At 47.4% G+C, this 72,089-nt stretch overlaps 1 long non-coding RNA gene across 1 annotated transcript; it reads right to left on the bottom strand.

The window, feature by feature from the left end:
- Positions 1-26,028: 26,028 nt before the first annotated feature.
- LOC120409318 lies at positions 26,029-44,167 on the bottom strand. The gene is made up of 2 exons (XR_005601251.1): positions 43,960-44,167; positions 26,029-26,258 (listed from the first exon to the last, which is right to left on the bottom strand). It is a non-coding gene; the product is annotated as an uncharacterized LOC120409318 (long non-coding RNA).
- Between the last annotated feature and the right edge of the window lie 27,922 nt (positions 44,168-72,089).

Genomic DNA, 72,089 nt, shown 5'->3' with positions numbered 1-72,089 from the left:
ATTAGAAGAGTGCAGCAGAGTGTGCTGTGCATCAGAGAAGCTTTGAAAGACAGTTTCATGATTGGCCAGGGTACAGTGTGACACTTGTGTTTGTTTATCTTGAAGTTACCCGCCCCCTATATATATGAAAGGAAATAAAGTCACAATTGTTTAAAACCATTCTTTAGTATTCATTGCACAACACATGGAGAGAAATCAGAAGGTAAATGGGGGGAGGAGGGGTTGGGTTATGGGGGTGGAGAAGAAGGGAAGGAGAAGTCCAGAAACCAAATCAAAAGTTCACATATGCCAACTTTCTGCTGCTTGGGTGAGCCTCTGGGGTTGAGTGTGTGAGTCCCCTTAGACCTCCCCCGTCGTGTTCTTGGGCGTCTGGGTGAGGAGGCTATGGAACTTGGGGAGGGGGGAGGGCAGTTATACAGGGGCAGCAGCGGCAATCTGTGATCTTTCTGCCTTTCCTGCATTAGATCCACCATACAGGGCAGCATGTCAGTTTGCTCCCCCATGAGCTCGACCATAGTGTCCTGCCTGCTCTCATCGCGCGCGTCCCTCCTCTCTTCGTGTTCCTGTAATGCATTACGTGACTGCGCAATTGTTTACCACCACGCATTCAGCGGGGCCCTATCAGCGCTGGAGGACTGCATGAGCTCGGCGAATATGTCGTCCCGAGTTCCTTTTTTCTGCCTTCTAATCTGGACCAGCCTCTTGGATGGAGTAGATTGGGGCTGCGTTGAAACATTTGCACCTGCAGGAGAAAAAGGAAGAGTAGTATTTTAAAAGATACATTTCAGAGAACAAAGGACACACTGTTTCTCAGTGAAACAGGCAATTCATAGTACACAGCACATCACACACAGCCGGGCAACAGAATTCAGCTTGCAGCCAGCCATGGTAAGCCCTAGGGGCACACGGGGTTCTGTTTCTTCCGCATTCATTTCAATACTTTCAAACTGCTGGGCCCCCTTTCTCATAGCAAGCAATGCCTGGTAGGTTTGCAGTATAAAAGGAGGTCCTGCAGGCTCTCTGGGATGATTGCTTCACACAACACACACACACAGACTCGCACCCACTGCGTGGCTCCAATGAGGCTCTGAGCAGGGATGAGCCCTTTAAACTAAACGCAAACAGCCCAACGTGGCTGTGTTTTACCCACCCCCCATCCCGCCACCGCATGGCTCCGATCAGGCTCACTCGCCAGAAGTACCTTCTCCAGGATCATGGAATGGGGGTGGGGCCTATTGGCTCCTGCATTAAGAATAGTTCCTGGCTAGGGATGAAAATGGATTCCCCACTTACCGCCTGTGCACTGTCCTCCTCCTCCTCCTCTTCGTCCTCCAATAACTCATCCTCCTCGCTCCGTTCAACTTCCTCCTTGGAGATATCCACGGACAGTGGTGGGGTAGTGGTGTCGTCACCCCCATAACTGCATGCAGCTCACGGTAGAAGCGGCATGTATGCGGCTGTGACCCACAGCGCCCATTTGCCTCCCTGGCATTTTGGTACGCTTGCCTGAGCTCCCTGATTTTTGTACAACACTGCTCTGTGTCCCTGGAGTAGCCTCTTTCCGTCATGGCCCTGGAGACTTTAGCGTACGTATTTGCGTTCTTTTCTTTTTAACGTAGTTCTGCCATAACAGATTTTTCTCCCCAACATTCGATGAAATCCAGTACCTCCCATTCGGACCATTCTGGAGCTCATCTGCGAATCCGGGACTGCGTGGTCTCTTGTGATGGTGCTCTCTGCATGATTGCCTATGATAGTGGACTGTGATGCTGGTCACCTGTGCTGCTGGTGACCAACTGGGGCTTTTCCTGCCCACCTGGCTAGTGCATCAGAGTTGAGAGTGTTGTCCACAGCAGTCACAAGGAAACATTCTGGGATACTTCCCGGAAGCCAATAATTTCGAATTGCATCCACACTACTTTTAATCCGGGATTGCGATCTCGATTTAAGCGCTACTCTACTTGCCGAGGTGGAGTACAGAAATTGGATTAAAGAGCCCTTTAAATCGAAGAAACCAGTTTGGTCATGTGGAAGGAATGATTTTTTTTTCTCTAAATTAACTCGGCTAATTCCGAAATAAATGAGTAGTGTAGACCAGGCTTGAGAGAGGGAGAGTATAGAAAACAGCAAGAGATCGTTTTTGGTTAGTGAGAGAAGGACAGTATAGAAAGCTGCAGGGAGGGGACACGGGGAAAGAGAGAACTTACCCTTGTGGCTGCCTCTGGGAAAAGAGGCTCACAGCCGCCAGCATGGTTATCTCCGCCTCTCGGGCGGACCAATCAGAAACTGTTCTACAGCTGCGTCATAGAATTAATTTCTCTGAACCAAACCTATCAATCCAAGATTTTTAAACAATAGCCCTCTCCCTCCCCTCCCCTCACTACCCACCCCCTTTAACTGCCTTATTCTTATCTAAAAAAACAGGCCCAAAGCATCTTTCCTGAGATGAGAGAGAGAGATGTGGTGTATGGAGATAGATAGATAGACAGATAGATAGCCCTATTGGCTTTACGCCCTTTTACATTTTATGTGATTTTTCTCTAATCTCAGCTCCTTGAACTTTTTCATGGTCCAAAGCGAACAACAACCCTGGAACCCATGCACACATGGAATTGGCGTGTAGGAAGGAGCCCAGGGAAGCTGAAGTGGGTTCAGATGTGTTATTGACTACAAGCCAGCCAGCGTGTTATGGTTGGACTTTCCCTGCTGACCAAGTGGCGGACCACTCCACCGCTGTTAGGGCCCTGAGCTGGGACGCAGTGGAACGAGAGGGCCTGGGTTCCTCTAACCCTACCACCCCAACGTCAGGAGCGGCAGCCTCCCCACCTGGTTGTCAGGAGGCCTGAATTGGTCTGGCACCCGCCTGAATCCGGATGCCAGACGGTTGTGCTGACTCTCCCACCAGAGAGCTAACCTCTCCTGGACTGTGACAGCTCTGCTGGACTGTAGGCCAGAGCCCCCCTACTTGACTGCTGCCCTACCCTGATCAAGGGCCAGGCAAATGGACCTCCTGCTGCTCTGCCTGCCTGACTGTAGGCCAGAGCCCTTTCTTGATTGACGCGCTGCCCTGATTGAGGGCCCCGGGCAAACAGACTCTCTACCGTTACTTGGTCTGACTGCAGGCTAGAGCCATTAACACTGAGCTAATTGTCCCCTGAACCAAGGTACCCCTGGAAGTATCGTAGCGAGGGGCATGGTCAAAGGGGCTGACGGCACCAGAAATGGGGATGGGGTGTGGAAACCTGCCAAAAACTGTATGGTGATGAAAGCTATCAAATAGTTAACTACTCTGTAACGGGCCGGTGTGGCTCCCCTCCTCCCCTGGGAGGGTTGAGCCCCGGACACCGGAAGGGGCGGGGCTACAGAACAGTGAGCCTGCCCCTCAGAGGGTCAGGCGGCGACCCAGAAGTATAAAAGCTGGCCATCCGAGCTCAGTCAGAGCCCAGGCACCGCTGGGAGCAGACCTGCCCGAGGGAGCTCGTGACTGGGAAGCCACTGGGGCCCAGAGCAGTTGCCCGGACTGGCCGGAGCTTCCCCTCACTCGCTACCGGGAGGACCCGCCAGAGCTTCCCGTGCCACCTCGACGAGGAGCCACGGAGACTTCCCCTCTCCACTGTTGTTACCCGAGGAACCCCGGAGCAGCACTGGCGGACTTCCCGAGGAACTGCTGGATCTACCCCCACCGGGCTGCGAGGCCCATGCTGTGGGACTTCCCAGGAGTGGACGCGCGGACCAGGTAGGCCCAGAGGGGAAATTGGAAGTGGCCGGGGCAGCCGACCCTAGTCAGGCTGCAGATCAACCCATACCCATGTCAGTGTGTTGCGGTCAGGATCCCCACTGACCGTCAGCCGTGGTAGCCGCTGCCTAGGACCCCGGGCCGGGACGCAGTGGAGTGAATGGGCCTGCATCCCCACTGCCACCCCACTGATGGGTGGCAGTTTTCCCCCTCACCTAAAGTGACCATACGTACTGGTTTTACCAGTACAGTACTGGTTTTTTGGACAGTGGTCTGGTTAGTCGTGAGATGTAACCAGTACAGTTTAGGACTACAAAATCAAAAATTATTAATTTATCAAAAGATTGAGTACATCAAATCAATCCTTGATAAACCAGCCTAAATCAATTTTATTAATTTATCCTAGTTTTAGTTTTATTTTACGGGTTCTTGTCGTTGGATCTCGGCAATACTCAGCATTCAGCACACGCACTCTCACTATATTGTGGCCGTGGCGACTCTTCGATAATACTCCCGCGCATTACATACAGCCCAACCGTGGGAACTCGATGATGATGTCATCACACAGAGCCCGCCAAAATTGACCAATTCGGTGTTAGCTTCGGACTATAAAAGGCCCTCCGCAGCACAAGACAGGCACCAGTGATCTGGCATCTTCGGACCGTGACACTGGCCCTCAGAGCTCCGCACTCTCTCTGTTACTCGAGCTTTTCACTCCGCCGTTTTCACGGCGCACCTCGCTAACCGCCAGGACCCGATGACTTCGCCCCTTTGGACCAGGACCGGCGTCTTCGCCCCCCTCGATCCTGGACCGGTGACTTCACCCCCTCGGACCAAGACCGACATCCGACGAATTTTGTAATAATTGTTTATTTTTGGACACCCATGGCGCCAAAATGACGAAAGTGCGTCTTCAATGACAAGTTAAAATCGAAATATACATTCATCAAAGCAAGTACTAATAATGACAATAGTGAGGTGGAATGTGTAAAATGCAGAAGTATATTTTCTATTGCAAACAGTGGAAAAACCGACATTGAAAACCACATACAAACAGTCAAACATAAACGGGCCGTGTCTGCAGCAATTGCAAGTACGAGTGTGACATCATATTTTAAGAAAAAAACAATTTGAAGATGCTGAAAGAAAACTAGCTGTAGCTGAAGGTTTATGGGCGTACCACACAGTAATGCATAATCACTCATTCCGATCAATGGATTGTACCTGCAAACTGATTAAAACATGTTTTGATGCCAGGTTTACATGTTCTAGAACAAAATGCGAGGCAATAGTTACCGATGTGCTGGTGCCTTATGCGAAACAGTTATTGGAAGAGGATTTAGATGCTGCAAATTTTATTTCTATTTATTCGGATGCATCAAACCACAAGGAAGTAAAGTTGATTCCCATAATAAGAAGATATTTTTCATACCAGTCTGGAATACACGTCAAAATTTTGGAAGTAAGAGATTTGCCAGGCGAAACATCTGACATAGTTACTGATTATATTTTGGAAGTGTTAAAAAAGTATCGTTTAGATACCAAGGTACTTGGATTTTGTGCTGACAACACCAATACTAACTTTGAAGGAATGCGAAGAAGTGGGAAAAATAACATTTTACCAAGCTGAAATCAAATTTGGGTGGAAGAGAGCTTGTAGGAATTGGTTGTGCGCTCATATTTTGAACAATGCTATACAAACTACAGGTGACTGTGTACCAATTGATGTGCAAACTTTCATCACCAAGTTTTATTCATACTTTTATATATATACAGTGCGCGTTAATGAATTGAAAGAATTTTGTGAATTCGTGGACATCGAATATAAGAAAGTCTTGGGATACAGTGTCACATGATGGTTGGCGTTACGACCTGCGATTGAGCGCGTCCTACAAATATATCCTGCCCATAAATCATATTTTGCCTCAAACGAGAAGAGCCCCACAATTATCACAAATTATTTTGATAATTCAGAGACAGAGTCTTGGCTTTACTTTTTGCATAACGTGTCATCAATGTTCCACAATGCTATTTTGAAAATAGAAGGACAGGAGATTTCTATTATAGAAACTAGCAATATTTACAGTGACTTAAAAACAAAATTAGCTGACAGAAAAGCCAACATTTTCTTGCCGTTACAGGTGCAGCAAAATTTGAAGCAGCTTGAGGAAGAAGGCATATTAAAACCTGCTATTTTCAAAGAAAAAGTGGTAGAATTTTATGACACATGTATTCAATATCTAGAGGAATGGGAAGGACCTATTAAGCATACCGAAAAATTCAATTGGGTTTTGTTAAACACTAAACTCACCCATGACAACATTCAAGTTTGCAGTGATTACATTCTTCAGTATTTTTCTGAAATCAATTTAGTAGAAGATGAACTGTTTGATGAAACCTGCTTTGTCCTGCGCTACATTACAGATGAAAAAATTACTCACTGGAGACAAAATTCTGTACCACTATCGAACAGATGGATTGAAATATTCAAAGCCTTCAGTGAAAATGCTGTTTCCTACAAAAATATTGGCAAATTGGTAGAATATTGTCTCTGTTTACCAGGAACCAATGCACCTGCCGAACGTCTTTTTTCTTAGATGAACAATATCTGGTCCAGTGATAACACTCAAGTACATGTTGAAACTTTGAAATGTTTGCTAATTACTAAATATAATTTTAACCAAACTTGCACGGAATTTTATAAAAACATCCAGGAAAACAAATTATTATTAAAATCCAATCCACTCTTCACAAAAATATAAGAAGCAAAATTAGGAATGTAGATTAAGTACTTTTGTACCATTTTTTATTAAAACCATTTTGTTTTACTGCTACACTTGTTTCTTTATTACTTGGATCCCAAAATCCTAAGTATACAATTATGTACTAATCTACCCATATCAAATATTTTTTTCGCAAAATTACTTTCATAATATATAATATAAATAAAAGAAGTACATTTTATTGTATTCTTTCACTTAAAGAAAAAAAAAGATAAGCATACTCCGCAATATTTTTTCAATTTATATTCTACGACAGCGACTATTACTCATGCTGGCTGAGCTATTTTAAATGTCCTGGTTTTAAATTTGAAAAAAATGGTCACCTTACCCATGGGGGACTGTCCACTTGTGTGTCTCACTCACACTCTCCGTCTCCTTGAAATGGGGATGAATCCACAAAGCAACACACACGCCCCTTCCTGCCTAAAGGGAGGATGAGAGCTGGCCCTAATCATCATCATCATCATTATTATGCACAGACAAGTCATGTCCCTTAGGCCATTATAAAGGATTGGATTCTCCTGTTTTACACTAGTGTATTTTAAGAGTAAATCCATTGAAATCACTGGTATAAGTGAGAAGAAAATCAACTCATAAAATATGTCAGCCAGTGCTGCTTACACCGAATAGCAGTAATAGCCAGTCCCTCATCAACCACCCCTTCATGTTAACTGTGAGAAATCCTCCATAACCTCCTCCCAACAAGAAATAAACACTTGGCCAAAAAGAGGAGCCTCCCACTGCACCCTGAAGAACTGCGAACTTGCTCTGACAGCTGGTCTCCAAGTTTGCTCAGAGTTAAAGAGTGTGCCTTACCTTCACTCAAGAAAGGAACAAGGGATTAGATTTGATGTGAGAGCTTCATGTAATAATTTAGGCAATCTTAAGCCATTTCATTGAGAATCCAAAGCATAAGACCATGTGACGTGGATTCAGTATGTACAGTTGAGATGTGTTTCTCTCACTTGGTGGCACTGTTTGATCACAGAATCAGAAACAGAACATCTAAAATAAAATGTTGATAAATTTTGGACTGAATACTTATCTGCACTTGTACATGTTACATAATTTTAGCAGCAATTTTGTTTGCAATTTGTTAATTAAAATGTTAACCATTAAGCAACTCTTTGTTAAGTGGTTTTATTTTAATAAAATATAGGCCTTTTTCAAATGAGAGTCAAAGGCTGTTTTGATTCTTGGAGACACTGCTCATAACTCCCTTTGGAGTATCACATCAGTGTGATAATTAAAGGCCTCAATCCTGCAAGCACTTATGCATGTGCTTATCTTTAAGAGCATAAGTAGTCCCATTGAAGCCCAGCAATCTATACAGAGGAAACAGTGAATGTGACTATCCACCTAGTATTGTCAAATGTACCAAATAAAAACACTGACAAATGGAGAAACTTTCCCCCCTTTCATCTCTTTCTGGCTGTACAGGATAGAAAATCAAGTCAAGTTTCCAGAGTAAAGCTGTGTAAACACACTTACTTAGGATTACTCAGGCAAGTAGCTTCACATTTCACACAGGCTCAGATCCTGAACTAGTGTACATTAGCATAATTCTGTTGAAGTCCATTGAGCTATGCCAGTTTACAGCAGTTGAGGATTGGGGCCTGAGTTTTTACCCTGAGCCTTAATGAGCCAGGTGATGTCTTCAGTTATTGTGTTATCATGAAGAGCTGGTCATCTTGACTATAATAGTTTTAATGATTACAGACTTCATTACTCAGTGTTATCCTCAGTGTCATCTATTAAAGAGTGGTGTTTGTAACTGGGATTTTAAAAATGCATTGGTTAAAATGAAAATCACAAAATGCCTTTGAAATGACAGGAACAGACAGTGTTGTATCAGCTAATGGCATTGCATAATAGAATACAATTTCTATATACCTCTCATAGCCTTATTATTTCTTTTTACTTTGTTGTTCCCACATCTCAGAAGCAATTTCTAATTCCATTGCTGAAACCACCCCCTTTAGCCTATATTTATACTTGGGGCAATGAATTAACACAAGTAGTCCCTCATTCGTTCATTTCACTGATTGTCAAGGAAGTGTAGTCGCTGGGCCAATTCTCAGCGATGCTGATTCCGAAAGCCCTTGGCCTACTTCCGAGTGGTCTCCAACATTGCATAAGCGAGCAAGCACAGTTTGAAGGGAGTGCTATGGGTTTAAAATCCAAATGACAGACTATTTCCTTAGATGTCCACTTTCAGCGGGAACATCCCACCCAATATGTTCCTGTCCACGTGTGCATTTCAGCTATCTGAGGCCAGCCACAGCACAGCTGCGCCAATGCAACCCCCCTACTGCAGACAAAGCTTTATTAATTTAAAATAGTGACATAGGAAATAAAGAATATCGAAGGGTTAACTAGGTCCAGCTGGGCCTTGGAGAGTTGAGGTCTTCTCAGCAGCATTAGGCCAAGTGGGAAGGTTGTGAATCAAGCAAACACCTTCAAAAAGCATTAGTTAGTGAATGTCTGTAAAGATAAAGTGATATCTGGATGCTAAGCATTACTGTCATATTCACTACAGGAGCAGAGCTGCCAAGGTCCAGCCAGAGGCTTGAGGGAAATTGGCATCATGTACAGGGCAGGATGGAGATTTGGATCCCTTTGGCCTGCTTTGCATCTTGTTCTTTAGCCTTCTAAAGCTGTGTTTTTATCTATCCACCTAAGCATTTGTATGTGTCCCTATCCCTTTCTCTCCATTCTGCCTGACATGCATGGCCAGAGCAGGGAGCCAGGTTCCAATCAGAGGAGCGTTCACAGGTTACACAGCTCCGGGTGCCAAGTGTTTCAGAACTGAGTGTGACCCGCAGGGTGGAGCAGCTCACAATGGGTGGGATTGGCCAGGGAGCCAGGGGAGATGAGAGGAAGCTAGTTGGGGAGCAAAAACAAGATATTATATAAGTCACACACATGCAAGATAGCACCCACCGCTGGCATGAGATGTGACAGGTCTGAGTGGCAACATTTCCTGTTGGTTGTGCACTTTTAACAGCACTACATCCCTCTTGTTGTTTGTATTACGGTAGCACACCGGGGCTCTGGTTAAGATCAGGGCCCACATTATCTAAGCCACTGCACAGACATGTAGTGACAGACAGTCCCTGCCCTAAGGAGCTGAAACAGACAGACAAAAGGTGGGAGGGGAAACGGAAGCCCAGAGAAGTGGAATGATTTGCACAAGCTCACACAGCAGAGCTAAGATGAGAATGCAGGTCTCCTGAACCCCAGTCCAGTGTCCTCTCCACTCACACCATCCTCCTGCTGTGCAAAGGCTACCTTTCAAATGAGGCTCCAATGCTTGGAGAACCAGGGCCTGTCCTTGTGCAACCATTCATCCCTGTGCAAAGTGCATGTAAAATGCTGACGCCTCCGCATGGAAATGTTTTACCCCCATGTTGCACAGGGCTAAATGACAACCCAAAGGGGAAATCTAGGCCCTCAGATTGTTAAAGCCCAGCCAAAAAGAAAGCAAAGAGTTAAACTAGACGCTCAATTGCATAACTGCATGCTGCTGCAGCTGAAATCTTCCCACAAACGAGGCCTTTCATTTCTAAATACATGGAATTGATAAGCACAAAATATTACAGTAATGGAGAGGCTTTATGGTACATAAGTGGCGTAGGAGGACTAACACGTAAGAAATGGGTGGCCCTTTGTTGCATATCGAAGAAATCATTTAAAAAGAAGCCTGACGAATGTTCTGCTGTACAAACTTTCACCCTTTTGTTCTAGGCTCATCCCCGTGATGCTGTGAATGTGTCTTTCTGCAAGACTTCAAATAGAAGTGGTGGAAGCATCAGTCTTTGTAAGATTCCTTGTGGTGTTGCTCAGTGAGAGGAAGGCTGGCCTGGGAATCAAGAGATCAGGGCTTCAGTTCCTAGGTCTGCCACTGACTTCCTGTGTGACTTAAGCTGGGATTTCAAAAAGGTGCATGAGGGAATAAGGTGCTACTCGCTTTCCATGAGAAAATTCAGCTGCACTCTCTGTGCCTCACTTCTCCCTCTACAAAATGGGAACAATAATCCCTCATCTGTCTGTCTTGTCTAGTTACAGTGTAAGGTTTTCCAGAACAGGGACGCTTACTATGTGTATGTACAGTGCCTAGCACAGTGGACATATAAGCGCTACCATAACATAAATAATAAGACAAGTCAGCTGGAGATTAAACTGGTAGATTTTCCTGTCCATATGCAGGGAACCACATTGTCTATAGGTTGTGCTATGATTGGATTAATTGAATTCTTCCTTTTTAATACATCTGTTTATATGATGATGTAATCAGACTTTCCTTAAGCATTTCCTTAGCACTTTATAATGTATGACATGTTATACTTTAATTATGGCAATTTACAGCATCCATGATTATGCCAAAATGCATCCCATCATTAAAAGAGAAAACAAATCTGCCCTTTCATCTGCCTTTCCCCAGTATGGTCCATTTTGAAACAACAGGCTTGAGGCGTTTACAAACATTGTCAATTACACAAGACCAGCCTGTGATTGGAATTGTGTTACATTGCATTTTACAAGGCAGACCTACATTGGCCCTAATGCTAACCATTTCCAAAGTTTGCCCCTTGGGAGTGAGAGAGAGAGGGGACAGGGGATTCTTTATTTAAGATGCTGGACACACAGAGACGGTGTAGCTCCCCAACTCTCTCATGTGCAGACAGCCTCTGTTGCAGTATCACCACACCAGGGCCCTCATAATCTGCACTCTTCACAGCTCGGGGATGTGGGGGGAGGGGAATGCAAAGATGGCTTTAATACACCTTTACTCTCACCCAGTCCTGCCCTGGTGCTATTACAGTCCGTGAGCAGAGCAATCCAAAGGCTGCTATAATCTGTAACACCTGCAGACTGCATCAGGGAGACCATTCTGACCAATGGGGATTACTTGGGTGTATGAACACCTTGGCCTCACAATTCTTCCTCCCCCGCCCCCAGACATACTCTCACTGCTCCATAGTCTGAGGGATGAGTTGTAGGTGCTATAATACCAGCCATTCCCTTAGTCCGAGAGAGCACCACTGGCTGGTTATGCTGGTATGGGGCAATTTTGTAGCACCACAGAACTGCCCCATCGCAAAGGATGATTGGGCCCAGAATCCACCTAAATCTTAACCCAGATTTAGCAAATCCCAGAGTGGATGGGTGACTCCACCACTAAAGTGAGAAAAGAAAAGCTCAGCAATTCTAACCTAGAAGGCAAGAATAGCAGCTAAAACAAGCAAGTATGTGGGTAGTACAACCACTAGAAGGAGCCCGAGTGTAACACATCAGGAAACAAACAGTGGGTTTGGTCATTGTAAAGTAGAATCATTAGTCACAATCAGGGAGAACAGAAATCTCTGGGGAATACTGGCAAAAGATGCAGGAATTTCCCATTTTATTTGCTATTCTATTCGGCTGCAGCTCTTCTGTTCTGATACTTGTTAGTTTTTTTTAAGACTGAGGAAGGTCACTAAAAATATTTCTTAGCTGATTGAAAGTGACTAACTGCTGTAGGGGAACTGGTTGGTTTGGGGACTAGTAAAGTGGCCAGGAGTCACCTGAAACCAGATCTAATCTGGTCCACATCAGCAGGGCCTGAATGCCAGACCATCTGATATTCTTTTTCGGTGGCCGATGTCTAAAGGAGTTGCTTGTCTCAGTGCAGTTCCTAGTGGACGGATACCCATCTCATAACAATAACAATCGGTACCAACTAGCAGGAGTGAGTGTAATAGACAAGCTATATAGTTTAAAAGAATAAGATTTCTTGGAGGCAAAGGTTGTTAAGAGGAACAATGGAAATGCAAAATGAACAGACGTGTTCATTCGGACAGCACAGGGGGTGCAGCAAAGAAGTCCTTCTGCATTCTTCATGAAACCACTGCAGAGATGGAGAAGGCAGGAAATAAGATGTGTTGGGCCCAGAACACAGCTGGTGTAAACTGGCTGAGGTCTCAGAGTCATGGACTTTAAGGCCAGAAGGGACCATCATGATCTAGTCCAGGGGTGGCCAACCCTGTGGCTCCGGGGCCACATGCGGCTCTTCAGAAGTTAATATGCGGCTCCTTGTATAGACACTGACTCTGGGTCTGGAGCGACAGGCGCCAACTTTCCAATGTGCCAGGGGGTGCTCACTGCTCAACCCCTGGCTCTGCCACAGGCCCTGCCCCCACTCCACCCCTTCCTGTCCCCTCCCCTGAGCCTCCCATGCCCTCGCTCCTCCCCCCCACCCCCAGCTTCCTGCACGCCACAAAACAGCTGATCGGGAGGTGCGTGGAGTGAGGGCGAGGTGCTGATTGGCGGGGCTGCCGGTAGGCAGGAGGCACTGGGGGCGGGGAGCTGATGAGGGGCTGCTGACGTATTACTGTGGCTCTTTGGCAATGTACATTGGTAAATTCTGGCTCCTTCTCAGGCTCAGGTTGGCCAACCCTGATCTAGTCTGACCCTTCTGCACACTGCAGGCCACAGAACCTCACCCATCCACTTGTGTAATAGACCCTAACCTCTGGCTGAGTTACTGAAGTCCTCAAAGCATGGTTTAAAGACTTCAAGTTACTGACAATCCACTATTTACACTAATTTAAACCTGTAAGTGACCCATGTCCCATGCTGCAGAGGAAAGTGAAAACTCCCCCTGGGTCTCTGCCAATCTGACCGAGGGGAAAATTCCTTCCTGTCCCCAAATATAGTGATCAGTTGGACCCTGAGGTCAATGGAGCTATGTTGAGTTACACCAGCAGAGCATGTGTCCTGGTGTTAGCCATAGGTGGAAGTTGAGGGGGGAGCAGGAAGAAACCTCTTTTCTTACTGAGACATCCTGTCCCTTGTTATTTTTTAATGTGAAGATTTGTGGGCCCTGCCTCTGCAATGGGGACTCAGCATTGCCATGTTTTCTCCATTGGTATTTTCTTAAGTTTTTCACTGCATTTACCTTGGCCATGGAATCCTGCTGTCTACTGAGAGCAGTCCCTGTGAATGACTCTGAATCTAGTACAGGCGTGGCCAAATTGTGGCTTGTGAGCCGCATGTGGCTCTTTCACAGTTAAAGTGTGGCACCCAGAGCCTCCCATGCACCCCTCCCCGCCATTCTCCTGCTACCAGACTGGACCGGGGGTGGGGGCCTCAGGGCTTCTGCCCTGCAAGGGGTGGGGTGGGCCCCAGGGCTTCTGCCCTGCAGGGAGGGGTGTGTGTGTGTAAGGGACTTTAGCCCCTCACCCTGGCAGGCACCGCCCCATGGGCAGGTTGTGCCTGTCTTGCGGCTCTTGCACTTCTTAAGAAGATTGTATGCGGCTCGGAGGGTCAGTAAGTTTAGCCACTCCTGGTCTAGTAGATCTAAAATCTGCCTTCAAAAACGTTCCTAAACTGAAGATTAACACAATGAAGAATAACGTCAGGATCTATGGGTTAAGTTCAGAGGCATTGGAGTAAGGTGCTCAGGTACGATGGGGACGGGCTCCAGCCCAAGACACTAGGATAGATAGTTTTGAATTGGTAAGTGGCTATAAAGCAGCGTAAATCAGTGTTCACACTGAAGTCCCGATTGTGCTGTCAGTTATGCCAGTGCAAAGCCAGAGAAACCCTTGCCATGTCTACACTGGGAAAGTGAGGTGGCTTTAGAACACTTTTGCTCAACACTCCTTGTTTTCCCAGTGTAAACAAGACCTCCTTTGGTTTCAGCAGTGCTATGCGAGCTCAGACCAACGTGAGAGCAGAAAGCAGCCCTGAATGGACAGGAGAGAGAAATGCAGCAGGAAAAGCAACTTCTATAAGAAAGAGAGAGAGTAGCCCCTACACTGCTCCAGCTCACCCATTCTTCTATCCCCTCTAACAACACCACAGTGCCCTGGATACCACCATCTGGGTCAGCACTGAACTGGGCCCTCTGACTGTTAACAGTGATCCCGGTCCAGATCCTCAGAGGTATTTAAGTGCCTGACTCCCACTGATTTCAATGGGAGACAGGCACCTAAGCTACCTTTGAGGATCCGGGCCCACATTCCCGAGGAGCAAGCAGCAGACACCAGCTTGCAACTCTGTCTCACTCTTCACTCCCTTTCCTGCCGCCTCCTCCAACCCTCCCAGTGCTGGGTGGACTGACATTGTTTTCCTCTTGTTGTTTTTCCACCTCCGCTCCTTCCTCCTCAGGGGAATCAGCATTGGTGACCTATGTATGAGTGACTCACAGCCTGGGGCCTGCGAGGAATCAGCTAAGATACCAAAAATTAGTAGCTTCTTATTTTCCATTGCTTGTTCTCAGGGCATTTCCTCTGGTGAGCTCAGCGGTGGCTCCAGGCACCAGTGCTCCAAGCGTGTGCCTGGGGCGGCAAGCTGCGGGGGGCACCCTGCCGGTCCCCCTGAGGGCGGCAGTCAGGCTGCCTGCGGCGGCATTCCTGCGGGAGGTCCGCCGGTCCCATGGATTCGGTGGCAATTCGGTGGCGGGTACGCTGAATCCGCGGGACCAGGGACCTCCTGCAGGCAAGCTGCCGAATCCACGGGACCGGGGACCTCTTGCAGGCAAGCTGCCGAATCCGTGGGACCGAGGACCTCCCGCAGGCAAGCTGCCGAATCCGCGGGACCGGGGACCTCCCGCAGGCAAGCCGCCAAATCCACGGGACCGGGGACCTCCTGCAGGCAAGCTGCCGAATCCGCGGGACCGGGGACCTCCCAAAGGCAAGCCGCCGAAGGCAGCCTGCCTGCCTTGCTTGGGGCGGTAAAAAAGCTAGAGACGCCCCTTGGTGTGCTATCTACTGGAATACCTTCTGCAGCTGGAAGAGTCAGGGGAGGGCTGTTGGAGGACTAATTAAATTATATTCCCTAGAAGTCTTGGCAAACAGTGACCCAGTCTGAGAATGATGCTAATAAATTCCTTGTCAATGAATGTTCTGCCAGACTTCGCTGCTATCTACAAACTGTAATTTCTCCTGGACATCAAAGAGGGGCTTCCGGACTGGGGGAACTTGTAAACAAAGAGGGATGACACTTGGTCTTGTGAGTTAAGGCAAAGGCCTGGGAGGAATGAGAGCTGGCTTTCCTGTCTCTGCCGCAGTCTTCCTCTGTGACAAGGGGCACGTTGCTTAGGCCTGGATCCTAAGAGGGATTTAGGCATCTAATTCCCATTGAGGATCTGGGCCTTGATCTTTGTGCCCTCATTATCCCATCTCTAAAACAGGGTAAATAATGCATCTCTGCTTCACAAGAGGGTAGCAAAACATTACACCACCTTTCCATTCCTCTAATCCTGGGGGAAAATGAGGGCTGCTTCAGTCCAGCCTTAGGGCGCCTTGAACTTCCACCAGCTGGTAACAGCCCTGATTGCCAAAGCACAGCATGTTCTAGCCACACTACCTCTGACCGCCCCCAGAATGCCCCCCTTTGTGTGGCAGTCCCCCACTGACTATTTAAGCCAGCTTTCTGGCATTGGTGCAGTTCCAAAGATGCCAGAGTGAGAGCTAGAATGTGACTCAACATGTGACATACTCACCACTGAACTTGGCCCCTCTAGCCTGTGTGGAAAGACTGGAGGAAACCAATACCATGAAAGGAGACTCTCACCCATAGGGGGAGCATTTCCTCAGAACTCAGAGTTCCCTCATTTAAAGCTGAGGCAGAGTGATATTTCTAAGAGCATTGTTTTGTATCCTCAGTAACCCCAAGCTGGCTCACATCAGTGGTTTCTTTTCCCAGGCCAATAATTACTTATAATTGACACTGCACGGAAGTGGTTTAGAGCAATTACCTGCTTCTCTCTTCTGGTGAAATGCCCCTGTACAGGGATTATTTCAGCTGGGGACAAGGAGGCCTCAAATCTGCCCTCATCACTGGCTTCCTGCATGCTCACAGACTGCACACTGATCTCCTCATTCAGCATAGCAGGGGAAGCTTGTTCACACCTGGGTGGTAGAACTAACATGCTCTACATTAGGCAAAGAGACATCCTAGTTTCATGAATTCGCTTTAGAGGGAACATGCCCCACAAGGCCCTGGGCCAGATCTCCAGCGGGTTTTAAATCACCATCACTCTACTGACTTCAGTGGAGGCTCTGCTCTCCGTCTCCCAGCTCAGCTTGCATTCCTGAGTCCCTGCTTCCTCCTCACCAACCTAAACCCCTCCTGAACGAAGCTCAGGTTTCTCCAGTGCCACTTTCCATACCCAAAAGAGCACAAACACACAGTATCGCCATGCCAAAGGATTCACACCCAAGTCTGGCCCCAAAAATCATGAGAGCAGCTTAAAAAAAAACCCATGATTTTTTTCTCTTTTTCAAAACCTCATGCATTCAGGGTTTTTACCTTGTCTTTGGGCACCTGAGCCTGCAGGATGCTCTTGCTCCACATTTCCAAGCTTTTCTCACGAGCGTGAGAAACATAAATGTGCTTTTATTAAAAAAAATGAAAGGCAGATTGTCATGCAGACTCTCGTGTTCAGCAGCTGGACTCACACTGAAAGTGGCGAGAGATAGCCATACTGGAAAAATTTGAAAAAAGATTTCCCCTTGGATAGTATTAAAGCTGCTTCATGTGCAGGATTCAAGGGTTGGAAGCTTGTAAGCTCTTCAGGGAAGGGATCCCATTTTTGTTCTGTTTGTACAGCGCCTAGCACACTGGAGGTCCTAGATGCTACTGCCATACAAATAAAGAATAAAGTTAACAGGAAGATGTAGCAGTTTAGAAGAAATGGTCGTTTGATCCACTCAGTGTTAAATCTTCCTCCTTTCAAGGGAAATGGCACAGAGAGGTCAGTGGGGTTTTGATTCACTAAGCTGTCTGCTCATGTAACACGTCAACAGCTGTCTCTTGCATGAGTTTGTTCTGAGCTGGATGCTAAGTTTTGCTCGCAGGTTAACATGAGGACAGGGCCTGACCCTCTGCATATTGGTTTACACGGCACACTAGAGTGCCACTAGCCCACTAACAGAGATGGAAGACTGCAGCTTGGCAAGGCAGGAATAGATAGAAGCCATTTCCCACAGGGCAAAAGAGTCCTGGTGTAACGTCAACAGACCCCAGCAGGCAGGATTAAGAACATAAGAACGGCCGTACCGGGTCAGACCAAAGGTCCATCTAGCCCAGTATCCTGTCTACCGACAGTGGCCAATGCCAGGTGCCCCAGAGGGAGTGAACCTAACAGGCAATGATCAAGTGATCTCTCTCCTGCCATCCATCTCCACCCTCTGACAAACAGAGGCTAGGGACACCTCTGATTGAACCAGGGACCTTAGTGCATGAGTCTCTACCGGGTGAGCTGAAAGTCTCACGGCTGTGCTTACTGCTATAGTGTGAGCCCTCCTTTGTCACCCTGGGCTCTGAGCATCACTGCCGCTGGCTGTATAGATGTACCTTCTGTGCCTAACCTTACCTGTCTCATTTACCCTGTGCAATGCAAGTGCAAACCTGCCATCAACTCACAGCTCTTCACGCTGCTGGTGTGTATTTTAGAACCCCTATGCTCAGTGGTAAATGACGACACAGCACCCAGCCTTAGAGAACCACACGCACCCACAAAGTCCGGTCTCAGCATACCCAGGGCTCACTATATAACCCAGGACAGATTTCTGGGGACAGTTACTCCAAAGACCACGTCAGGAACTTTGAGAGGATGCCCCCACAGGACATTACAGTGATCTAATGCAGTGTTTCACAACGTTTTGGATACCAGGGACCGGCTTGCTGCCTTCCTAAACCGTGTCAGGGAGATCTCAGGGACCAGTCACTGACTAATGTATGGGGCTGGGGAAACCCATAACTCAGGGTTTGGCAGTAAGGACAAGAGAACAGAATTCCAAACATTTGCTTTAAACATCATAAGTAAAGGCATTTCTAAGTCTGCACCTATAGTGTGTGCGGTTAGCAGTATGGCATCTTCAGCAGTTTGAAATAACTCCTCCTTATTGTAAATTAAAGAGCTTTTCATTTCACCTTTTACAATTGGATGATGCCCAGAACTTTGACCAGCTTTTTGTTGTTAAGAGGAATCCCTATCACTGAGTTAGTTGGCTGGTGAAAGGATTTGTGCTCCTACAGCACAAAGCAGACTTCAGCTTCTATCCTCATTATCTTTTTTTGGGCAGCATGCCAAGTGAGATTGAAGCTCTGCAGCACAGGTTTTTCAAGGATAAACTGTGAGCCCGTCTAGCTTACAATCAGGCTCCTTTGGCTCTCTGCAGTTCTGTGGCTGAAATAAAAATCAATCCCCAAATCCTTTGTCTGTAAGGAATTTATTGTAGTCTTGTGTGAGAGACACCAATATCTGAGCCCTTAGGAATGCTATCTTGCACTCAGTTTTTGCTTATTTAGCAGCTCATCCTATGTGCTGCACATCTATATTTCAAAGCTGTAACATGATGCAACACTGTTGATTTGAGGGAGCATGTTCTAGATGTGAGCAGGAATCTGATTGTCTGGACTCCTGGGTCCTATTCTGTTACTGGCTCACTGCATGTCCTTGCACAAGTCAAATACAGTGGGGTTTTGAAAAGAGAATATGGGTAGTGCTTGTTCTTTGGAAATGTGCTGGCCAAGTGCTTGGGCCTCAGCTAGGGGCCCAGCTGCTGGGATATTCAAAACTTCATTGCTGTCTAATGCTAGACCTCTGAAGAAAAATTAACCCTTGCTGGAGAGGGGGAAAAGGAAGTTGGTACCAGCCTTCCTCTCCTATCCCAGCACCACAACAAGCTGCAGCCAGTGCAATGAGCTGCTAAAGGGACTTTCAACTATCTCTGCTATCAGGCATCCTGCCATGACATGGAGATCTGCGTCTGGACTTGATCCACGCTACATACAGCCTAGTCACTTAGATAACGTGATAGCGTTTTGTGGGCTTCCAGGCCTTTTGTACAAGCCATTAGCACCTGATGGTTTGACCTCAAGGATGGCACATTAAAATGTGTGTGTGTGTGTGTGTGTGTAGAGGTGGGGAAAGGCTGGACAGTTCACAGCACTGGCTATGCAGTGCCTTTCATTATAGGCCACCAGACTGCATCTGATTCAGGTCTGCAGTTATCATCTGATGGCTTTGCCCATGGCCTGTGAGAAATGACCTGAGCTCAGGCCAAGACCTAGGCAGCATGTGTCTGGAGTCACCACCAACCCTATCACCACAAATTACACTCTCAGTCTGGCCATCTTCAGACATTCAGCAATCATAAATTAGGCCCCCTAAGAAAAAAATCACGCGATTATTAAAAAAATTATGAAACCTCTTTAAAATGTTTTTTATTTGCCTTCTAGGATTGGAGCCTTTAGAGTTTGACAACCAGCTTTTCTCTAAGAAAGTAGGCAAGTGGCGATTTTCATGTAACAGGAGTCCAGGAGCTGAAGCTTTAAGAAAAAAACATCCAATATCATAGAAGTCTACAACCAATATCATACTTGCTGGCATTCTCAGCAGACAACATAGGACTGAAATGACTACAGAACATCCACTTCAGGCTGCACTGTCCAACTCAGAGATCAGACATGTTGCGCCGATGGGGGCCTGTTCAACCGCTGTTCTGGGGGTAGATTTCTTTCAGGGCTCTTATCACAGCACCCTTCACCACTGCTGGGTTTTTAAAGAAAAAAATGTGGGGAATAAATTTACCCATATGTAGTTTCACACAAAGGAGCAGAGTTACCCAGAGGATTGAGGGGGCCTGGGGCAAAGCAATTTTGGAGGCCCTGTCCATAAAACAAGTTGCAATACTATAGAATGCTACATTCTTGTGGGGGCCCTTGTGGGGCCTGGGGCAAATTGCCCCACTTGCCCCCCCTCTGGGCAGCCCTGCAAAGGAGATCACATTTTCGTACCCAGCCCACTCCAAAGAGGTCTAAGATAGTTTTCAGAACTGACCTAGCATTGAACTACTATGTAGAAGTTGCTCATGATCAAACAGCAGCTCACAGTTCTGGGCATCAAACTCATTCTGTTTTTGTTTCCCAAACTCACTGAATTTTGTTTTTAATTGTGGTCCATGGTAGGCGTAAATGCTGCCAAGAAAATTCTCCAGCAGCTTCATTGTAATTATAAAAATGGAGGTTTTTAATGAATTGAACATCACAATTAATGCAAATCAGTACAAAAGCCCTGGCATTATTTAGTTTGCTAGCAAGTTCCATTTATATTACACTACCCCCACAGTTTCAGTTTTTGCTATGTCAAACATTTTCCTATTAATACAGAATTGAAATGAAGAAATTGCCAGAGGGAAAATGGCAGTTGAGTAGGAGACAGCTAGGCCTTTGACACATTTTGGGATAGATATAAATGCGGTGGCTGGATGTTTTGGCTAAAATGAGCAGAAGTAAAGTAGTTAACAGCACTGACTTTCAAATTGTCATCCTCAGTATGATGGATTAAAAAATTGTTACAGTTGTCAGCTATCACCTTAAATGAGAGGGTTTTCTCCTGTTCCCGCTTCTGCATGAGGGGGCTCTGCAGGGAAGCATGTGTTCTGGGTCTAGCAGCAGTCAGTCTCCTGAGAACCAGCCCAGAATAAGGTGGGTTAAGGTGTGTGTGTGTATTAATATATAAAGCTGAGCTATTGCTTCAGACTATCTGCACATGCAGGGAGACAACATTGCCTGGTTTACACTAGGCTCATGTTTGGTGGGTACAAGACATGGGCTAGAAGGTTAGGCCTTGTCTATCTGAGACTATTGCACTGGTTTAATTGAACAGAAGTAAAAGCATGGACTTAACTTCCGTTAATGTGAGGCACTTTTACATTGAAATAAAGAGTGCTTATGTAGGGATAGGCATCTGTGATTTAAAAATGCACCTTCAGTTAAACTGGTACAACTTGTGTGCAGACAAGGCCTTGAGTTTTTTAAAAGATGAAAGAACAGATTCTTTGCAAACTGAATAGGCCATGTAGCCCACAAAGGGAAACTAAGAAGTTACACTCCATGGATTGGATATGACCCGGGGCAAGTATATGACATTTCTGTATTATTTTAAAATTAAGCACAACTCCTTCTGTGCTTCCCAGAGAGACACCATTCATTCTCCGGCACCCAATATGTTTGTGAATTCTGGCTGCACGCAGTAATGCTATAAAATTATCTTGTCTGGTTTGTTGACAACATAGGGAGATTGCAAAGGTCAAGTCACAAGGGAGTTAAGGAAAATCCAATTTCACACTAGGATTTAAGATCAGACAGTCACATGGGGCATATATTCTTAGTTTCTCCCCAGCATGTGGGACTAGAGCAGAGAGGAGAATCCTTTAATGAATTGAATGAAATTTCAGAACAGGCAGTGATCCATTTTTTTCCAGCTTCAAAGAATCCGTTTGGATGCTGGATTTTCTTTACCTGTGGGAAGAGGATTATTGAAAAGCCACATTGATAAATGCTGCGGCTGAAAACGAAGATGAGCTTCTGCACAAAGACAGTTAGTTTGTGCTAGAGGGGGCATGGGGAGGGAGTTGACATTCAAAATAATGCTTACCTGTGACTCCTCTAATACAATGGCTGAAACCTTTCATTTGTAGCAACATAATCCAAGGTTCTCTTTCCAAACAGCAGGAAAAAACTGGTCCTGCTAAGCAGAGGTTAGGGGAGCTATGCACAGGGTTGTGGGCTGCCTTGTGAGGCACTGAGCACCTTCAACTTCCTTTGAATGCAGGATCGAACCTTTTGTTCTCAAACTTATTTTAGGTGTAGGGAACAGTAGACACTGATTTTCATGGAAGGTCAGTCTATCTATTAAGCAAAAATGCTTGTATGTGCTGTTGAACTCAGTCCAGAATTACTATCAGGATAAATAGTTGAGAAAGGCATTTAAGATGGTCTGTGCACACTGGGAACCCTAGACATTCAGCTGCTGCAATCTTGCATGTGTAATGTTGAGGTCCTGAAACAAAGGCATACAATATTACTACTTAGCACTTTCCATCTCCCAAGTGGCTTACAGATATTAATGTCCCTGTAGCCAATGATCACACAAAGTAGGGATGTGTATGCTGATCCCATCACAGATGAAAAGTAAATAGCTAAGATATGGGCAACTGTCAGAGGCAAAGGAGCAGTTTGAAGGGTTAATCATCTGATCAGGGTTGGTGAATGTATGCTTCCACATCCATTGAAAAAGAAAAAAAAAAGATGGTTTTAGGCATTTGTATGGCTCTTACCATGGTATCTGAGCTCATAAAGTGAGAGCAAGAGGGGCCAGATGGATTATCCTCGTTTTCTATCTAGGGATATCACACCATCACTGTGGTCTCATAGCACCTCATAAAAAAAAACACCTTCTATGCTGAGGTAAAGAGACCTCTGAAGAGCTGACTCCTTTGCCAGGCTGTAGGCCTGGTGATATCTCCCAATGCAGAGAATTCTTGGGTACTTGTGCCTACCATCTTAGCACACCCCACCAGATGGTTCAATGCTCTGGTAACATTTCCATGTGGCTGCTTCTCTTCTCTGTTGGGCATCCTTTGCCCAAGCCTGTAACTGCTCTGATTTCTTCCTGAGCTCTCTAAGGTTACTGACTTCAGCTTCCAGCTTAAGCTTCATGTCTTCTGTTTGTTCCCAGAGCCTTTTCAACTTTCTGAGCCAATGCTCCCTCTCCATCCTCTGTCAGGGAAGGGGCCACTTTCTCTTGCCTTTGTGCTTCTGCTTGTGCTTTCCCCAACTTTGCATCCCTCATTTCCCTTTTGTCTTCCTGGGCAGACCCTTCTGATGTGTCCCAATTTTTTGTATCTGAAACCTTACATCTCTGGTTCCTGGCCTTCCAGTGCCTCTGCTTCCCTGAGCCCATGCCCACTGCTCACACTGTCACCTGGGGCACTCAAACCTTTTGTGGCCAGGCTTTCTACAGTGGAAACACCAGCATGACCTTCCTCCCCTCTGATAACATTGGTCTTCTTGCCATAACTGCTGGGCTGGCATGAACTCTGGCCACATCTTCTGCTGAGCAGCCCACTGTACCTCCTGCTGCTTCTGCCAATGCTCCAGCAGGTGTAGAACGTCCTCTTGTTATCTTGCTGACTATGCCAGTGTCCCAGGATGTTACCACCTCCAGACCACCCCCACATGGTCTGTAGCACCCATGCTTCAGTTTCCCCCTTCTTCAGGGCTTCTTGAAAACTGCACAGGCTGGTTTGGCTGATGCAGTGACTTGGCCCTCCAGCTAAGTCAGCCCCTTCCAGGGTAACCGAGTCCCTTTGTCCAAGTTCAAACCCAAGAAAACAGAATCTTTGCCCCAGTCTCAAACTAGGCGCAGGTACAAGCCCTCTTTCCCAAGGGCTCTGTCTTCTCTCCTTTAGTTCTTCTACCCATAGACTCAGCTTTTGACCTTCCCAGGCTCCTGTTGTCTCTCCCTTCAGCCCCTCCTAGGCCCTTTTGGGTTGCTCCCTATTTGTTCCCAAGCAGGCACTTCCAGGCCTTCCTATCTGGAGTCTTCCAGGACAATATATACACAGGATTTTTTTCAGCCTCATAGCCCAAGTCAAGTGGCCTGGGCCAGCTGTGGGCTTTTTATCCCTGTGTAGAAATACTTTATATAACCCCATTGATCTCTCCTAGTGAAGGAAATACAAGTTTCCAGATGGGTCCAAAACTTGTAATACAGACCAGAAACCACGGACCAAACTGTGATTGCTTTACTTGTGTGTATTCCCACTGATGTAACTGGGACTACCCACCTGAGTAAGTTGACAACGCTTTGGCCTGATGTGAAGAATGCCACTTTTCTTCCCCTGCAATTTTAGCAGCAGAAGAGAAAATTCTCACTTGAACTTAGCAACCATTTAACTTGTCACTTGACTAGCCATCAACTACTGTAGTACACAAAGTGTAGCTACTACATTCAAGCACAAGAGCTTTATTGCCCATTCAGTAAAAGCATTGTGGTATTTGTACAGTATGTGAATTGTGAAAAGAGAAAATGTTATGCAGGTTAATTAAGTCTCCTTAACTCTTTTAGTACAGTGTTATATTGTAGTTCAGTCCTGTATCAGAGGGGTAGGCATGTTAGTCTGTATCCAGAAAAACAATGAGGAGTCTGGTGGCACCTTAAAGACTAATAATTTTATTTGGGCATGAGCTTTTGTGGGTAAAACCCCCACTTCTTCAGATGCATGTATGTTTCTTATTCTTTGCAGCCAAGAAGCACAATGACCAAAGCCGATCTAGTCACCTGGGTCCAAACCCTTACACCACCGATTTAGTGGTATGAACCTCCTTGGCTTCAGTAGGATTCGGCCCATGGTGATATTTTAAACAAGCCTTTGCATATTCACCCCTTCAGTTAACAGGGGAATGTTATGTTTACTCAGCAGAGCATAAATTGCCAAAACATTTGCTCTCACACCCTTCCTGTTTATACTCAGTTTTGGGCAGGGGTGATTTCAGAAACAATTCTGAGGGGCAAAGTTTTCTTTACTAATGATTATGTCCAGAGCTGATGTGTGGAGGTGGAAGTAGAAGACAATGGATCACATAGACCTCTGAAAAGTCTCGGGGTGGCAAACACCTCTCAGGCCCCATCACAGGTGACACCCCTTGTTTTGGGCAATCGGTATAGAAGCTGCCAGGAGTGTTACACGCCTAGGTCTGGTATTGCTTCATGGGACTTACATTGAACTTACACTGAGTTACAGCAGCTGAGGATCTGGCCCTTCACCTTTTTGTGGTTGTCTGTACAACATGTACCAAATAATCTTCACTTCTCAGAGACTGCAGAAGTCAGCAGAGGGGAGCAAAGATTGAACTAGAGATTAGCCTGAACCAGTAAGCCCAGATATAACCACCCCTAACCTTTGGAGAGAATTGGATCTGGTCTATACAATGGGCCAAACCCAAACCAGGTCTAGAACACCCTATTCATCCGTTCATATCTGGCACGGCTAAGGTGACTGTCACCCATAGTAGCACATCAGAACTGTGGGAGAGTTCAAGTTCAGATCTGAGCTTTGTCACCTGGGCCTATCGCTCATTGATACACTTTTCAAATTCTCAGGGTTCACAGTCCATGCTAAGCTTAATGGAGCATTGAAACTGAAATCCTGTGTTACTGCACTGGTCTCTAGGAAAATACCAGCGCTCTGAACTGCAAGAGTACTAGTGCAACACTACAAACCCCAAACAAAGCACCACATGCATTAACCTGCTATACAGCTGTTAGCTTTTGAGTTATGTTTGCTGATAAAGGAGTTTTTATTAGGTTTGGACTCAAATGAGCACACTGGATCCAAACTCCCTTGGATTTTGACACGGTTTGGGCCTGGACCCAAGTCTGATTTTTGACTCCTGCAGAACAATGGAAAATGAATCTGGATTCTATTCTGCCTCACATGCCATCTGCAGAGCTAGCAGCTAAGTTTTCTGAATATAAAATCTTAATTGCTCATGATGGTGGAAGAGGAAGGACCAATTTTTCAGATAGCAGGTTGAGCTTGCAGAGAGAGAAAATATCATTATTTGTCTTTTAAGTTGTCTGGAAGTCATTGAGAAAGAACAAAGAGTAAACATGGAACAATGAGCATGAGGAAGTAACTATAAATAAATGAAACCACAATGCTATTGTTAGTCAATTTTTTTTACTGTAACCACAACATAAGTATGTCCACAATCTTGCATTTGAACTCCCCATTTGTTCTCTTTACCAGTAATTATCCTCCCTGAACAAAAGCTCAATCTCTTTCCCTGGACTCTCCTTATCTGCTCTCATTCTCCTGCTCAGCGCTGTCTCTCTGCGATGACATGCATGACGTGTCTGCACACACCTTTGTCCTAAGCCGGGGGTGGCCAACCTGTGCCGGAGAAGGAGCCAGAATTTACCAATGTACATTGCCAAAGAGCCACAGTAATATGTCAGCAGCCCCCCATCCACTCCCCAGCCCCCAGCGCCTCCCGTCTGCTGGCAGCCCCCAACAATCAGCGCCTACTCCCCCCTGCCCACCGCAATCAGCTGTTTCATGTGTGCAGGAGGCTATGGGGAAGGGAAGGAGAGGGGGGAGGAGCGAGGGCATGGCAGGCTCAGGGGAAGGGGCAGGGCCTTGGGGGAAGGGGTGGAGTGGGGTCAGGGCTTGGGGCAGAGCGGGGGGTTAAGCAGTGAGCACCCCCCAGCACATTGGAAAGTTAGCATCTATAGCTCCAGCCCCAGAATCAGTGCCTATGCAAGGAGCTGCATATTAACCTCTGAAGAGCCACATGCGGTTCTGGAGCCACAGGCTGGCCACCTCTGTGCTAAGCAAAGTCAATTTTAATGTCCTTCTTTCAACTTAACAAAATACATGGAGCAGTTTCCCCTCCAGCTCACGTGTAAGTGGCACTGATTATTGCACTTAGTTCAAATAACTATCAGAAAAGGGAGCACATTCTACCTGTGCTACTACTATACTTGAAAACTATCACATATAGCCTAATAGAGAGACCAGAGTGATGTGTGTGACCCACAGTCCAGCCCTCTTACATCTCCACAAGAAGAGTGACAGGAAAGAGTTTGTCTCTGTTTGAAAGAAGATGAGCAGTCTAAGGACAAATGGATCAATTCCCATAACTCCTACATTTCAGTTCTCCTTCCCCAGTCTCCAGGACACGGATATCTGCTTCTTTAATCAGTACTGAGACAAAGAATTAATTCAAGCCCCCAGAACTGTTGTCTTTCTCAGTTACTAATTTCCCTTCTCTCAATGGCTCTACTGACTGCTTGGACAGCTGCTTTGAGGGTCTGATCCAAAGCCCCTGAAAATTAGTGGGAGTCTTTCCATGGATTTCAATGGGCTTTGGATCTGGCCCATGATGCAGCCTTCTCCCTTCACTGTGTTTTTGAAGTAGCTGTCTCTTGGATACATTTTCTCTCTCCTAAACGGTGTCCCTTTCAATTGTTCTCCAGCCTCAAGATCTGGAGTTTCTCACAAGCTCCTTTAATGAGTCCCTAAATCCTATTATTCTCCTCCAAAGGCCCCTTCCTCATACTTGCTGTTGTACTTTACACAAAGAAACATGAGTGATTTCCCTATTTCCCCTTATGATTCCACAGTGCCCCAACATTGTGCCAATACTTGCTCTTTGAAAGCCCTCTGCTCCCCACTTATTGTGTATTTCCATTTAAAATCCCAAGTCAAAAATAAGACAACACTCCAGAATCCCTCAGACCTCAGTTTTCTGCCATATTCCTGGTGTTACTTAGGACACCAATCGGTTGATAATCATAATTTTACATTATTTTATTATATATAATAAAATAGACTTTAAAATGAGAAGGGACTATCACAATCACATTGCAGGCCACAGAACCTCACCCACTCAATCCTGTAATAGACCCCTAACCTCTGGCTGAGTTACTGAAATCCTCAAATCATGGTTTAAAGACTTCCAAATTGCAGAGATTCCACCATTTACACTAGTTTAAAACCTGCAAGTGACCTGTGCCCCATGCCACAGAGGAAGGTGAAAAAACTCGCAGGGTCTCTGCCAATCTGACCCTGGGGAAAATTCCTTCCCGGCCCCAGATATGGTAGTCAGTAGGACCCTGAGCATTTTGGCAAGACCCAAACAGCCAAACACCAGGAAAGAATTCTCTGTAGTAACTCAGAGCCCTCCCCGTCTAGTGTCCATTAATTGGTCATTGGAGATATTTGCTGCTAGTAGACGCAAATCAGCTATATGCCATTGTAGGCAGGCAGTCTCACCATACCACCCCCTCCATAAACTTATCAAGCTTAGTCATCAAGCCAGTTAGGTCTCCACCCCCACTGATCCCCTTGGAAGGCTGTTCCAGAACTTCACTCCTCAGATGGTTAGAAACTTTTGTCTAATTTCAAGCCTAAACTTGTTGATGGCCAGTTTATATCCATTTGTTCTTGGGTCAACATTGGAGCTTAACTTGAATAACTCGTTTCCTCCCGGGGGGGGAAGGGAGAAGTGCAAGTGGGGCAATTTGCCCCAGGCCCCGGGCCCCAAAGGGCTCCCCACGAGAATGTCAGAGGCTCCCTCCTGCCTACGCCTTCCCCCATCCCCCAGCGCCTCAGCGCACCGCGTCCAGGAGCGGTCCTGGACAGAGCTAAAGCGGCGTGGCTCCAGCAGGGCCTGAGCTCCTCCCGTTCAGCACCGCGTGGTAAGGGGATGGGGCCCTGAGCTCTGGGCCGAGTGGCGGGAGCTCAGGTCCCGTGGAGCCATGCCACTACATTGCTGTCTGGGGCTGCTCCTGGACGCGGCGTGCTGAGGCTCCGGGAGAGCGGGGAGGCAGGAGTAAGTGGCATGGTAAGGGGGCCGGGGCGGGGGCGGGGGCGGGGGGGAGGTTGGATAAGGGGCAGGGAGTCCTGGGGACAGTCAGGGCAGGTGCAGAGGTTGGGGGGGCGTTAGGAGATAGGGAATGGGGCATTCTGGGGGTTTGTCAGGACTCAGCAGCGGGGAGGGTGGATGGGGTCAGGGCAGTCAGGGTACAGGGAGCGGGGGGGTTTGTGGGGGGTGGGGTCCCGGGGTGGTGGTTGGGAGGGTCTCGGGGGGCGGTCAGGGGACAAGGAGCAGGATGGGTCAGGGATTCTGAGGGTGACAGTCGGGGGGGCAGGAAGTGGGTGGGGGTTGGATGGGGGCAGGGCCAAGCTGTTTGAGGAGACACAGCCTTCCCTACCCTAAAGCTCATTCAGCAGTTTGAGGCTTGCAGACAGCTATTTAACACAAAGAGCCAAGCTGTTATCTTTTCCCTTAGGGCTACCATCCCTTTCACTTCACAAATGCCAAATTATAGTCTACATTTAATTTCAGTGCCATAGGGAGATTCATGTCAGGGGAGGGCAGCTTCATTTAAAATTAGCCACTTTAGATTAACAGTAATAGAGCCAAGAGAGCCATGGGGGAGGGATCACATGAGAAGAGCAATATCCTACACCACCTACCCCCTTCCCAACTATACAAAGGGAGACACCCCCCCTCTGCATTCCCTGAGGCTCCAGAGGGGTTAATTCAGTGGTTCTCAAACTTTTGTACTGGTGACCCCTTTCACATAGCAAATCTCTGAGTGTGATCCCCCCTTATAAATTAAAAACAGTTTTTTATATATTTAACACTATTATAAATGCTGGAGGCAAAGCAGGGTTTGAGGTGGAGGCTGACAGCTCGTGACCCCCAGTAATAACCTCGTGACCTCCTGAGGGATCCCGACCCCCAGTTTAAGGCGTTAATTTAATTTTAGCACCCTGTGTCCATTCACATGGATCTGCTATTTTGAGCATTTCAGTTTTCACAACATAGGCTCATCCCAGATTCTGGAACAAGCTCAAATGCTCACTTCGTGGAGTATGTACATAAGCTATACTAAGACAAACCCACAGTAACTGTCTCCAGTTTGTGAGGGACCCCATGGAGCCAGTCTCTAGGAAACAGATAAATTCATGGTGGTGAAGTCCATTAATGGCTATTAGCCAGGATAGATAAGGAATGGTGTCCCTAGCCTCTGTTTGTCAGAGGGTAGAGATGGATGGCAGGAGAGAGATCACTTGATCATTACCTGTTAGGTTCACCCCTCTGGGGCACCTGGCATTGGCCACTGTTGGTAGACAGGATACTGAGCTGGATGAACCTTTGGTCTGACCCAGTGTGGCCGTTCTTATGTTCTAACCTAAATGAACCCAAAGTTATGGAGACAGATATGAGTCAAGGAAGCCAGCAGAGTATCAGAAACCTGGAAAAATCTCTGACTGGATGGGCTCAGGCGTTTGGTCACAAGCTGAGGTGGTTCAAAAGTTTTGGATTGTTTTTAAGCAGATTTTTTATTGTTTCTTTAAACAATCAAACACAGCAAGCAGCAAATATTTGGCCACACACTAATGAAACCCCAAACTATGTTCAGGTTTTGGCAGACTAATTTCAGCTTTTCAATTAAAAAAACCACAACACATTTTGAAGAAAAGCAGACATTGTCTGATTTTTTCTGCTTTTCAAAAACCCCGAGTTTTCGATCTAAAAAAAGTTTTGACGGAAAATATTTGTCCAACCCTTTTAATGAGCTTTAGTGCCTTTTAGCACTAGCTGATGCTGAGAACCAGTGATGCCTTGTAAAGGTGACTTGAAAAGAAGTTCTCAAAACTGGGTTTGTGCCGAGATGCGGAAGGTTTTTAAATGTTTATTTTTCCCAGGGTGGCCCGGGGGGAGAGGGGGGCAAGTGGGGCAATTTGCCCCAGGTCCTGCGGGGGCCTCCACAAGAATATAGAATTCTATAGTATTGCAACTTTTTGTTATGGCAGGGGCCCCTGAAATTGCTTTGCCCCAGGCCCCCTGAATCCTCTGGGTGTCCCTGACAGAGGTCAACATCTGTCCTTTGGGAAAAGGGGCTATGAAGTCTTGCAATGTGGTCAAGCCCATGGTTTTACAGAAGGCCACACTTCAGCAGCCCCAGCCCATGGTGTGGCACTGGTTCATCCGGGATGCAAAGGAAAGAATTCTATCTGGAATCATCAGCGCTGCTTCCTGCAGTGCCTGAGGTGTCCCTGGAAGTTTGCTAGCCAAGGAATGACGTTTCCTAACTCTGCTTAGCTTCTGAAGTGTGACAAGATTCCAGCCAGAGGTGTGGCTTCAGGGCACGTACATATTAAGATAAAAGGCAGTCCCCAGGCAGGTGTGGGAATAAGGTGCCAATAAGGTGTGGGAATAAGCCATCCTGGTTTCATGTACTAATGTTTTCCTGTCTTTGCCTGGATAATTGTGTCTTAGTCAAACACCATGCTAGAGGACATAATTCTGGCTCTTGTTCTTCATATTGGACTTTAGTGTTTCCATTATCGAAAGCTTGAAATGTTTGATCCCACATATTGAACAAGCCTTTGGTCATCAGTGCAGTGCTGTGCTTGGGCTGGGTGATTTTGCTGTGGTTCACATTCCCCTGGAGCTGGAATGTACTGTGGGGGGGTGGGACACAGATTCAAAGCCTGAAGGGGAAGGAGCAGCAGAGACTGGCACCATCAACCACCTCATATGCAGCTGGTTTTGAATGATTTTCTTCCTGCCCTTGTCCCTACCTCTCTTTACCTCAGGCCACTTCCAGGAAGTGATGGAGAGGAGTAGGCCATTCAAGATGTTGGTCATCCTCTCTCATATGCTGCTGCAGGCCTGATCTTGTATCTTGATCTGTATTACTAATACAGAGCCTTGCACGTTGAGTGGAGGCGCAGTTGTTTCATTGGGATTCTCTGGGGCACAGGAGTCCAAGCTACTGCAACTGTTTGTAGGACTGGTGCCTTTGTTTATACCTATCCACTCTTACAGCCTGGCATTCACCTGTTCCTCATACTTCTCCTCTGGGGTTTATGTATACAGGGACAGAGTACATGCTGCTAAATGGATGACTATCCCCGCTAGAGGAGCAAGTGGTTGAGGTATGGAAAATGGGGGTGCAGAATGGATGAGACTGGGAACTACTTCCCTTAGGCATCCAAGTAATTGCTTCATGAAGATTTAAGTCAAGGATCAGAGAAGCAATATGGGTCTGATCCAAAACCCATTAAAGTCAGTGGGAGTGTCTACATTGACTTTAATGGGCTTTGGATCAGGCCCCATAAGATGTCTCCGAAGTCTTAGAAAGCAGGTAGTTGATACCCATGGTTAGCCAGGCACTAAGGACACAAAAGTCTTTAGCCATTCAAACAAGGAGGCCAGCTATGGTTCTTAGTGCCTCAAGGACAGTGAAGTCAGTTCACTGCACTTTGTTTTCTTCTATCGGTGTCTAGCAGTCTGTGAAGCAAGCACCTCTCGTGAATAATGTGACCATAGCAAGTGGCACTCACTCCTCAGCAATGTTGATCACTGCTTCCCCCACTTGGACAAATACCTCAGTAGTCTGTAACAATTGCAGACATGCTGCAGGGAGGCTACTGCCAGCTGGAGCACTGGGGGCCAAGCTATATTTATTTATTTGAAGCTAAGAGTCATAGTATAACATTGTTAACAATCAGAAGACACACAATGCTTGGGCCTCCCACTGGAAAAGTGAATGAAGGAGGACTACCACCTGTGATCCCAATTCAGCTGGCTATCTATTTTCAGAAGAGTACCTAAGTTGGGGTTGGTAAAGGGGCCTAGGAGATTTTCCATAGGAGTCAGGCATCTCAGCCTTGGGCTCTGTGCTTCGCAGGGATTTACGCACATATTAACAGTTAAGCACATGCTTAAGCAATTGCTGAATATGCACAGGTTTTCGTACAGACTGAAATGCTTTGCTGAATCAGGGCCCATAAGAGGCAAAGGGAACCAGAGTGATATCTGGAATGGATGGTGGGAAGACACCTTAAAAAAAAAAAATCCCTGCCCCATCCAGCAGCATATGAAGGAGGGGAAGCAATACTCAATCGTGTTTTTAGGTCCAAAGGAAAAAAAATACAGAGAAAGCCAAAGTGCAGCTGGGAAGGACTTGTTAATTACCGCAGAAGCTCTGAAATAGATGAACCATCCATTAAAATAATGCTCCCATGATGTCGCTCAGCTTCCAGTAAGTAAAGAACATAAATACTCTCCTCCTTAATGAAGCCTGACATAATGTATCCTGCCACAGCAGCTACGGTGGTCTGGGCTGGGCTTGCTATTGCATCTGGGTTTGCATTTCCAGGACCAGCAGGGGAACTTTGCCTTTTGAATGTGCTCCACCAATACTCCCAGTGTAGGACACCTGACACAAGGCACCTTTCGTTTCGGGTTTGCATGACCTTTTGTTCCCTGATGAGATTTCTGGTGGCAGCAGCAGAGGTTTTGGCTAATACCACCTACTGTTGGTGGCTTTGAAAGTTGTCCCCTTTAACACCACAAATTATTTAAAGGCAGAAAGATGAGTTAGGCACCCAATTCCCATTGGACTTTCATTGAAAATTGGGTTCCCCTCATGCCTTAAAAGTCTCCCCCATATCTATAACTAGGTATCTCATTGCCATGGCAACAGGTGCTCTAAATAATTCAGGTCCAGATTCTGATACCTTTACAGTGAGTAACATTACTCAGAATAATAATAATAGTCCCATTCATTTTACTCTTTTCCTGTCTGATTTCAGTGAGGCTACTGATGGAGTAAATGTGCTACTCAGCATGACTAAGGAGGTAGAACTTAGCCCTCAGCAATGTACCCTTTCTGTAACAGCTGTAACTTTAGAAACCCAACTTTGTTAGAATCAGTCAGTAGCAAATGGAGCTGTGGCAGAATCTCAAGAAGGCAACCGAAGCCAAGGCGATCATGTTGGGCCTCGTCCAGCATGAGTGTTTGCATTTGTTTCTCACAAGACAATATAGTTGCCTTATAGGTTAGAGAGACAGGAATCGGATCAATTCTCCCACTAGGGATGGATGAACTGCTTTGGAATTCTTGAGAAATAACTGAACAGGAGCTGAGTCAGTAAGGTTGTAAAATGTTTAGTTAAAGCTTCCCCTTCCCCTCGCTGCCTTAGGTGGAGATCTACTTGCTATCTACATGTGCCCATCACTCTAGCAGTGGTACATTTATATGACGGTAGCTCCCAAAGGCCAGGCAGAGCGCTAACTGGCTTACACAGCATACAAAAAAAACCACCACCAAGACAACTTCAGAAGGTGGTTTTGGTGCCCTACTTCTCCCTCTAGCTTCTCTTATCCTCTTGCATCTTCTCTAAAACCTTGTTTAACTTTGTAGGAATTCCAGAGGACAGCTGAGAGGGGTGGAGGGGGAGGGGGAAAGCCTTCCTCTCCCTGCCAATCTGTACCAAACTTCTTGTTTTGGGCTGAATTTAGAGCTAGTGAAAGATCCTGGCTGACATATTTGACCACCAAGATGCAAAGGGAAACCCATAAAAGGCTCCTCTCACACAGGTGAGATTGGCCCACCCTTCTCCCCCAGTTTGAGGGGAGGAGGCCAAAAAGAACTGGGAGCAACTCTTTACTTGGGACAACACTAAAAAAGGTAGGGTCAGGAATGGGGTACAAGAGCAAGAAAAAAGGGCCAGTCACACAGACAAACAGAATACTGGGCAGTGCCAACTGCTCTGAGGAGTTGCCAAAGAAGCCAGCGGACACTGCCCAGTAGAGTTCTGCCTAAGTAGATGGGGGCTGAGGAAAACAATCCCACAGCCACAGGAAGCCTCCCTGCTCTTGGGCTTCATCATAACCTGTTTGGCCAATGGTGAAAGGTGCTGGGCCCAGAGACAGATGCCTTTTTTCTGTTTATTCCCACAGCCCCATAGCCAATGTGCTTATGCCCAGGGACTGCCTCTTGGAATAAAGGCAGAACAGCCTCATGGCCAGGACAGGCTTTGGCAGAGCAGAATGCTGGTGGATTAGCACTTGAGTAAAGTTACTTGTTAATTCACAATGTAACTGGTCAAGCATTATTTGTTTGGTCTAATCCATCCATCTGGGCTTTCCTAGCACAGTGACAGGCACCCTAGCTGTGCAGGATTAATTGTTAATGCCTCATGCCATTTACTTTTCTGAATCTGGCAGGAGGGAATCACCTTTCTAGGGTGCAGTGTCTGCTGCTTAATTCTGGTAGAGTTCTTTTACTAGGATCTTTTCAGATGGTCATGCTAATTAAGAGATCATATCCCTGTCAAAACCACTAATGCAAATATATCTCTGTATGCCTCGTGCATACTATGAGACTCACTGCAATTAGACTGTCTCTCTTGGAAGGCTGTTTAATATCCTGGCTCCAAGCAATGGGAAATGCCACAAACACTACGCTTCTATATTAAGGACATAAATTATTAAACAGTCTAGTGGCACTGGCCTTTATTAAGTCAGGGTGGATAAGTGGCTGATACAGTCCATGCACATAATTAAAATGAAAAAAACATTGATTACTCAATGGCTGTACAAAAAGTGCAGGCTAGCAAGTAGATCTACAAACGAGCTCAGACTTTCCAGTAAGAGATCCATCAGTCTGCCAACATTTTAACTACATCTATATGTTTTTGAACCCACTCCCAGATCTGTTGGAATCAACACCATGTGGTGGTGTCTGGGGTGCTAGTGTTTTATCAGCTTTGAGGTCCTAAGTCAGGAAAGCACTTAAACAGTTCTTAAGTCCATCCCTATTCTGGAAAGCACTTACACACGTGCTTGAGGCCTGTTGACTTCAGTATAACATCAGTCAAAATACAGCTAAATGGAACTTAAAAGGATAAGAAAATCTGGAGTGTGGTGAAACATCCATTAAATAATGCTCACCTGACATAGCACAGGTTCCAGTAAGTCAAGCACATCAATATCCCTCTGCTTAAGGCTGATGTAATGGCATGCGTACCTCTAAGGCCACTATCCATCTGTAACCCTGGAGCAGCAGCACAGCTGATGGGCTCAGTTGGATGGGGCATGGAGTTGTTGCCTGTAAAGCTCTGGTCAATAAAATGTTAGCTTTTTTCCTATCTGCATGCTGAGGTTTGTTTCTCCAGGGATAGTGCAGCTAAACTTGCTCCCCCGATCAGCTGGAGCGAGGAGACACAAGTCTACCTCAACTGAGGGCAATACTGCGATCCTCTTTTTAAATCAGGCTCATCTTGAACAGTTTATCAAATTAAAATAAAGTCAGTATTAGAGGTGACTTGCCTTAGCCATATATTTTGGTGAGGATTAGAACATTTTCACTTCCATAACAACTTTTTCTAAGGCTCTCAAAACATTTTGCAAACTTTAATTGGTACAATGTCCCTGCAAGGCAGGCATGCTTAAACTCCATTATACAGACGTGGAAACCGAGGCACAGATTTTTAAGCCCAGTACTCCAGAAGTGGCTACTGATTCAGGGATGTCTGACTGACCGGGGTGCTGAGTACTCGGGACATTAGTTGAAATCAGTGGGAGCTGCGGGTGCTCCGGACCGCTGGAAAAATCAGGTCAGTAGGAATCCCACGTTTGGGTCCCCAAACCTGAGGCCACTTTCAACAACCTTGGTTGCAGTGACGTGCGTAAAGTGACACAAAAAGTCAGTAGCGGAGCCAGGCACAAACTCTAGGAGTCCTCCCCGCCCCAGTTCCAACCACTGGACAAACTGCCATTGGCTACACCAAACTACCATTGCAATCCTCATCTGCTGGGGACAGGGTTGATTTTTAATGTGTAATTTGTTCACTTTTCTACTAAAAAACCCAACCAGAGGCTGGCAACGTGTACCGAGCTGGCCTTAGGGAGAAGGGGCCTTTTGTGAAGTAAGACTGAGTGACTGCACCTAGCTCTCCCCCTGCCCCCGATGAGACCTCTAATAGCTGCCACATACCCACAACATCCCTCCACCCCACCCCGCGCTGCCTCATGAGATCAAAGGCTGCTGCGGAGTATGCAGGACAACTGTGGCATGCAAGGAAGCAAGGCAGGGATGGGAACTGGTAGGAGAAGCTCTTTGGCCTGGAGCCTTGCTAGCCTGCAGCACTGCAGGACAGATGAGTGGGAAAGGAACAGAATCTGAGCAGGGAACCGAGCACTGAGAGCAAACCAACAGTCTGTTGGCAGCTCTCCTGCTGGACTGTGGGGTGCAGAACACCTCTGGGGAGGGAGTAAGGGCCTAAGAACTATAGTTTCAGCTTTTGGACAGGCTAGCTGGGTGGGGGAGCTGGACGATCTCATGACTAAGACATAGGAGTGGGAATCAGGAGACCTGGTTTCTATTCCTTGCTCTGTTGTAACCTTGGGCAAGTCACTGACCCTCCGTGTGCCTCAGCATCCCCATCTGTGAACCATTTATAATACTTGCCCTGTCTCCTGGGGACTATGCAGCTTAATTCATTCATGTACACACAGCATGTTGGGATCCTAGGATGGACATTTCTTCCTAGGCCATATTTACATAACTAATGTCCCAGTCCTGCAGACACATACACATACTCATGTGATTAGTTCCATTGGGCCCACAGATTGTCAGCTCTTCAGGGCAAGGTCTGGGTCTATGTATGCATTGCTATGATGCTAGAGGAATAATTAAGACCATAGGTCTCCCCCAAAAGCAGAGCCCAGGACAGATCTGCCTTTGCTAAGGCCTGCATGATCATGAAGATGAATCAGAGTAGGATGGCAGGCTTAGGGTCTACACAGTTTGCTCTGTAGCCTCACTGTCCTGGAGACCTAGTTTCAACTATGACCCACATTCCTCCTATTTCCAGAGCATCCTCATTTCCCCCACCCTTTTACTGCTGGCTGTACAATACGCCAGAGCACCTAACCAGCTCCTCCCTTGATGCCTATACTCTTTTAATAAGCACAGGACACCACAGTCTTGGACCTTCACCCAGAAAGACATTTTGGCTTCTCCAGGGTCACTGCAGCTGGAAACAGCTTTTTGTTTGCAGGGAAACAGTGAAGCATTCTTTAATATGTTGCTTCCTCCCAGGGCCGGCTCCAGACCCCAGTGCGCCAAGCAGGCGCGTGGGGCGGCATTGTCGGGGCAGGGCGGCATTTGGCTCCGGTGGACCTTCCGCAGTCACCCCTCTTCCCGCGGCTCCGCTTGAGCTCCCGCAGGCATGACTGCGGCGGGCGCGCTGGTCCCGCGGCTCGGACGGAGCTCCCGCAGGCATGCCTGCGGATGCTCCACCGGAGCCGCGAACCAGCGCACCCGCCGCAGACACTTCTGCCCCGGCCGCGGGACCGGGGAAGGGCGGCGAAGCGCGCCGCCCTGCTTGGGGCGCCGTAATTTATAGAGCCGCCCCTGCTTCCTCCCACCATTAATTTAGGCTGGAGCCGTGGTGGGGAGGAGAGGGGAAGCCACACACTTTTTCTGAGGTGCACCAGCACAGAGCTAGGACACATGGAGAGCCCAATTTAAATAGTAATGAGACAGGCGGGTGCATGCAGAGCTCTAGTAGCTTCAGCCTTGTCTCCCTCCCCCTCACATTTAACCTCCTCCACCCAAAGTCCTCAGCACTGCATCCGGTGAGATTTACAGCTTCTGACAGCTGGTGCACCGGCCCTGCCGGCTGAGCAAGTGCTGCGAATTCCAGCCAGCCTTGTGGCCTCGCAGAGACCCGCGAGGGAGATTGCTCCAGGGAGAGGGGAAGGCTGGAGTGCGGGGAAAGGCCTTCCCTGGGCTGCAGATGTAGTGAATGAAATCGTGTTGACCTGGAAATCAAATGCCTGTCAGTACCTATCAGAGATGGAAAGTCGCTTTGGCCGGTGAGGACATCAAGACATCAGTGACCCAGCCGCTCGCTGGAGCATAGGCAGTGAAGGGCAGGGGAGGTGAGGGACAGCAAAGGAAAGGCCTGAATGCAAGCTGCCTTGCCTTTCACTCTATCTCCTCCCTGCTTTGTTATTGGGGCGGAAAGGGGGGTCTTTGTGACTCTCTCCCCTCTTTGCGGTTTCCGTAGTAACCGTGGTGTCTGTTGGCAAGTCTCATGTTTTTCCCCAATCCAGACAGAGCATGAGCTCAGTACGTGCAAGCAGATTTTCCCCATATTAGGGAAGGCATGGGGCAGGGACTGAGGGGAGGGGACAGGTCATGGGAGTTTCATCTCCAGGGTGCCTGTTCAAACACAGTTCAAGCAATCAGCACCTATTCCCCCACTCTTTGGCTCTGCCCCCTTCCCCATCTTGTCAAATTGAAGCTTCTTGTGAGTAGCGGTGAAGGCAAGGTCAGCTGCCTTCACTGCTTCCCCAACAAACATCTCCTCATGCTCTTTCCGTCAAGCCCCCTCTTCATGCAGAGCCCTCCCAAAGCTTGTCTGAATGGCCACGGCCCTTCTGTAGGGCCATTTCTGCTGGGAGCCCTACAGTGAGTGACTTATTATCCCTCTGTGCCACTGCTTTCCCTGTGCTTCATCTGATTGTTTGGATTTTTGCACTGACTTTTTTGGGAACAAGCTCTGTGTCTTTCCTCCATGTTCGTACAGTGCCTAGCACATTTTGGAGGCTACTGTCATATATCCCAACAGTAAGTCAGTAGCAACCGGCAGCTTTTGCTATGTCAGTCCAGCTGTTAACGGAGGGAGGATCATATAACAAACAATGCTACATGTGGCACTCATTGCCCTCTTGCTGGCAGTTTGTGTGCAAAGAGGCCAAGGACTGAACATGCCCCTACACCCTGGATTTCTCTCCCCTAAAGGTGCATCTCTCCAGGTCAAAGCTTAGGCACACTGGAATTGCAGAGGGAGCTTCTGCAGCTGACCCCTCTACCTTACTCTCTCTCCTTCACAACAGAAACAGAAAAATGCACATATAGGAAAGTAAAGCAAATCTAATGGGGTTTGGATCAGCCTTCACGTATGTAAAGAGAAAGACTTTCATTGACTTAAGGACCCTGAACCTGATCCAAAGCCCACTGAATTGTGATACTTTCCTTCCCTACCACGCTCTGATGTCACTGCACTGAATTAGGTCTAATCTGCAACATCACAGTGAACTGCTGGCATGCATGCACAGACATGCACATGTAGCTGTACCACCCCCTTTTGGGATGGCAAGGGCCACTAGCCACAAATAGTCCTTGCGCGCACACACACACACAGATTGCAACTGTGGCTGGCCTTTACACGGAGGGCATAAAGGGTGGGAGTTCTTTGTAACCTCCCCACCTCATTTGTTTGCCCCTTAACCTGTAAGCACTTCATGGCTGGAACCTTGCCTGTATTTCGGCAATGTCCCATGCACCCCCTTGATGCTGTGTAACTAAACACCACTTCATCTGCAAACCTCTGCAGTGCAATAGCTGTTATGGATTTTGGGTGATTCTTGACCTCCCAACTCCCTATGTTATTCTTGCCCAGGGATTTCTATAAATGCTGCGGCCTGGGGTTTCTAGGTTTGAAAAGGTTTGTTAAGAGCACATTTCCCAGTTGCTGAACACTCCACCGTTATTGGGACAATTTCCCTTTTTCTTAAAACTAAACCAAAGCACAGTCAACAGCTCACAGCAGAGTGATCTCGATCTCGAAATGAGCTTTGGCATGTCTGGACATGAGACTCAGAAGTCACTTCCCATCTTTGGAGACCTGCAGTATGTTCCACATCCTCCTCCTTAAGGTCTTTAAAACACTTAAAAAACCCAGTTCATTCATCCACCAACAAAACAGGCTGTTATCTTGCATGCCCAACAGAGAGAGTTTCTATAGAACTTTATTGGTTTCATCTGTACCAAGTTGCATAGGACTTTTCCATGAGTGGAATCAAAATACAAATGTCTCCTTTCTAATTTGGTCTGGTCTTTTGCAAGACATCAAATTAATTGCACTAAAAGAGAACTTGTTACTGAAAAACTAGATTTTCATGGTAGTCGGGTAGCAAATAGCAATGGTATTGGCAACTCCCTTTGATTACCTCTTGTTAAGCTCCCTTTAATGTTGGTTTGAGCCAAGAACAGTGATGAGCAAATCAAAGAACTAGCTAGGCATTGGCTGGAGCCAATCAAGATAGGAAGTCAAGGATCTGTCTATGCAATTCATATAGATGCTCTTGCCATTCCTGAGTGGGCATTTCCAGTCCTGCCCAAGTCAAAGGTTATTTACAATGTTACCATCTGAAAAATGCAGATGTGGAGGCAGATAAACAGTGACTGTAAGTTAGGCCTGGGCTACACTACGCATTTAAACCGATTTTAGCAGCGTTAAACCGATTTAACGCTGCACCCGTCCACACAACAAGGCCCTTTATATCGATATAAAGGGCTCTTTAAACTGGTTTCTGTTCTCCTCCCTGACGAGAGGAGTAGCGCTGAAATCGGTATTACCATGTCGGATTAGGGTTAGTGTGGCCGCAAATCGACGGTATTGGCCTCCGTGAGGTATCCCACAGTGCACCATTGTGACCGCTCTGGACAGCAATCTGAACTCGGATGCACTGGCCAGGTAGACAGGAAAAGCCCCGCGAACTTTTGAATTTCATTTCCTGTTTGCCCAGTGTGGAGCTCTGATCAGCACTGGTGGCGATGCAGTCCCAAATCCAAAAAGAGCTCCAGCATGGACCGTACGGGAGATACTGGATCTGATCGCTGTATGGGGAGGCAAATCTGTTCTATCACAGCTCCGTCAAGACAAAATGCCAAAGCATTTGAAAAAAATCTCCAGACAGAGGCCACAGCAGGGATTCAGCACAGTGCTGCGTGACAAGCGTAACGGAAAGCCAAAGAATCAAATGGACGCTCATGGAGGGAGGGAGGGGGTACTGAGGACTCCAGCTATCCCACAGTCCTCGCCGTCTCCGAAAAGCATTTGCATTCTTGGCTGAGCTCCCAATGCCTGTAGGGTCAAACACATTGTCCGGGGTGGTTCAGGGTATAGCTCGTCAATTTACCCCCCCCAACCCCCTCCGGAAATAAAAGGGAAAAAAATCGTTTCTTGACTTTTTTCAATGTCACCCTATGTCTACTGAATGCTGCTGGTAGACGCGATGCAGCATCCTCTCCCCCCGCTCCCCGGTGGCAGATGGTACAATATGACTGCTATCCATCGTCATCATTAGCCCGTGAGTGCTCCTGGCTGGCCTCAGGTGAGGTCGGCCGGGAGCGCCTGGGTAAAAATAGGAATGACTCCCGGTCATTCCCAGTAGATGGTACAGAACGGCTGGTAACCGTCTTCATCATAGCAACTGGGGGCTGAGCTCCATCAGCCCCACCCTTCATGTCTAAAGAAAAGATTCTGTACTACCTGGACTATCATAGCAGCGGGATGCTGGGCTCCTCTCCCCCACACCACTTAATGTCCTGCCTGGAGTATCATAGCAGCTGGAGGCTGCCTCCCCCTCATTTTATCTCACTAACAAGTCAGTGTTTCTTATTCCTGCATTCTTTATTACTTCATCACACAAATGGAGGGACACTGCAACGGTAGCTCAGGAGGGTTGAGGGAGCAGGGAAGCAATGGGTGGGGTTGTTGCAGGGGCACCCCCCGTGAATGGCATGCAGCTCATCATTTCTGTGGGATCTGACACGGAGCGGCTGTGCTCTCTGGTTCTTTGATACACTGGTTCTCTAGTACACTTGCCCCATATTCTAGGCAGGACTGACTCTATTTTTAGATACCATAAAGGAGGGATTGACTCGGGGAATCATTCCCATTTTTGTCTTTGCACCCCCGGACGACCTCAGCCAGGGGCACCCATGACAGCAGCAGACGGTACAGAACGACTGATAACCGTCATCTCATTGACAATTTACAATGGCAGCAGACGGTACAGAACGGCTGATAACTGTCTCTGCTATCATGCAAAAGCAAATGAATGCTGCTGTGTAGCGCTGCAGTATCGCCTCTGTCAGCGGCATCCAGTACACATATGGTGTCAGTGTCAAAAGGCAAAACAGGCTCCACTGTTGCCATGCTATGGCGTCTGCCAGGGAAATCCAGGGAAAAAGGGCGCAAAATGATTGTCTGCCGTTGCTTTCCCGGAGGAAGGATGAGTGATGACATTTACCCAGAACCACCCACGACAATGTTTTTTGCCCCATCAGGCACTGGGATCTCAACCCAGAATTCCAAGGGGAGGGGGAGACTGCGGGAACTATGGGATAGCTATGGAATAGCTACCCACAGTGCAATGCTCCAGAAATCAAGGCTAGCCTCGGACCATGGACGCACACCACCGAATTAATGTGCTTAGTGTGGCCGCGTGCACTCGACTTTATACAATCTGTTTTACAAAACCGGTTTATGTAAAATCGGAATAATCCTGTAGAGTAGACGTACCCTTAGATAAGATCCAGGGCTGAAATGGCTGTTGCATATGAGCCGGCACTGATGTATAATGAATGAAGGGATTTCACATGGATTTGAGAGAGAGACTCCCTAGAGGACTGTGACTCATCTATTGGTTTATAGCTCTTATCTATGCCAGATTTAGCACCAGTTTGTTTCAACTAATACTTCAACCTTGTGATGCCCTGATTTTTGTCCCACATGAAACTCCCCCCCCCAAATCTCATTCTTCCTGCCATCCAGGAGATTTGCCTCCTTCTCTAAGCTCCCCACAGGATTCTCTAGGATAGTTCCCATGAACACTGTCATCCTGGAGCTCTTCCAGCAGCCAGAGATCCAAACCTCGTCTCCTTCCTCACATCAACATCCTGTTTCCTTTGTTAAACACCAGAACAACTGAAATGGGAAACCCACTGTCCATGTTGTAGCATATCAGGCAGCTGCATGCTGCCACATGACTCACTATAAGACACAACCACAGTGAGGTGATACAGACAAGGTGTCTAACAACTAAAGGGGAAACTGCCCCTCCACCTCCCTTTACAGACTCTCTCATTCTAAACAGGAATGGTGGAATGAAGTGACACACACTGGGGCTTGCCAACTACCTGGTGTCATTGTACAGTAGCTACAGTTCCATTCATCCACCCACAGCAGCACCAGTTTATGATTTATCTTTAGAAGGTATTTTATGGGGTGTGTGAGGGTTCACACCCCTCACTGAAGGGCAACACAGCCTAGCAGCCAGAGTTTATAGAGTTGCCTCTGGTTACAGAGTAGCACAGCCTAGTGGCCAGAATCCATAGAATTGCCCCTAACAGTGCCGTAGGACCTTGCCACGGGCTCAGCGGGGGGGAGGGGGGTCCTACCGAAACACACTGAGGCTTACCGGGGGGCCAGGTACCAGTCCATCACTCCCCCCAGGTTGTTTCTTACAGAGTCGAGAGTTGGGGTCTCCTACAGGTCTCCAGGTACATTGTCTCCTTGGGCTCTTTGGTCTCCTCCTGCAGCAGGGCTTTGTGTTGGCCAGGGGAAGCTTCAGGCCCCAGTGAGTTCAAGGGCGGTGGCTGGTCCTCCGTAGGAGCTTCCCGGGTAGGTCCTTCCCCTATGGCTGCTAGCCCAGACTGAGCTGAGTTCCCTCCTTTTATACTCCCAGAGCACTTGGCACATGCCCAGTATGACTGGGGCGGGACTTCTGCCACCAGAGCTACTGGTCTTACGCTACTGGGGCTAGTGCGGAGTGGGGCTTCCCCGTCACAGGGTGGCTATTGCTGGAAAAAACAAACAATGTAAAAAATGACAGTGGTTTCTAGATGAAATGCCAATTTACAAATAAAAAGGGCTGATTAATGCCATCAGAACTGAGCTGGCAGTTTGGATGCTGATGTTGTTGGGAGGTAGAACAGAACTAGTTTGGCCTCCCATAACTGCAGTGGTGAGGGTACAGAAAACTTGGATTTGTCTAACTTTTTAAGCAGCTACAACCTGAAGCCACACTGGGAACAGATGCTCTGCATAAGAAGGTGCCAATTTCACATAGTTATTAACTAATCATAATTCTACTTTGTACTTTTTGTATTACCAGTATATGTGTGCATATGTGTTCTGAATATTAATTCCTACAAGCCTTGCTGAGATAGTCCAACTGTCCCTAGAAGACATGTAACCACTGCAGTAAATTTATTAAAAATGAAGTCTTACAGCTGGACATGTTTTTTCCTGCAACCCTGCAAACTGGATGCACTTACTGCCTCGAGCATGCAGTAACCACCAAGAGTTTGGTTAGTGAATTCAGAGCAGATGTATTTGCTGTTGAGAACTCAACAGCAACTACAAGCTTTGCTCCAAAGTGAACATTTCTTAGATGGAACAGAGTCTCTGCTGTAATTACAAACCCTTTAAATACAATCCTTCATCCCCCACTTCCTCTGCAGAACCTCTCACTGATTAAGGCAAATAGACTCACTTATCCCATATGAACAGAATGTTAGAAAATAAGCCACATCTCTTGTACTGCAGATTTGGGCTGAAGAGGTAGTATAGCCCAGTGGTTAGGATGCTCACCTAGGGCTAGGATACCTGGATTCAGTTCTCTGCTGTTGTGTAAACTTGGGTAAAGTACCTAGTTTCTTTGTGCTTTGGTTCTCCATCGCTAAAATGGGAATAATAGCCGCCCACTACCTCCCAAGGGGGTTGTGAGGACAAAAACATTGGAGACTGCTCAGATCTGGGATGTTGGGAGGTGGCATGAGCAATGAGGAAAGACAGAAATCTTAGCAGATCAGGTTTTAAACAGGATGAAAAAACCATAACAAAGTGCAAAGCACCCCCCCCCCCCAGATCTGCCTCAGTTTAACTAAAATTGAGTTGGGAAAAAAATCCTGTTCAGAGTTTGAGATGGACATGATCTGAAGACTACATCTGACCACCCCTGAACATGGCAAAGTTTGGATCCTGAGCTGAATTTTACTGCTTAGCCTTTATCTCTATTCAGAGCATAGTAGCTCCCCTGTAGGAGATGCAGGCCTAACATGTAAAAGAATGAAAAGTACTGAGACCGGACAGGTTCATGGCAAGCCAGGCCTGAATTCTGCCAAGCACTGAAACCTGTGCTTAACTTTCATGTACCATTTAATTCTCAACCTGTCTGGCTCTGTATGCAGGGGTGAATTGTACCCTTGATGATTCTCCAGTGAAAGGCTCTGTACAAATGCGAAGCTCTATTCATACACCAGTGGCATAACTAGAAGTGAATGTTTGGGAGGGTGCCAGCTTATGGTGGACAGGCAATGACAAAAGGTCTGCTGTCACAGCAAATCATTTATATTCCATATCAGCAGTGAATGCTGTGGAGGGGGAAGGATTGGAGGGATGCAGAGGAGGGATTTGAGTGCAGGAGGACTGGGCTGGCCAGTGGAGATGGGCAATCCCTGCGGCCCCACTGGCAGGCAGGGTTAAGCCAGGGTCAGGGAGTTGGTTGGTACATGAGTAGGGCCCAGCTCCCATGAAGTCATCTGGGGCTGGCAGAAGTTCACAGTGCTAGATGGAGACAACGGTGGGGCCAGCCAGGATATTCCACTCCATTCCCTGTCAGGGCTGCCCAGAGGATTCAGGGGGCCTGGGGCAAAGCAATTTTGGGGGCCCCTTCCATAAAAAGAAGTTGCAATACTATAGAATATTATATTTTTGTGGGGGCCCCTGTGGGGCCCAGGGCAAATTGCCCCACTTGCCCCCCCCCAGGCAGCCCTGTTCCCTGCTGAAGCTGGGGCAAGAGCTCTCTGTTGCTGATCCACAACCCCATGGACATCGCCTCCTGCATTCAGACAGGCTCAGGTTTGGGTAGGGTTTCCAGGTGTCCAGTTTTTGGCTGGAATGCCCTGTCGAAAAGGGACTCTGGCAGCTCCGGTTGGCAGCGCAGTGCGGGCCAGGGGCTAAGGCAGGCTCCCTACCTGCCCTGGCTCTGTACTGTCCCCGGAAGCAGCCGTCAGATCCCTGTGGCCCCTAGGCGCTAGGGTGGCCAGGGACTGGGAGGCTCCATGCACTGCCCCCACCCCGAGTACCAGCTCTGCAGCTTTCATTGGCTGTGACCAATGGGAGCTGCGGGGGACAGCGCCGGTGGGCACAAAAGCAGCGCACACTGCGCAGAGCCTCCTGGCTGCCCATACGCCTAGAGGCTGCAGGGACATGGCGGGCGCTTCCTTGGAGCTGCGGTAAGTGCCACTGGGACCCCGCACCCTCCTGCACCCCAACCACCAGCCCAACTCGGAGTCTCCTCCTGTACCCCATACTCCTCATTCCTCATCCCCTCGTGCACCCCAACCCCCTGGCCCAACCAAGAGCCCTCTCCTGCAACCCAAACCCCTCATCTCTGGCCCCACCCCAGAGCCTGCACCCCCCAGCCAGAGCCCATACCCACTCCCACACCCCAACCCCCTGCCCCAGCCTGGTGAAAGTGAGTGAGGATGGGGAAGAGTGAGTGACAGAGGGAGGGGGGATGGAGTGAGCGGGAGGGGGACATCGGAGAAGGGGCAGGGGGCAGGGCAGGGGTGTTCACTTTTGTGTGATTAGAAAGTTGGCAACCCTAGGTTTGGGTAGGTCAGGGTACTAACTGGGTGGGCTGTGACCCACCTGTGGCTAGGCCCCTGGCATTCACACACCCTCACAGTAACATGGTTTACTGCTCTTTCTACACAGAATTTCAGTTTTTCTTAGCGCGTCAGCATATCACAGCAAACCTATGACTGGCAGAGTCCCGATGGTTTGATATGAAGAGAGCCAACCCAACAGGCCTGATTCTCTTCTCACTGACTAGATTTACACCAGCATAACTCCATTGACAACACTAGAGTTAGTCCTGACTTACACGCATCATGAATCAGGCTCTCGGTTTCCATTATTTAGCTCCTCTGACACAGCCATATTCAGCCTGGAAAAAAGTCAGCCCTCTCAAATGCCTTTTGCATCATTAGGTAGAGTCTGAATTAGGCCTTGTCTACACTGCCACTTTACAGCACTGCTACTTTCTTGCTCAGGAGTGTGAAAAAAATGCCTCCCTGTGTGCTGTAAAGTAGACAGTGCACCAGCTACTCTCCTCGTGGGGGTAGGTTTTTCTGCAGCTACACAGCATGTTAAAGCACTGCCGTGGCAGCGCTTTAACGTTGCTAGTGAAGACTTACCCTTAGAGCATGTCTACACTGGCAGAGTTACAGCGCTGGGAGTTACAGCACCACTCAGAGAGCGCGAAAGGGAAACCACTGTTGTGTGTTCACACTGTCAGATGCCTGCGCATGTTCACACTTGCGGCATTTGCAGTGGTATTCAGAGCGTTGCACTGTGGGGAGCTATCTCAGAGAGCATCTCTTTGTCTTCTGCTGCAAAGAGCTGTGGGAAGGTGGAGGAGGTCCTGGGGCAACCTGGGTCTTGTCCCAATGCCCCATGAGGCATTGCTTCGCATCCCAGCAATCTCTGTGCTTCTGTCTGCATTTGGCGCCATCTTTCAATGGTTTGTGTACTGTACACCCTGCCTCTTCGGGCTGCAGGAATGGATCCCGAACTGTTGATCAGTATGCTACTCGTTCTGACCAACACGTCATGAGTGGCAGTGAAGTTATTCCTTAAACTACAAAGGCAAGAGGACTGCGACATTGATCTCGCCATGCATAGTAGCTATGACATGAGATTGCTTGTGGTTTTCATGGAGGTGCTGACCACAGTAGAACGCTGCTTTTGGGCTTCGGAAACAAGCACTGGGTGGTGGGATCACATCATGATGCACGTCTGGGATGACGAGCAGTGGGTGCAAAACTTTTGGATGAGGAAAGCCACATTCATGGGACTGTGTGATGAGCTCGCCCCAGCCCTGCGGCACAAGGACACGAGAATGAGCGCTGCCCTGTCACTGGAGAAGCGCGTGGTGATTGCACTGTGGAAGCTGGATACGCCAGACTGCTACCGATTGGTTGCTAACTAGTTCAGAGTGGGAACGTCTACCGTTGGACTCATGTTGATGGAAGTCTGCAGGGGGGCCATTAATTGTATCCTGTTCCGAAAGACTGTGACGCTGGGCAACGTGCATGACATTGTGGATGGCTTTGCACAAATGGGCTTCCCTAACTGTGGAGGGGTGATCGATGGCACGCACATTCCAATTCTGGCACCAGACCATCTAGTTACCAAGTACATTAATTGCAAGGGGTATTTCTCAATGGTTCTCCAGGTGCTTATGGATCACCGTGGGCATTTCACAGACCTTAATGCAGGCTGGTCCGGAAAGGTCATGACGCACACATCTTTCAGAACACTGGCCTGTTTAAGAAGCTGCAAGCAGGGACTTTTGTCCTGGACCAGAAGATCACCATAGGGAAAATTGAAATGCTCACTGTGATCCTGAGAGACCCCACCTCTCCCTTAATGCCGTGGCTTATGAAGCAATACACGGGGCAACTTGACAGCCGTAAGGAGTGGTTCAACAACAGGCTGAGCAAGTGCAGAATGACTGTTGAGTGTGCTTTTGGCTATTTAAAAGCCCGCTGGCAATGCTTGTATGGGAAGCTGGACATGGCCGATGACAATATTCCTATGCTTATAGCAGCTTGCTGTATGCTCCATAATATTTGTGAAGGGAAGGGTGAAAGCTTCACTCAGGGCTGGACTGCAGAGGCTCAGCGCCTGAAGGCTGACTTTGAACAGTCAGACACCAGGGCTATTAGAGGGGTGCAGTGCGGGGCCATAAGGATCAGGAATGCCTTGTAGCCGCACTCTGAAGCCGAAAGCCACTAATATTTGTTGCTATGATCGGGAGTGCAGTACTTGTAATGCTAGGAGGTGATTGGTGCAGACATGCAATATGTGGGTTTAACATAATCGTATGTTGCTTTGCAGGGGGGCTGTATTTGCTTTGAATTAATAGAATAAAGATTGCTTTCAAACCAACACAATTCTTTTATTAAAAAACAATAACTGAAGGAGAGAGTCAAACAAACAAACAAAAAAACATCAGCAGTGAGGGGGATGGGGGAAAGGAAGGTCCCAGGAGGAGAAGGGGCCCTGGGAGGGCTAAAGATTTGTGTACGTCTGGGGATCATATCCAATCTTCTCCCTTGGAGTACAATGCAGCGGGTACTGTGCTTCAGCAGGGCCATACTGCATAGGGATGGGTGTTGAGTGCAGTGGGTAGTGGGAGTCCGCAGTGCTGGACTATGAGGCCGGAGGAGTGGAATGCTGCGGATATAGACTGGAGCCAGGAGGTTGATAACAGTGTGTTGGCAGTGTCTAGGGGGAGCATGAGAGTTTCTCAACAGTGGCTGCAGGGGACGGCAGGTGCGGAGCTGCTCAGTTTAAAGAACTAGTATCACTTGGAGCGTGTCTGCTTGGTGCTCCATAACCTTTAAGAGCCACTCTGTGGCTTCATTCTGGCATGCCATGTTCTCCTTTCAGTCCCTCTTCTCACTGTCCCACCACTCCTTCAATTCCTGTTTCTTGGCAGCGGAGTGCATCATAACATCACACTCAGAGTCCCCCTTAGTTCTTCTTGGCCACTTTCTACTTCTGCACAGCTGTTCAGCCGCCGATAACAAAGAGGGAGGCTGGGTTCTCAAGGTCGTCTCTGTGAAGTTTAAACACAACATTTTACAGAAGCACTATTGTTTGCAACACAGAGAACACTGATTCCGTGCTTTAAAACACAGCCAGTACTCACACACCTGTCAGTAACTGGCTGACCCCAGGCAAGCACACATGAGCCACAAGACCCCCAAAATGGTGAGTAGCCGCAGGGGCAGGGTAAATCACTGTTCCCAGACCCTGCTGTACACTGGGCATGTGGTTCTTGGGGAGAGCCAGCACTGTAGGGGGTGCTTGATAATCATTTCCACAGGATGTGATCATTATGGAAGATATTTCGCTGGTGAGGGTGAGCAGGGAATCGAGGGAGGGTCTTCTTCAAGACTGCGGCTTCCGCCCTGGCCCCTATGTGGCTTGCCTGTGTGCAGAAATGGTCGTACCCCAACCGTGATGGCACAATGGCATGGGAAAGTTACCATTAATGGGGCAAGAAACAAAGCAGCTCTGCCAAAGAACCTGCAGCAGCAGATTGCCCAGTAGCTCCATGAAAATTTCCTGGAGATCTCTGAGGGAGATTCCCACGAAGTGAGGGAGTCAATCAACAGCCTGTTCTGCTGCTCAGACTAGGCATGCAGTGGCAGATAAGCCTGCTTTCTGCAACCGTCCTGTCCTCAACAAATCACTTAAAAGATTCCCAAAATCAAATCCACTTACGAGGGGCCTCCTCTCCTGTTTGTGCTTTGCCAACATCCAAAAGCTGTGACTGCCTAGCCTCCTCCAGGGTAGAAAAGAGCTCCTGACTGCATGCATCTCTGATCTCTGAGTCATCCTCTGCCTCTGGGTCCCTCTCCCCCCATCCACATCCTCATTCAAGATTTCCTCCTCCTGGCTTGGTCCACTTTCGACTGGCACACGAGCCACCGAAGTATCCACAGTGGTCTTCGCAGTGGAGGTGGGGTTGCCGCTGAATATCACGTCCAGTTCTTTGTAGAACTGGCAGCTCATGGGCGCAGCACCGGAGTGGCGATTTGCCTTCTGCGCCTTGTGGTAGGCGTTCTGCAGGTCCTTCACTTTGATCCTGCACTGCAGTGTGTCCCGGTCATGGCCCCTTTCTGTCATGCATCGTGAAATCTGTCTGTAGGTATCATAATTTCTATGGCTGGAACGGAGCTGGGACTGGACAGCATCCTCTCCCCAAATGCTGATGAGGTCCAGCAGCTCGGCATTGCTCCAAGCGGGAGATCACCTGGTGTGTGGAGCAGGCCCGGCCACCTGGAAAGAAAAGCTGAAACCACTGCATGCATCACCGAGCAAACAGGAAGGCAACTTTCAAATTTCCGAAGGAATTTACGGGGTGGGGATCACGGTTGGTCACCTGAGAGCAGGGCAGTAGAGTTCAAACCGATGACCAGAGAGGCGAGAACAGGCATTGTGGGACACCTCCCGGATGCCAATCGCAGCACTGTAATCGACCACAGTGTCTACACTGGCACCGCAGTGCCGTAGCCCCAGCGCAGAAAGCTCTACGCCTCATGTTGGGGTGTTTTTTTAAAGCCCTGCAACTGCACAGTTTTTGCACACTAAGTGGCTTGGCAGTGTGTACACCTTGGGAGTTACAGCACGGAAAGCTGCTTTACTGTGTAGAAACTTGCCAGTGTAGACAGGCCTTAGACTCTGCTTCCGCTAGGCTATTGGTCTTCCAGCCCCGCTGTTTACAGGAAGTTCCATCGGCGAGTATGGAATTAGAAAAACCACAAGGAAGAGAGAGATTATTTGCTGGAGATTAAAGGACACAGAAAAACCACAGGACAAGTCAGTAGGGCCTAAGAAAGACTAAAATAGCAGCTACCCTTTCAGCCGCTGGCGTTTTTACCAGTCATGCTGCAACAGGAAAAAAATTTGACATGAATTCAGTGGGACAGATTGTTCCTCGGGTTTTTGCCAAGGCAGGCATGAAAGTAGCAGGAAACCTGCTAATAAGGCCCAACATCAGCTGGAGGGAGGGAAACAGAGCCTAAGCTACTCCACCAGCTGCCACCACCCTACCAAAGCCCTTCTGCACAAGTTTATGGAGCATGGCTGGGGTGAGAGGAGTGTACAACTGGAGCCTTGCTACACAGCTTCATGGCAATCCCAGATAGAGCCAGGCTGCCACTGGAGCCCAGGGCTTTCTTGGTAGATCTCGGCGCATCCATGGGGCTGGAGAACCAGGTCCTCTCTCATTGTGTGCAAAAGCAAATCCCACTCCCCCAACTCTGCCTCTAGTATGTGGGGGATAAGGGGAAGTCTGCCTGTAGGGGGCTGCAGCAGCACAAAGCATTCACAACTTCCTCTTTCCCTCTGGAGCATCCAGAGCCAGCCAGCATGGGCCCCAAATAGGGCAGAACTGGCTACAGGCAGAGTGTGTGGCCAAGGTGCCCAGGGAATGGGTTGGTTCTGTGTATTTCCAGGTGATCTTTTCAGTGGGGATCCTATGAAGTCCCAGCAGAGTTGGTTTAAAACTAGCATGTACGTGCATTGTAGTGCAAAAATTGCCTGTGCTCCTCCAAACTCACTTTATCACCCTTGCTCTGTGGAGGTGTTTAAAGCACCTGAGCTCCTGGAGTGTGTGAAATCACACTGTGCTAGAGGATGGGAGGCACAAGTCAGTGATCTCTCCTTGTGTTACAGCATGTGTTGTATCCTTTGGCAGCAGCACTAGCAGGACTGCATACACAGGAATATTTTGGCATCAGCACTACACTATGTGGCCTTGATTCTTTTCCAAGAACAGGCAAAGGCTTTTGGGCTTGAATCATGAACATTACAAAAACCCTACCTCTGAACCCACATCCACTAGACCACTGTGGAAACTGGGTATTTCTGTAGGCTTTGGGGCAAAGACATTGGGTTTGTTTTTATCCACTAGTTAAAAGTACCTCTGTTTTTGAGTGCTCACAACTTGAGATACTGTGGGCCTGATTTTCAGAGGTAGTGAGTAGCCACCCTGCCGACAGAAGCCACCAGTGCTCAACATCTCTGGAAATTGCACCCGATCTCAAGTCGGCCATTGACTTTAGAGGCTTCAGCTTTCAAATGTAGCCAAAGAAATGTGCCCAAAGATAATTCAGTCAGTAGCAGAGGCAAAAATGGGAACCAAGTCTCCTGGCTTCCTGTCCCCAGCTCTAAACATTAGGCCAAGCTACTGATGGAAAATGCCTTGCTCTTCGCTCTCGTTCATTATCTTTCCATTGCATCTGTAATGCCATCAGTATTATCGCTATGCTTGTCTCCTACAGCAGACGCATTATACCACTGTTGCTCCTCTTCAGGGGGACCTTTGCTGTGGACCTTTGCTCAAAACTAGCCAGCAGAAAGGCTGCCTTTGGGAAGGAAGAAAGGAGGCTGGATGGACTGTTTACAAGAGGCCTCTTTTAGGACTGGCCCTCGAGGGTGGTTAACACAAGAAAAACGTGTTCCCAGATGTCATTTGAGCATGGATCACAGAATCCTTAGTGTCCTTGAATTACTTTTCCTAATAGCTTGCAGGCCTCCCGCTCCCACTGGAATACAGAGTAGTTCACCAATGCCTCTGTCCCTGCCATGTTCCCTCTGTCTGATTCCCCTTCATTTTCACTAACTTCCTGGAAAAACATGCAAGCGCCAAAATGGTCTCCTCTGCCAATTCTCTTCTAGACCGAGGGATTCAGGTGGCCTCAATTTGTTTCTCTTTTGCCAAACGTGGATTTCTTCTGACACCACCTACAAATGAGGCAGCATTCCGGAGCGCTCGGAACACACTAAACTTTATTCCCTGGCCCCATTCACATGACATGGGGTCAGCATTACAAAAGGCTAATGCCACTGTCATGTGGCCGGGTCAGTATCCCCCACCGGCTAGGGTTGTTGTAGCACCGGAAAGCTGCCACCTCCAGCCGCACTGTGTGTTGATTCAGTCCTGACTCAGTGGGAACAGGGCCACCTACTGAAACCCCAACACCACTTCCTGCAGCACTTTAGGTTTAGCGGTTAGGATTCTTCCACTGAGAGTTCTATAGAGCCTGCATAACAGCAGGAGAGAGAGTGGCTCCATTTAGAAAGGAGAAGCCCACAAGAGAGGCTACTGTGAAGTGTTCCTTTGGCTCTCTCCCCATTTCCCCTGTATCCATGTGGCTGAACACAAATGGCTCTCTGCCTGCATGTTTGACTCAGGGCAGAATTTGGCTGGTGGTGCATCACCACCAGCTTGGTTTGGGAGAAAAAAAACAGAAACTCATTTGTTTTGTTCTTCTTACACACAGAGAAAGGAGAAGGGAGGTTATTTTATAGGATCAGTGGAATACCCAAACCCCTCTTAGCTCAAGATTGAGACTTGCTACAAGAAGTTACATTTAAGAAAAAAGTGGGTTAAAGAACAACCCAACCATGGAATGACAGCACATTTTTATTAAACTATGAGCCTCATCCAAAGCTGAATCAAAGGCAGTGGAGAGACTCCCCTGGGCTCTGAGGAGTTGAGGCCAGGCCTGAAAAGAGAATCCCAAAGTGATGAACATTTAAGGGAATGTCTCTTTGCTGATGTCACTTGGGGTCGGATCCCAAGCCCAAAGTCAATGGAAAGACTGGTGCCATATCAGGCTCACTGGTGATGTGGCAATAGACGCCTTAGAAATACCACAGATACTGTAGATGGGAACACTTAGTGAGACCCCTCAGGGACTGAGCTAGTCTGAGGGCAGACTCCTATGTCTACACTGCCTAACACCTGTAATTAAAAGGAATTTTAGTTCCTTTCCTTTGAGAAGCTCTCACCCCTCCATTATTTGCAACATGCTGGGATATTGAGCCAGGGGCTAGAACAGCACTGGTTCCTTGTTCTGGGAAACAACCCCCCTCCCCATCTCCTTCATAAGGCCAAGTGTGCCAGCCTGCCAATGCTGAGCTCTCGCTGCTGCCATAGCACTGGCAGACACTGCTGTGAATGCCTGAGAGTGGCAGACAGCGAGAGCAGGCAGAGGGTTAAGGAGCAGCAGGAGCAGGCCTGGCTAACTCCACCCCTGTAACTCCCAGATCTGGCCCCAGTGGCCCTTTCATTACCTTCCACCCCACAGGGGCATCCCAGGGGGCAGCTGCTTCCCCAACAGCTGGGCAGGGGCACAGGGAAAGGCCAAATGTCTCAGCCACCACCTAGACCCAGCACATGGCACCAGTGGTCAATCCCCCACTGAGGCAACTCATGGGACAGGAGCGCCCGCCCGCTCCAGGGGTTGGGGAGAAAAAGAGAGCAAGCCAGGCTGGGCTTACCCATCCCCTTAAGCTAGGGTGACCAGATCTCCCGATTTTATAGGGACAGCCCCGATTTTTGGGTCTTTTTCTTATATAGGCTCCTATTACCCTCCACCCGCTGTCCTGATTTTTCACACTTGCTGTGTGGGCACCCTACATTAAGCCATCCTCCCCACTTGGCCAAACCAGCATCCCGAGCAGCTACATTAGCTGGCAGCAGAAGGGGTAGAAGTCAGTGCTGAGCATTTAGTGTTCAGACCTGCTAATGTTTCATGGCTGGGGGTTGTGCATGTGCATGTGCATGTGAGAGCGAGAGAGAGAGAGAGAGAGAGAGAGGCACACAACAGAATTTACCTTTTCTTCAAAGCGATAAATAAAATCTAGATAAGTAAATTACATTAGAAAAATCTATATTTAAAATATCAAAATTAGGAAATGGCAGATTTACACTTGCCCATGCAACCAAACAGGGGTTGGCAACCTTTCAGAAGTGCTGTGCCAAGTCTTCATTTCTTCACTCTAATTTAAGGTTTTGCATGCCAGTAATACATTGTAACGTTTTTAGAAGGTCTCTTTCTATAAGTCTATAATATATAACTAAACTATTGTTGTATGTAAAGTAAATAAGGCTTTTAAAACATTTAAGACGCTTCATTTAAAATTAAATTAAAATGCAGAGCCCCCCGGACCGGTGGCCAGGACCCGGGCAGTGTGAGTGCCACTGAAAATCAGCTCGCGTGCCGCCTTCGGCACCCGTGCCATAGGTTGCCTACCCCTGCTCTAATACATGCATTGTGATAGCCTTGGATTTACATGATCACAGACTATGCCCCTCCCATCCCCACCTGGAACCCTGCCTCATTCAGCACACACGATGGATGCACAAAGGGACCAAAACCAGAGGGATTTTAATCCTGAGAGCTCACATTTTGACACAGCTTTATATGTGGAGCCACATGCTGCCTCTTCACTCAAGGTCTAGATACATGTGAAATGTAATGAAAACACAATGGACAGAATCAGAATTGCTCAATGAGACATAGGCTCTATACGGCAATAGAGGACCTGTTTAAATGGCGAGAGATGGATTCCCTCCTTTCGTACCGAAGTTGCTCCCCATCTAGGGGTTGTGCAGGAAAAACAACAAGTGATATTTTAAAAATGGTTATAAAATAAATAGGCCAGATTCTAGCTGGTAAAAAATAATTATCAATAGAGAGTCAAAGAGAGCTAAGTAGATTTATACCAGCTGAGGATCTGGTGCAGAACCTTTGGAGGGAGTGTGGGGATGAGGAAAGCACTAGAGAGGATGTTAACCTTTTATTAATAGGGGTGCATGTCTGTGTATTGCAGAGGCACTGCCTACGCTGCATATTTCTAGCGCAGGTGTTAGGGGGGAAAAATGACAAAGTCTTAAAAGGGTTAATGAAGAACATATTGCAGTGAAGAACAAAGAGGGGCTTTTGCTTGGTTTGAGGAGATCTTTTCTGACTTATAAAACGGATAAAGCGTTTAAGCCACATTTTGCAATGCAGCAAGAAGCTGTTTCTTAATATCGCCATTTCTGTGCCGTGGAGTCAGTTGTGCTTCACCATTCAGTTGTTTTCACAAGGGGAGCGGGAGAGAGATTCTGCAAGGAGAAAATGGCCTGGCCTGAATTACATTCATTATTTCATTGATTCCTCTGCAATGAATGGGGAGTTAAGGGATGTCACATGACTCCCTGCAGCAAGGAATCTCTTGGAACTATTCCTAACCTCATTATATACAGTAGCAGGCAGGCTACTGGAGTAGTGACAGCAAGTCTGTGCTGTTGCAGATAAAATGGCTTAACAGAAACTGGATCAAACTGGTCCAGCCTTGCGGGTTTTGCTTTAACCCTGCAATTACGAGGTGGTATTAGAAGCAGGGGATTCTATTTCACGAGCTCACCTCTGAAGCAAACCTCTCCTCCACCTCAAACATTTTTTCTTTCTTAAAATCTTTTCCCACCAAATACCAGGTGCCTTCCAGGAAACCCAGTTCAATGCCCCTGCGCCCTCTGCAGAAGTATTCATTACTGCTGTTGTGTCAATACGGGTGCCGGGAGACATTTCTGCCCTGTGTAGGAATGTAGCTATCGAATGGTTATTAATGCTAATAGAAGTGGTTGTAAAAGATTATATTCCTGACTACTATCCTGATCCAACCCCCCCTAAAGACAACAGGAACTTTTCCACTGTCTTTGCATCATACATCAGAGCAATCGACTTAGAGATACTCCCTGAAACATGCGTGCTATAGACAAGTGCCCTGGAGCAGCATTCGCTACATGTTCTCAAGTGACTAGTGATTTTGGTTGCCTCAGTGTTTGGGTTCCCACCTTAAGCTGCTTTAACGGGGCCAGATTTCCAGAAAGTGCTGAGCACCCACTCTCCAGAAAAAAAAAAATCAGCTCACCTTAAGAAGTCTCAGTTTGGGCACTCCAGAGTCACTAGTCCATTCTGGAAGTGCATTAGCAGTTGTTGATATAACCTCTAGCCCAGATAGATGCATTTGGTACAGTTGCTAGTTCTTTACCTTAAATGCTGAATTGTAGTGCAGTTAATTGCAAGGATCCCATAAACGGAGATACATCTGTGGGCCTAACAACCCCTTGCATCACGCTGAAAATAGACCCTCGTCTATAGCTATTTTCTGCTAAGACAAATGTACGGTTCAGCAGCAGTGGAAAAAAAAATATAAAAGACACCCACATGCCAAATGTAGGAGGCAGTGAATATTTTAAAGTGGCAGTGGTTTGGCTTTTGCCAATTTGTTATAATAAGCTTCGTTTTCAGAACCTTAAATAGTCCTTGCACGCTGGAAGCTGGCATGTTAGGTTTAAGATTGAAGAGATCTTATGGGCCAATGGATTTTGAGTTGGGCTCTGTAATGTGGCACAGACTGGGTGAATGGGAGGAAGAGTAGTTTGGGGCCTTTGATAATATCTTATGTTTCAATGATGCCTTTCATCTCAAAGCTTATCAGATGGGTTTACAGACTCTGAGCCCAATGATCCATAGACAGGGGCGGCTCTAGGAATTTGGCCGCCTCAAGCACGGCGGCACGCCACAGGGGGCACGCTGCCGGTCGCTGGTCCCGCGGCTCCGGGGGACCTCTTGCAGACGTGCCTGCGGAGGGTGCGCTGGTCCTGCGGCTCCGGTGGAGCGTCCACAGGCATGCCTGCGGGAGGTCCACCCGAGCCGCGGGACCACCGAACCCTCCGCAGTCATGCCTGCAGGAGGTCCACTGGAGCCGCGGGACCACCGAACCCTCCACAGGCATGACTGCGGAAGGTCCGCTGGAGCCGCCTGCCGGCAAAATGCCGCCCCAAGCGCGTGCTTGGCGCGCTGGGGTCTGGAGCCAGCCCTGTCCATAGAGAGAGTCCTTTCTTCCACAGGTGATTCATTGACCTCAATGGGAATACTGCTGATTTTGCAGGAATTGCAGGTTCAGAAGCCATGGGCAGATAGAAATCATGGTGCTGCCTCTGAAGTGGAAGATTGGTAGGCAGAAGTAGTGAGAAGGGGAATATTGGACAGTGCAACTGGACTAAACGCTGCTCTTATGCAAATTGCTCTCAGATGTTCTGTGCCCTGGCAGAACAGGCAAGGCTACGGTTTAAGGTTGGGCCAAAAAACCAGACTTGCAGTAAACTGAATGGAACTCAGTATATGTTGCTAAGTGCTCAGCACTTCTGAAAATGAGGCTATTTATTTAGGAGACTTATTTTAAACCTCTATTTTTGGTCTCAATGTTTAAGCTTGAAGAAAGTTTTAGCAGAGGAATGAAGTTTGACAAGAATTCCAGGACATAGGAACTTTTGCCCAGGTTCCTTCATATCAAACTGGTCACAGATCTTTTGCATTGTAACTAGGTTTAATTCATTTGCCGTTCAATGATGGAGTGGCCCTTGAGTCAGCTGCTAAAGTCTGAAAGCCACTAAGATAGTGGCTATCTGGCCCCTGTAGAGGTAGGTCTATACTGGCACTGGAAGGTGTACTTCCCAGTTCAAGCAGACATACCTACGTTAACTCTGACCAAGCTAGCGCAGTAAAGAGAGCAATTAGCCCCTCACATTGCCAGGGCTACCTGAACCAAGATACTGGGTCTTGGATGGGATCATACTCAAGCAGCTAGCCCCTCTTGCTGCCATGATGACACGGCTATTTTTGGCACGCTAGCTCAGGTGTGTGCACTCGAGCTAGAAGTTACACCTCCAGCACCAATGTAGCCACAACTGTGATTTATAACAAGCAGGTGGATGCCTGTTTTACCTATTGTAATCATCTAACAAACATTTTGCATCCCCAGCATAGGGCATATACTGTGCCCAGAGTTTTATTGTGTAACTTCACCTTACAGCACCAGCTGGCTGTCTTGGTTTAAGCTAAGGCATGTGAATACATCCCAAGCTGTAATTCTTGCTCTGGTATTTGCTGCAAGTGAAGTGGAAGGTCCAGGTAGAGGGAAGGTGAAGAGGGTCAATCTGTGCAGAAGTAATTGCGTGGTGAAGCTTGGGAAAGGGCAACACGTGCACCCAATGCAACTAGCACAGAATCATCTGACACAGAAGGCTGGAGAATGAGTCAAATGTCTGTTCAGAGCAGGCCTTGAGGGGGTAAGGGAATGCTTTGTTCTCTCCGACAGCCAAGGGAGGTTTGCTTTCCTGTGCCTCACAATTCATTCACAGCTCAAATACTCCATCCTGGTGCTGGTGTTAAGCCTCTGTGATCTGCCCTGGATTTCTGTGTTACATTATATTGCACAGGTGTGGTCTGTCCCCAGTTACAGAGCCGACTCACCAAAACTAAACTAGTCTAGGACTCCAGTGATCTTAGAGCCTCACCCTGAACAATAGTGCCTTACTCTAGTTCAGTTACCGACCCCCCCCCAAATCCCCTGCACATGCGAGCAATGCTGGAGAAAGAGCAGGCGCCAATAGGGTGCTACTCCACCTTCTGCAGAGGGAGCAGGGTATAGCCACTCAGGCTCATGGAAATGACAGATTTTCGGCTCTACCCCATGGCACATAATAGCTGAGCCAACCCAGAGGGGAAGTAAACTGCCTAAGAAAAACTGGTCAGGTCCAGCTTGATTCCCACATGGAGCAAGCAGGGACAGACTTGCAACTCACAGTTCATTCCCCAGCCTGCTCCTGGGGCAGCCCAACTCCATACTTCCCAGTGCTTAGTTTGTGCCAGGTCAGAGCCCCAGCATCTCTGGGCTTGCCCTGTTAGTTATGAAAGAAAAAAAATAGCTTGAGCCCCAGCACCTCTTTCCTTACAAATTAAGCACTGGTATTGCCCCTTAGGACAGGGGTGTAAGATTCCACTCTAGCCAGTCAGTAGCTCACCACAGTGACCAATGGTAGTAACTTACTCAAGGAGACGTAGTCCAGGCAGGGAGCTCAGCCCATCGAGGAGAACGAGAGTATGAGGCACCCGCACTATAACTCCTAGGAGGCTGCATGGCGATATTTCCAAGTCAAGTTTGTTTGTCATAAAATTTTCCAAGGAGGAAAAAATGCCACCTAGCGCTAGTTGTGTACTGCTTCCTTTCCAGCGTGAGGAAGTAGAGTGTTTAGAAGTAATCAGGTTTCAGGGCCCAATACTGCCTCCACAGGTAATTGGCAAAGTTTGGATTAATTATAGTGGGGGCAGGTTGAAGTTCCCCATGTAATATTTGGATGAGTTTGATTATAGAGAGGAGCTGGTGGAGGAGAAGATTGCTGCAAATACCACGGCAAGGTGGGATTTGTTTGGATTAATACCTTTGTTTGGGCCAGATTCTCTGTCAGTTTCTCAGCTGCACCAGGGGTCAGCTTGGCACAGCTGACCGGAGTAAATGAGAGGTGGCTTTAATCTACCTTTTGGTGGCTCTCTCGATCTCCAGGCATCATACCTCGGTTTCCTGCTTGGGGTACCACCTCTGGGATGAAAGGGGTGGTTATGTCTGTTCAGTCCATGGCATTTCTGCTGAGATTGTCAGGATGTGGATCCATGTCTCGTAAGAACCAAAAATGGGACCACCAATGACTTTATTTAGAAAGGGCGTCAAACCTGGTCAGAGATGGTATTTGCCTGCCACTGATATTGACACAGGCCCAATTTGAGCTAGTATCCTTGATGAGAAAGGACAGAGATGTATCCTCAAGTCATCCAGTTCCATACCAGGAGGTTCTGTGGCATGGAAAAAATATCTACCTGATATCACATCAGGCATTTGCTTATTATACTATAAAACACAAGTCATTATTATTTGGAAAATAAGCTGCAGCTAGGAGCCAGGCAGGACTCCCTTGCGGGAGTCGCTGTACAGACACTAAAAGGTTCCATTAGCAATTGAGGGCTGGTTTAAGCAGGCAAAACTCCACTGATTTCAAATGAGTGATATTTGTTTACACCACTGCTAAGTCTAGCCTTGTATTTAGAATTTCTGGGCAACTAGTAAAGGAACTTCTATTGTCAAAGCTCCTTAGAAATTCTTATTGCTACTCCTGCTGAACTTGGACAAGGGCTTGGCATACAGTATATTGAGAACATGTGATGGCTTTATAGTTTATGCTAATCCACATCTTATGCACTTTATGTGCTTAACATCGTATATGCCATTAAAATTCAATAAAAATCTTCATTTCCTAATCCACAGTGTACTGTGTTGTGGGAAAATGTGTTTCTCACTGATTTAGCAGCAGATTAAAACTGTCACACTTTTGTATTTGTCAGTAAATGACCCTATAACGTGTTTTGTCTGATCTTTCCCCTCTGAATACCATGACTATAAAGAATAGAAGCCTATAAAGCTCTTCTATAGGGAAACCAACCCACTTAAAAAAAAGTATCAGAATTACTGCACCAAGCAGGCCTGGGTTCCTAGGTATTGTCTTTAAGTAGGATTTTTTGTTGTTTACGGAAAATTGGTGTGTGGTGGGACTAGGTCACCTCTACATTTTGGCAAGTTTGATATTCAATTTAGGATCAGAACAATGAAATACCGGCATCTTTATATAGCTACTCCCGGTTTGGTCCTGTAACTTCATCCCTTGGGACTAGTACTTGCTTGGTGTGAAATCGACCCGTTCACTTGTCCTGAATATGAAGATCAGAGAAGCATTTTCCTTTCACTTCCATTCTCCAGTCCACAACCACAGGGGATTCCGAAAGGGGGAAGTCCCATTGTCTTCAGGATAGTACTGATGGGTGCTCAGCATCTTTCAGGGTTGTGGCTGATCCCTCTGTACAGTATGTACCATGGAAAGTGGGAGCTAAGGATCTTCTGTTTTGAAGGAATAGGAAGTTGTGAATTGCCTTTGCACTGAGCTGTGCTGAATGAATTAGAGTGCACAGTAAACTAAGATTCAGTGGAGCAATGGAGAAGAAGAGGGGTGTTAGTTGGTAAGTTCCAGGACTAGGCAGAGCTAGTAGCAGTTTTCACCTTTACCACAGGATCCCTGTAGCACCATGGACAAGTCTTAAACACCCTCTGCCTCATTTCCCCCCCTCCCGCCCCCATGCAGATCAGTAAAGTGGGGATGAATCCTACTGCCTTTCCCCGACCCTCCATCTGCCTGCTCTATTCCGACTGTAAGCTCTTCAGGGCAGGGGCAGTCCTTTACTCTGCATCTATGGCAGTGAGGGCTCTAGCATTAAATAGTGATGGAGGAATGAAGCACGGGCAGACATTGTGCTAGCAGTGTAATAAAGACTGTTCACTGTCCTAGAATTATAGTGAAAGCCAGATCATGCTGTCAGCTGCATGAAACAAATCTCCCTTTTGTTGCTACCTGCTTTCACATTCGAGAGACAACAGGATTAAGTCTTTGCTGCTGCTCTCTGTCCCAGCATGCACTGGGGCATCAATCACCCACTCCTAATTAACTTGATGGGTAATTCAGCAGCACGACTCACCTCAAGTTACTTTGGCCACAGAGCCTAGATAATGCTGCCACAAGGCAGCAACGCTGCAGGAATGATCAGAATCCAGAATTGTTCTTGAGACAATAAGTTAGCTTGGGCTAGTGGAAGTAGCCACGCAGAGGTAATTGAGCAAGTAACAATAATGGAGGCAAATATTCAATAAAAAAGCTGGACCCAAGTAAAGTCTCTGTCCATTATATGAAGAATGGCTGTTTTTGGTTTGCTTCCTTGGGTCCAGAAAGGCATGTAGCCATTTGGAGAGACAGAATACAGCTCAGTGGGGTGCACTGTAAGGCAGGTTTTGAGGAAGGAGGGGAATTACTTTCCTCTTGTAAGGTTATAGGCAGGAGAACCATTTTGCTCCTTGAATCTTGCCTGGATTTTCAGACAGCCTATTCTCAGCCACAACCCAGACATTTTAATTCCTTCAGGAGAAACACCTGTGTAATGACAGACAGTAATGGCCCTCAGGCAAAGAACACCAGCTGGTCATTTTAAAACAGGCACTGGAATTTATAAACCTGTAATGTCCCTACCTGCCCCCATGCACCCTCATAGAGAGGCAGAAACTGGATGAGGGCAGAGACTACATACAAGGAGAATACAGGCAAGGCCTAGCTGCTTGGACAAATACCTCAGAGCCACCCAATTAATCTGTGTGCGTGTCCGGTGGAATATGGCTGTAACTCCCACTGCAGCCACCTAATGACACAGATACTCAGACTGGTATTGGAGACTCAGTCCCTGAGCCCCACAGCATTTGGCTTGCACAGAGCCCGATTCAATGCCTATTGAAGCTAACTTCACTGGGCAGTGAACTAAGCTCACAGCACCAAGCCTTCCCGCGGCTCTCCTCAGCATCTCATCCTGTGTGACACCTCCAATGCCACATAAGGGGCCTAAAATCACCAGCAAATGAAGCGTGTGTGAGAGAAAGTCACAAGGAGCAGCTGAGACTCCTCTAGGGTATGGCTTCCCCACCATAAGAGCTACCCTCCACCAATGGAGTCCCCTTTGCTGCTGTACATGGTGCACATGCAATGTCTTAGCAGATATTTGGCAGCCATTTTTCAAAGGCTGGAGCTTCGTTATAATGGTGGTACTTCAGATGGGACAGAATAGGAATGCACCACAGGGCATAGAAGAGTTGGGTTTTGCCCTGCTTCACTGGAACTTCCTTGCGTTCCTTTTCCATCACTGCTCAATGCCCAGCTATTTCTCTTTATGATCCTCTTCACCATGCCTGCCCATCTCTCTAAGGGCAGTGAGGAGCTGAAGGTTGATACAGGAAGGGCAATGAAGCCAAGTTAAAAGGATGTAAGGAAGGGGAAAGACAAAAACTGGCATAAACCTGATTTTAGCTGGGGGCATTTTGGACAGACAGGAAGAACATTCACCGTAGTTGAGGCAGGTGATGATCAACGTATGGATAGCAGCTGTAATTTGTCAAGAGTGCTCGGCATTGGCCCCACTTAAAATAAATGAGTCTCCTGTTGACTTCAATGGAAATAGAATTAGGCCAATGTGGAGCGTTTTTTGAAGTTGACACTCCAGCTGTCATCTTTGGTTTCAGTGCCCAGGGTCAGAGCCTCAACTGCTGTAAGTTATCATAGCTCAATTGAGGTCAGCAGATCTATGTTTTGCACCAGCTGAGGATCTGGCCCTAAAATTCTATCCTGAGACAGAGTTAGTTTGGCCTATTTGTTAGGTCTCAAGAGCAAATATAGCTGGCTGAGGATGTCAGAAGTGGGCTGGAGAGGGAAGAGATTCTCAGCTCCTCAGAGACTCAGGAGCTTTATTTAGTGAAGCTCAATAGCAACAATATGGGTTTGTGTGCACAAACGTTGCCAAGCAGTGGCATAAGGAAACAAGTGCGGGGGTGGTAGACACATTCTGGTCCCTCTTGCACACATTTCTCTCTTCACCAAGTGAATCCAGCCAATCGTTCTTTCATTTCATTGTTATTTTGCTTTGCAAGCTTACTGCCAAAGAGAAGGAGAAGAAGGTGTGTGCATAATACAAACATTTATTAGGAAAAGGAAAGAATTATTATTTGTATTACGGTCACACCTAGAGCAGTGGTTCTCAACCTGTGGCCCAATCAGCACACAGCTGCGGCCCATGTGACATCTTCAGGGCCATACAGGTAGTATATATGTAACCCTTCTGCCAGGTGGAGCCAACAGCAACCAGGGCTGGGTTCAATACCTAGGGGTTCCTTTTCAATAATAAAACACAGAACTGGCTTGTGCCGCCACCCAGTAACCTGAAAAAATTACACACCACCCCATGGTGCCTCACTGGGAGGCAATACTTCCCCATTGGCAAGCACAGAGTCTGAGTGTAGAAAATAAACTTTAATGAAAGGAGGGAAGTCACCTGACATTAATTAGGGAAAATGCCGCAAGCAGGATTCATAAACCTAAAACTGTGAGCAGGACACCTGCCCCGGAGTGCGTGGGGCAGAGTCGTCTGCCTCATGTTCTTGAGTTCCACAACCAAAAGTTCCTTTACTGTGCCCCCCTCTGCTCTCTCACCATACCCCACTCACAGTGGTTGTCCTTGGTCAGTGAGGACCCAGGTTTCAGAAGGGCATCTGTATGAGTTCACCTCCTACCCAGCAAAGAAGGCCACTGGCTTACCCCACCAGCCGACTGCTCCTCGCTGTGTGGCTGCCCCACCAGCTGATTGCACCTCGCCACCTCCCAACAGACGCTGCTCCCCACTTTTGCTGGTTGCTCCCGCTGGCTACTAGTCACCTCCTGCTGCCATCTGCCTCTCTGATGTGACCTCTGTACATCAGTCTTAGTGATTTTTAAGCTTTCAGAAGGCTGGGCAGAAACACTGCCCCACCACAAGTGATTTCAGCTCTCATTGAGTACTTAACATCACAAAAAGGCTCCTAATGAAATCTATTTAGCTCTGTCTTTGAACAGTGGGGAGGAACAGGCTAAACCAGACTGGGGACCCTTAGGGAAGAGCCCATACCTCTCTGTCTGGGACAGACAACCCCTGCATTCAGTACTGAAGTGATTTGTTATCCAATACCAGCCAAAGTTGATCACTTTAAGCAACACTGCTCTATCTGTTGGATATCTATGCAGAGTAGGTATGTTCATGTAAATACAGTTTTCTCCTGAAGTCTCTCCTCCTCCCAGTTAGCTGTCAGGAGAATGTTCATTCAGACACTGCTTACACCTATATTGTGTGGATGCAGTCCACATAACATATAGAGCTGCATATGCGACCCACGGTGGAAAATAGGTTCAGAACCACTGACCCAGAGCCTCCAGAGATCAGCCCCCATTGTACTAGGTGCTGTACAAACTTGAGTAAGATATAAATGCTTCAGGGCAAGTAGTGTGGTCTAGGCAAAAGTGATGTGACTGACTCAAGGTTACACAGTGGGTTCTTCTATCAGCTCTACCACTGGCTCAGTCACCTTGCCCTACTTCTCCAGGGATGCCACAATGCAGCATTTGTGAAATCACACCCGCAACCTCAGGCAGGAGTTATAGAAGTCCGCCCTTCCCCGCACTGGGCCCTCATCAGAATGACATGGGCAGGTCACCACAAAGAGAGAGCAGTGAGTGGTCAGCAATGATTGGAAAGGGATTCAAGAAAGGTACAGGAAAGTGTAATGGGATTTTAGCTAAATCTATTAGGGTGGCCCAGTTGTGCAGAACATTGCAGGCATTTAGAGCATGCAAGGTCACCCTGCAAGTTAGTGAGCATAGGACTTTAAGATAGCCATCTGCATTTCAGAGGTAGCGTGCCGATGGAAGGTTGGCAGAACTCCAGAGGCAAAGCACTGCTCATTAAACTGCAGAGCAAATGTGAATGAATCAGATGAATGGATGAATAAATGAATGAATGAATGAAGAATAAGTGAATGAATATTGCATTAGTTGGTGATTTTCATCCTGAGATCTCAGAGCTATGCAGCTCGGCTAATGTGCTGCAACTGAAATGATTCCTCTAGAGAGAAATACATGGCCAGAGCAAATGAAAGACTATATGCCAGAACATATATGCTACATGTTCTCAGAGCTGTTTTGAAGGAGGGAAAAGGGGGGAAGATGGTGTTATAAAGATTTTAAACCCAAAGTGTTTCCTAACACAAGATAAAGTCAAACCCTGGATTGATCAAGAACAGATTTTACTTCTTTTGTTGTTACAGTTCCAGACACTAAGTAATTTCCATGGCAACTACTTCCCATTTGTCCCAGGTCTTTTCTTAACTGGTGTCACATCCTATCAGATCACACCAGCTCCATTTATAAAGCACTAACGCCAGGAACCCTTTGGTGTCTTTTGATAGCAGGAGGGTTGCAGGATACCTACAGGCAGAGAGGCACATTACATAGACACACTGTGGCAGAGTCCACAGGGAGCTTCATGCAGCTGCAGAGATTTTCAGAGAGACTCCAGACTGCACTGCCCACAAACCCATTTCTCATTACAGATAGGAATGTCACTGTCAGTGACCTTTGTAAAAAACCAAGAAGCTGAGAGGTAAACAAGGAGGGGGAGGAATTTAGGATGGTTTAGATGGGTACAACTCAGCAAGGGGAAGAAATTGAGCAGAGGAAAAAAAGTTACGCTGCATATCAGAACTTAAGTAATGACATCTACTAAGCCATGGCATAGTCTCCCAGTGGAAGTGGGTAGAAGAGTCCATCACTTGATTTTGTAGAACAAGACTTGAGTATAACTTGAATGCATCAGGCTTTGCAAAGGGTATTTTGGGGGGAGGTGGGAGCAGCAGATATAACAGGGGAAGGACATTAGACTTAGATTGTTATTTTTGTATTTGAGTTTCACAAATCCCCACGCTAGATGTTGTGCACTAGGAAGAAAAACTATGTAAATAAACAGCCTGTATGTGTTAACAAGGCATATACCCCCACCATGTCATTATCTGGGATAAACTGCAGACCTTCCTAATTGAAATCAAATACACAGGCCTTCAACTGCTTGAGTCTGGGCTCGTAACCGTGATCAAATAAAGAGCTGTTGTAATACCTTTGTCTGGCCACTATAGGGGGACATTAGCACAAGCACTAAGTGCATTCTATGAACAAGTCTTTAGTCTCTGGTTGTCAGCGCAATGAAATATTGTTCAGAGGAAAGCAGGACTTTAGGCCAAACAAACAATGGGAGAGCAGACACTTTGGAAGTGGTTTCTTTCTCAGCTTACTCCTGATGGAATTCTGTGCCAAAAAATAATAATTCTGTGCACATTTTAAAATTCTGCAAATTTTGTCAAATAAATGTAAAGGCTCCAGCATGGCATTGGAGAGTACAGGCCACTGGATGCGCAGAGGTAAGAGATCACTCTGCAGCTCCCCCCAGGACATGGCTCAGCAGTGAGGCTGCACCCAACCCTGACACAGTGCAAGGACCGAGCCTGCCCCAGAAATACCCCAAGGCCCTGCCCCTCCGTGCCATGTGTGGACAGGCAGGCAGGCTCAGCAAGGCAGGATCCAAATGTGGAGGGGCTTAGTGTGTGGGGGATCCAGGTGTGGGTAGAGAGGGTTCTGTGTGTGGCAATCTGGATGCGGGAGGTGATCTGAAGCATAGGGGCTTGTTGGGTGAAACAGTAATGGGACTCTGCAGGGGGCTCAAGGGGAAGGTGGTTGGGGCTCAGCAGGACAGGGTCCAGATGCTGGGGGAGTGGGGCTCAGTGGGGATGGGGATGCAGGTGCAGCTGGCTGGGGCTTGGTGGAGTGGGGATCAGGGTGTGGGTGGCTCATTGGGGTGGTTCATGTGAAGTAGGACTCAGCAGGAGGGTCTGAGTATGAGGAGGTCTGGATGCATGGGGTTTGGGCAGATGGGGGAGCAGCTCCCCGTACAGTGATTCTCCCCTCACCCCCGGCAGCTGAGGAGCAATGGGTGGGGATTTTGCAGAGATTCCTGCAGCCTGGGGAGAAATCTGGGGTCTGACTCAGACCTGGCTGCCGTGCAGGGGAAGAGGAAGTTCCGTCCTCCCCAGCCCAGCCAGGATTAGCAGCTGAGCCCAGTGCAGGGTAGGAGCCACCAGCTGGGTCTTCCCCAGTCCCAACCCTGCCCCACAGCGATTTACCTCTCTGCTGGCTGCCCTGGGCACCCAAAACATATGGCTAGGGAGGGTCGCATGACTGCTCTTGAGGCTTCCCTTTGCTTGCCCATCAGAAAGTCATTTTTTTCAGTGGGGAAGCAAAGAAGTCTGTGGGGGACATGAATTCTGCACTTGCACAGTGCTGCAGAATTCCTCCAGGAGTACCAAGCTATGAAAGAAGAAATCAAGTTTGGGAACACCTATCCCTGCTGCATCCACAGGCTCCAAAAGAAAGTTGGGCCTTCACTTAGCCACTCTAACACAGACCATCCAGTCTGGAACATCTTCATCTGTAGCTCTGTCTAGGGATGACTATCAAAGCTGGACATGGTTCAGCTCTGGGCATTTGGCTCTCCACCATTCTCTCATGGCACTCAGATCAGAGGATGGAAACCACTAACTTACACTGGCAAAAAGCCACTATTTCCCCCTTTTTTCAGCTCATTGTTCATTGAGCCCAGTGCAGGGTAGGAGCCACCAGCTGGGTCTTCCCCAGTCCCAACCCTGCCCCACAGCGATTTAGTTGAGAGAGAAAGCAACAGGAACTTTGTGACTGTCTTCAACAAGATACTAGGGGTCTAATCCAAAACTCATTGAAGTCAATGAGATTCTTTCCCAACCTCAGTAGGCTTTGGATCAAGTACCTAGAGCTTAAAGCATGATGCACGTAGGCATTTCTGCTTATAGTAAACAAAATGAAGTGATGCTATGTGAGCATGAATTCTAGCAATTGCCCAGACTACCAGCATGAGCTGTAAACAAATTGCTTTTATCTGACCCTCATTCACCACAGAAAGTAGCTGTATGTCTGGATGGGCAGGGGGAACGGAAGGAGGCAGAATACAATTGCCTGAGTTGTAATTTGGTCAGGAAAGCAGGACTGATCCTGCAGCACTTATTGTAAGAGTTAGCGGGGAGTATAAATGACTAGGAGCAGTTGGTCTGGTCTCTTATCCAAAAAGCCATGATGAATGTTAGGAAATTGCCTTCATTTGACCATTGTTAAATCTTATCCTCCTAGTGATTAGAGCATGGATTTTGTCTACAGTTGTTCACTGTGTAATGGGGCTTTATTGCCAGATGCTTACGGCCCTGCCTCTGCCCACATGCCTTTTACATAATCAACCTTGAATTTCACAGTAGTCCTGCAGCGCTACTGGCTTATGTGAAATACAATTGTTGCAATAGAAGATAGACACCGGTCATATAATCCAAAGGTTAATAAGCACCAAATGATCCTGCTTCCACTTATGTCAAGGGAATGTTTTGCTGTTGGCTTCAATCTTAGCAGGGTGGGGCCCCAATGAAAGGTATCCAGTTTCAGAGTTCGGAGCCAATGGTTCCTTTGAATGGAACCCGGTCAGTTATTTTGCTGATATTACTCTTTCAATAAATTGAGGCAGACTTATTTTTTCAGTCATTTGGATAATGTGTTATGAGAGGATAAAAAAAAGTAATTCTAACACTTCCTTTTTTTAAAACTCTGGTTTCTAAGGAATAAGTCAGAGCTGGTTATTCCATCATGCAGCATGATCTGGAGGAATGTGCACAATGCTGGGAATCAGGAGGGCCAAAGTTTACTTTTGGCTTGGCCACCAGGCAAGGTTTTTTTCTCATATTCCCATTTTGCAGTGAGGAACTTTTATACATACCACGCTGGAGTGTGAGGCAGATTCATTAATATCCGGACATCACAATGCACATAGGGCGGAAGGAAATATTTCTGTACTGTATTCAGAAAGGAGCAGAATGATGTATTCATAATATCTTTGACAATGAAACACTTTTGCATCCTGCCTAGTTACTGATGAATTAGAAACAGCAGCTATTAAAGGTTAAAAAAAATTTAAGTTTGCAGTACTGGGTAACTAGTGCCCAAGAGTATTACAAGAATTGACTGAGGAGTTCTGAAGCATAAAGTGATTTTTAAACAAACTTTTGAATACTAGGGAACTTCCAGAGAACGTAAGAGGTAAGTAGGCTGATTAGACAGACCTCTGTCCTGCATGGCATTCTGAGTAAAAAAGTGCAGACCATAGTAAATGGATAAAAATTGGTTAACAGACTGATCATAATAGAGTAATTGTAAATGGGGAATATAGTTGTCCAATAGGGGTATTTCTAGTGGAGTCTCACAAGTATCAGTGCTTGATCCAATGTTATTCAGTATCTTTATCAATGATGCAGAAGATACAAATATAAATCAATTATATCACTGCTGACAAAGTTTGGAGATGACCCAAAAATTGGTGGCATTGTAAACAATGATGGACAGATCAATTATACTGACTCACCTGGATTGCTTGGGAAGGTGGGCTCAGTTGTACAATATATCGCCTTTGTGTTAAAATGCATATCTAGCAACAAAGAACATAGGTTGCACCTGTAAGATCGGGACTGTATCCTATAATGCAGTGACTTTGAAAAGGACATAGGGGTCATGGTAACCTTCCTCTTTGATAGGCTGAGCTTCTTTAGTTTATCAAACAAAAGGTTACCATACCCCCTATAGGTATGTTTCCAGATCTCAAAACATTCTTTTAGTGCTCTGCCAAAAACTGTGAAGGGTTCAGAATTCTTCAAGTGTTTACACCAGAACAGGACACATGATTCCAGTAATAGTCTCCCTAATGTAGTAGGCAATGGTAATAC

The sequence above is a fragment of the Mauremys reevesii genome, linkage group 7 (genome assembly GCF_016161935.1).
Source record: "Mauremys reevesii isolate NIE-2019 linkage group 7, ASM1616193v1, whole genome shotgun sequence".
NCBI lineage: Eukaryota > Metazoa > Chordata > Testudines > Geoemydidae > Mauremys > Mauremys reevesii.
This window is presented reverse-complemented; position numbering and strand designations above follow the sequence as displayed.